Source organism: Cornus florida, unplaced genomic scaffold (assembly GCF_030987335.1).
Source record: "Cornus florida cultivar Cherokee Brave unplaced genomic scaffold, ASM3098733v1 CherokeeBrave_3.0.0_Hap2_Chr03, whole genome shotgun sequence".
Classification (NCBI taxonomy): Eukaryota; Viridiplantae; Streptophyta; class Magnoliopsida; order Cornales; family Cornaceae; genus Cornus; species Cornus florida.
The window spans coordinates 67,409,389-67,481,477 of NW_026775573.1; the positions used below are offsets into that span (position 1 = coordinate 67,409,389).

The 72,089-nt window shown below is 36.9% G+C and overlaps 1 pseudogene; it reads right to left on the reverse strand.

The window, feature by feature from the left end:
- Positions 1 to 29,427: 29,427 nt before the first annotated feature.
- On the reverse strand, positions 29,428 to 29,526 carry LOC132301920 (small nucleolar RNA R71; annotated as a pseudogene).
- Between the last annotated feature and the right edge of the window lie 42,563 nt (positions 29,527 to 72,089).

Below are 72,089 nucleotides of genomic sequence, written 5' to 3' on the forward strand. Positions count from 1 at the left end.
TATCTTTTGAAGATATTTTATTTCAGGGGTATCTAAGAAAATATCTTTTGGAAGATATTTTCATTCTGGGGCAGTTTTGCAATTTTCACTTTTTGGAGGGGTCATTGTGTAATTAATGAAAGTTATTGCTTAATGCCTTGTTTTGAGCCTGGATCCTCGTATAGGACTCATTTTCACATTTCGTCGAGTTGTGGGCTCTTAGAATTTCCTCCTGGACGATGTTTTCCAGTTTCAGGGTTTTTGGCCCCGGTTTGTGCCAAACTTGTTTTGGGCATAACTCTCTATTCGGGACTCAGTTTTTGACGCCGCTTCTTCCGTTGTTCATATTATCGTATTTTAAATCTGTTTTGTTCACAAAGTTTCGCCAATTGAGTGCGTCTGCACGATTTTCACTTTTCCGGACTTGGCGGGGCCCGTTCTAAGGCACTTTTTGAGTTTTTCTATAAATAGGAGGTCTTAGAAAGAAAAATAAGATTTTTCTCTCTTTCTCCTCTCTCATGGCCGGTCCAAACTCCATCCATGGCTGTCATCTTCTCTCTCCTCTTTTGGACTTCTTCCCTTCATTAAAAAGTGTCGATGCCTTTGTGTTTATTGTTCCCCTCGGCGAGGCCTTCGATTCTAACCAATTGGAATTTCATTTTGGCTAATTCTTGAGTTCAGGTTTGAAGTCAAGTTCTATTTTTGATGGGGCTTCCTTGGGATTCATGTTCGTGGTGTTGTCCCCGACAAAACCTAGGAGTTTCGACGGATTCAGAGCCAATTTATTTTGGTAGGGATTTGAGATTTCATCTCAAATGGGGGTACGGAATGTTTTAGGATTTTATATATGTTGTATTGTGTGTTTTCGATGTTTATACAACCTATATGCATGCCTTGTATCAAATCTAGGAAATTTGAAATATATAATTCTTTGTATAAGATTTAATTTTCATGATGATGAGAAACTTGGTTTTGAATTGTGGCAAGGTAGAAACTCTTGTTTTAATATGTTGGTTAACATATATTAATTTGGGATTATTTAAATAAGAATTGCTCTTTTTAATTAATATTTATCTTTTGTGAAAGATTTAAGTTCATGGCTATACCTTGCATCGAATTGAGTTGTGTTATGCTTTTAAATTAAGTTTTGGCATGTTTGTTAACATACTTTAATTTGAGAGCATTTGGTTGAGTTTGGAAATCTAGAGACTTTAATTAAGGGAATTAATAAAATCTATTTTGGTGGTTTCATGGGCCTAATTAAGCTTGTGTGTGAATATATGTAATGACCATGATATATCTATTAACATATATTAAATTGGGGCCAATTGGAAATGATTTGAAATCTAGAGAGTTTAATTATTTTGATGTAATTAAATTCTATCTTGTTTATCCATGGACCTAATCATGTTTTAGAAGTTGTTTCTATTTTAAGAGCATGGATTTAGACTTGTGATGTATTCACTAGATTGTGTTATATGCATTGAAGAGCATTGTTATTAAGTTTTTATTCATGAGAGTATGTTTCTAATATTAATATACTATTGGCTTGTGATTTCGTAGCATTATGGATATGAAATGCTTATTATGCACAATTGAGAGTTATATTGCTAACTTATTCCTATGTAGTAGCAATATATATAAGTTATGAACTTATTTGGCTTATTTTGGAATCTTAGAACATTGTTGAGTTGAGATGGCTAAGGTTTGGCTGTAGTACGGGGACGTGAGTCCTCTAAGTCATTGAGATAGTGTGCACTTAGGGTGGTCTTCCCTGCGAGTTAGCGCCCGGTATAACCATTGAGGTCTTGGCAGAATTTCGAGCGTGATGTCCAAGTATTCCACTGTTTGTTTTCGTATTCAATTCCAAATTGACAATCAGGTTTACCTTGTTAACTTGTGCTTTTAGCCATTGGCAATTTTGATGTTGTTAAGTACATCCATTCTAAATTGATATATTTAGTTGATTTCACACTTTTAGATTTTTTAGTTGATAAGCTAGAGAATCTATGTCTTGATATGTGGTATTATATATTCTAATTATGCTAAATTGTTATATTTAATTGATGTTGCATTTTAGACTTCAAGTTGATAACCTTGAGAATCTATATGTTGTGGTTTTGTGTAAGCGTGCTCCTATGTTGTTGCTTTGTGTAAGCATGCTCTTATGTTGTTGCTTTGTGTAAGCATGCTCCTATGTTGTTGCTTTGTGTAATCATGAACCTATGTTGCTAAAATTGCATGAATGAGGTGATTGATGCTAGAAATGATCTTAGGTAGCTAGGATGCTCCTTGAGTCTCACCTTTGACATAGACGTTAGGTGGAATGAACCACAATGATTAAATCATGCAACTTGTAAAATGTAGGTCGATGCATGCTCATTTCCTACGAATAGCTTTATGTTACTCACCCCTACGATACTGGGGCATATTTCAGGTGCAAGAATCAAAGTTGAGGTCTTTATTATGCTTGGAAGGTTTGTGGACTTGGAGACTTCCACTTTTGTGAAGGTTGGCTTGGAATGCCAATTGTAGTCTTATATGTCAACATGTGTACATTTGATTCCTTATATGTAATGTGTACATGAGTACAATCTTTACGATGTATTTGACATATATGAGATGAGGTCGGAGGCCAATGACATGTAAATTGTATCCTATGTAAATTTTGACTTCATGGAATATTATGAAAGTATTGTAAAATATTGAGTTTTTGATTCACCATGTTTGCATTGGGTGTGGGAATTCCATATTGATTCCTCCATTAGTATTCATTAATCATGTATGAAGTATGGCCAAGGGCCAAACGGCATTTTGAAACCATCTCATGATTTTAAATTCCAAGTTTTCGTTTCAAACTTCATTTTTGGCATTTTGGCCGTTGGGGGGTCATATTTTGCATCGGCCATATTTTTGGGCCATGGACCATTGTAGCACATCTTACTAGGTAAGTTACATTTGCGTGCATGGTCGTTTTTGGGCAAAACTTCTTCTTTGGTGAAATGAGCCTCCTACGGACTCATTTAACACTTTTGTTACATTTTCTGACCGAAGGGTATTTTAGGAATTTTCTTTGGGAACTAAATTCTGGTCTTCACATAGTTGATTAGAAAATATGATTTTAGGAGGGGTTTCTTTTTTGTGTTTTTCCAGAAAATGCCATCTTGGCATCGGAAATCGCATCCGAAGTTCAGCTCTCAGTTTTTAAATTTAGCAGCTTTTTGAACCCTCTGGACCAGTTTTCTTGGGAGGGCATTTGGGCATTTCACATTGCGTATTTTTCATTTTTCCTTATAGATTTTGTAGAAAACTTGATTTTGAGGGGGGTTTCTTCTTTGTGTTTTTCCAGAAAATGTCGTCTAGGCCCTCAAATTTCCATTTTTTCCGGAAAAAACCCTACTGCCAGGTTTTTGGGTCGCACCCTCACTGCCCCTTCACATCTAAATGGTTATGAGGGGTTTAGTAACCGGTTAGATGAGTGTGGGCAGCGTTTTTGTCACTATTTTTGGCTTCCTAACCGGTTAAATGTTCTTGGTTGCCCTCTTTTTGACCGTTTTGCCCCTTCTTCTTCCGTTAGCCATATCTTCTTTATCCGGACTCCGAATCAAGTGATTTTTGAGTCTAAGTTCATTAATTTTTCGTTGTCTTTCCAATGGTGTGCTCGGTGTCACCCACTTTTAAGCTGGAAATGATGATTTTACCCTGAGGTTCATTCTTGTTCGTTTTTGAAACGTTACTTCCCCATTTGATTCCTTTGGGTTCCGTGGCCTCGTTGAGGGTCATAATGGTGTCTTAGAGCTATGTTGTATCTCTAGAGACCATTGTTTTATCTTTTGCTTCTGCATTTCGGATCCGTTATCGGGTCATCTTTCGGTTCATCACTGATGCAACGGGTTGAAAAACTTGGGCCGTCACAAGTGGTATCAGAGCTCCTTGGTTTGAAAACCTTAGGACGACGGGTTTTGGGTGCATATAATGCTGTTGTTGCCATGCTCTATGTGTCTATATGCTTTATGATAACATGTTTATGGGCTTACGTGCTACATGTTGTATGCCATTTATTTAGCATTGTTTTATTCTAATGTAAAGAGCATAACATGTGACATATGGTAGATTAGAATTGTATATGCATAATTGTGTTGCATATTTGGCATGACACATGATTGGTTATTGAGGCATGAGTTGAGGTTGATGGTGATTGTAGTCACAGTTTCGCAGTAGTATAGGTTGTTGTCGACCTAGTATTGGTTTTGAGGTAGGTGGATGGTCACCTTTTGTTTAGGCTCTTGTGAGATGAGTCATTTGGCGTTACCGTAGTGGTGGATTTGTTGGTTTTTGGGCCATTATGGGGTTATGGACCTCTTAGGATCCTTGGTTGATTAGGATGATTCCTCTGGGATTGCAATTTTCATGGGCGGGTACGTTTGTGGGCGGGTGCATGGCACTGTCATGCTACCGTACTGGCTAGCTACAAGTGCAGTTCGGGTGGAATCAATGTTGGTTTTGTTTTGATAGGCGTTGTCCTTTGATCGGTGATGATGATGGTTGTTTTGGCGATCAGGCGTGGTGATTGATTTAGTTGTTATTGGTATGGCTATAGTTGCCATTTTCCTTAAGGAGTTCTTGCGTGATGACGCTTTTGGGATCAAGTCGATTGATTGATGTTACGGGTAGTGAGAGCACTGCACTGTTAGTATCACTTATAGTGTCACCTCTAGATTCTGAGATGGATTGTTAAAGTCTTACCGTTGTGGTAAGGGCTCACGTTTGCTTTGAGACGGGTTGTTGTCGCATTGGTTTTGGAGACAGTTTATGACTAGGAATTGTCCTTTCCTTTCTTAGGCACTCTAGGACACGATGTCCATAGGGTTCATTGTTGCATCATGTTGTCTTATGCAGTTTCGTTTACTACCATGTTAGTAGTATGATTTATGATATTGTGATGCATGAGTAGGTGGAGGTGTATCCACATTTGCCTTCTTGTTGTGTGGCATTAGCATGCTTTCTTTATATGCTTAGAGATGACATGTTGTTATTGCACTTTAGTGACATGCTTTTGTGCTTACGTGGAGACGTGTTACATGTACCTTTGATTTTTATCTATGTGAGTAGATTTTCTTTCTGGTAGTTGCATTCCTTGTCATATGCATGACTTCCAGGTTTGGTTTTCCCATTCGTTTCCCTCGTTCGCATGTAGTGTGTATGCGGGTTTCCACAAGGGTTGTGTGTTGGTTCGTGTTAGGGACTTCACAAGGAGTGAGTCTCTTCTTTCCGTTGTGTTGTGCACTGTTTTGGGGTTGGTTAGTCTATGAGAATCATTGTTGTTGTCTTGAGTCCTCGGTGAGGATTTGATGTATTTTGGTTGGCTTACTTCCGTGTAGGGGGTGAAGTCTTTGACCTTGTTGTCTTTCGTTTCAGAGATAGAGTCGAGGTGTTGTCCTTTTTTAGGACTGGTGGTTCCCTTTCTTTCGTGTCTTCCCTTAGGAGTTTTTACAGTGGTTGTTGACAGCTGTGGTGCTCAAAGTGAGTTGATTGGTGTGAGATCATTTTATGAGGACTTGTGTCCATATCATTGAGGATTTGTTTGATTGTGAGGTGAGCTCGATGCTCTTTTGAGAATGTCTTTTGGAGACTTGTTTCCGTTTTGGAGACCTGGATGTGGTTAACCTTTAGGAAAAGTTTTGGAGGATTGCTGTTGGATATGGCTTGTTGTGGAGTTTCTCGTCCTAGTCATGACTAGGCATAGTTTTGAGGAATCGTAGTTCTGATGATTGGTTGTGGATTAAAGATTGAGGAATTTTGATTTAACTTGGTGTTTCTAAGTACGGTTTTAAGAGACTCATTTGTGACCTTGGTTGTTGGCATTTTGATGTGTGTGCCACTTGGTGGATTTGTATTTTGAGGATTTAGTTATTCGTGATAGGAATGTGGAACTGATGTTTGATTATGGTGATTGGTCTTGTAATTGATCAGTTTCAGGGAGAAATCTAGACTTTTCTATGAAATGCCTTATGGTGAGGTTCGTTTTGATCTCTAGAAGTTTTGATTTGCTTCTCAGGCTCTGGATTCTCGATTGATGTTATTGGTAGTAGCATTTTGAGACATTAGAGTTGTTGGTTTTGTTGTGTTGAGGATTTTGGGCCTTAAGCATAATGATGCATATGACATTGTTGTTAGAGTTTGGGATTGGCTGAGATGGTCCGGAATGTCTTTGGATTATATTCTAACTCTCATAGATGCCTGGTTCCCATATTGCTTTTGACCGTGATCATTTTTGACATTGATGTCATTTGTATCGAGAGGTTTCTTGGGTAGACCTAGTGGGGGGCAGGTTATGAATTAGTGCCTTATACTGTCATGCTACTGTACAAGTTGTGTGTTGTGGGTGAGTACTAGTTGCCGTCGATGCTACCTTACTGACGAGTAAGTATGGGTGGGCACTAGATACTGTCATTGCTACCACACATTCGAGTACGTCATGGGTGAGTTCTTGTCGCTATTCGTACTGCCATGTTGTGTTCGTTCTGTACCCTGATTTGATATGTGGTTATCTTGGAGTTCTTTTGGTGGTTGTTTTTGGTTCCTTATGATGGTTTGTCAGGAGGGACACTTACAGTTGTAGGTTTTCGTTCTTTTGTTTGACCTTGGGTTCTCTGTGTGAGTTCAGACTTATCGTGTGGCCATGTGGTCACTTTTCCTTTGAGAGGTTGTCTTGTCATAAGCACGCGGGTGCAATTGACAGTGGTTTGTGCGTTCCTTTCAACTTTGAGGTCGCTGGTGTAGCGCATTGTGAGGGATACTCGGAGATGTACTCTGTAGTTATCTTGGTTTTGCCTTTTTGTTTTGTTAGGGCTGGATTTCGGGGACGAAATCCCTTTAAGGTGGGAAGGTTGTAATGACCCGGATTTTTCGGATAATTTTTTTTTCCGTTGTCTTTTCCCTTCTGAGTTTGGTTTCTTGTCGATTAATGTCGTCTCGAGTGCTCTAGAGTGATTTCCGAGACTCTTTTTTATGGATTGACAACTTCCTTTGAGGAGCGACTCAGTTCCGCACTTTTCGTTTTTTGACACTATTCACTTTTTGTCTTTCTCCCTATTTCGTCTTTTCCTCGTTTGTCATTCTGTTTGCATAACCACACTTCTTGTGTTCGGAGTTGGTTTCTGATTTCGCGTATCTTCATTCTCAATGATTTCTATGAGATACGTATCTTTACTTTCGTGAGAAAGTACTCTAGTTGTTCATGGTGCCCGTAGGGGCATAAATGCAAAGTTCTTTGGAAACTTTTTCTCTTCTTAGGGTGTTTTTCATAAATATCTTTTGAAGATATTTTATTTTAGGGGTATCTAAGAAAATATCTTTTGGAAGATATTTTCATTCTGGGGCAGTTTTACAGTTTTCACTTTTTGGAGGGGTCATTGTGTAATTAATGAAAGTTATTGCTCAATGCCTTGTTTTGAGCCTGGATCCTCGTACGGGACTCATTTTCACATTTCGTCAAGTCATGGACTCTTAGAATTTCCTCTTGGACGATGTTTTCCAGTTTCAGGGTTTCTGGCCCTAGTTTGCGCCAAACTTGTTTTGGGCATAACTCTCTGCTCGGGACTCAGTTTTTGACGCCGTTTCTTCCATTGTTCATATTATCTCATTTTTAATCTTTTTTGTTCACGGAGTTTTGCCATTTGAGCGCGTCTGCACGATTTCCACTTTTCCAGACCCGGCGAGGCCCGTTCGGGGCACTTTTTGAGTTTTTCTATAAATAGGAGGTCATAGAAAGAAAAATCAGATTTTTCTCTCTCTCTCCTCTCTTATGGCCAGTCCAAGCTCCATCCATGACTGTCATCTTCTCTCGCCTCTTTTGGACTTCTTCCCTTCATTAAAAAGTGGTAATGCCTTTGTGTTTATTGTTCCCCTCGGCGAGGCCTTCGATTCCAACCGATTGGAATCTTGTTTTGGTTAATTCTTGAGTTCGGGTTTGAAGTCAAGCTGTGTTTTTGATGGCGTGTCCTTGGGATTCATGTTCGTGGTGTTGTCCCCGACAAAACCTAGGAGTTTCGTCGGATTTGGAGCCGATTTATTTTGGTGGGGATTTGAGATTTCATCTCAAATGGGGGTAGGGAATGTTTTAGGATTTTATATGTGTTGTATTGTGTGTTTTCCATGTTTATACAACCTATAAACATGCCTTGTAGCAAGGTCTATTTAATTCTTTGTATAAGATTTAAATATACCTTAATTTGGAATATTTAAAACCTATTTCAAATCTAGGAAATTTGAAATATTTAATTCTTTGTATAAGATACTATTTTCATAATGATGAGAAACTTGGTTTTGAATTGTGGCAAGGTAGAAACTCTTGTTCTAATATGTTGATTAACATATATTAATTTGGAATTAATTAAATAAGAATTGCTCTTTTTAATTAATATTTATCTTTTGTGAATGATTTAAATTCATGGCCATACCTTGCATGGAATTGAGTTCTGTTATGCTTCTAAATTAAGTTCTGACATGTTTGTTAACATACTTTAATTTGAGAGCATTTGGTTGAGTTTGGAAATCTAGAGCTTTAATTAAGGGAATTAATTAAAATCTATTTTGGTGGTTTCATGGGCCTAATTAAGCTTGTGTGTGAATATATGTAATGACCATGATACGTCTATTAACATATATTAAATTGGGGCCAATTGGAAATGATTTGAAATCTAGAGAGTTTAATTATTTTGATGTAATTAAATTCTATCTTGTTTATCCATGGATCTAATCATATTTTAGAAGTTGTTTCTATTTTAAGAGCATGGATTTAGACTTATGATGTATTCACTAGATATATGCATTGAAGAGCATTGTTATTAAGTTTATATTCATGAGAGTATGTTTCTAATATTAATATATTATTGGCTTGTGATTTCGAGCATTATGGATATGAAGTGCTTATTATGCACAATTGAGAGTTATATTGCTAACTTGTTACTATGTAGTAGCAATATATATAAGTTATGAACTTATTTGGCTTATTTTGGAATCTTGGAACATTGTTGAGTTAAGATGGCTAGGGTTTGGCTCTAGTACAGGAATGTGAGTCCTCTAAGTCATTGAGATAGTGCGCACTTAAGGTGGTCTTCCCTGCGGGTTAGTGCCCAGAATAACCATTGAGGTCCCGACAGAATTCCAAGCGTGATGTCTAAGTATTCCACTGTTTATTTTCGCATTCAATTCCAAGTTGAGAATCATGTTTACCTTGTTAACTTGTGGTTTTGGCTATTAGCGATTTTGATGTTGTTAAGTACATCCATACTAAATTGATATATTTAGTTGATTTCACACTTTTAGATTTCTAGTTGATAACCTAGAGAATCTATGTCTTGATGTGGGGTATTAGATATTCTAATTATGCTAAATTGTTATATTTAGTTGATGTTGCATTTTAGACTTCAAGTTGATAACCTTGAGAATCTATATGTTGTTGCTTTGTGTAAGCATGCTCCTATATTGTTGCTTTGTGTAAGCATGCTTCTATGTTGTTGCTTTATGTAAGCATGCTCCTATGTTGTTGCTTCGTGTAAGCATGAACCTACGTTGCTAAAATTGCATGAATGAGGTGACTCATGCTAAAAATGATCTTAGGTAGCTAGGATGCTCCTTGAGTCTCACCTTTGACATAGACGTTAGGTGGAATGAACCACAATGATTAAATCATGCAACTTGTAAAACGTAGGTCGATGCATGCTCATTTCCTATGAGTAGCTTTATGTTACTCACCCCTACGATATTGGGGCATATTTCAGGTGCAAAAATCAAAGTTGAGGTCTTCATTATGCTTGGATGGTTTGTGGACTTGGAGATTTCCACTTTTGTGAAGGTTGGCTTGGAATGCCAATTGTAGTCTTATATGTCAACATGTGTACATTTGATTCCTTATATGTAATGTGTACATGAGTACACTCTTTATGATGTAATTGACATGTATGAGATGAGGCCGGAGGCCAATGACATGTAAATTGTATCCTATGTAAATTTTGACTTCATGGAATATTATGAAAGTATTGTAAATTATTGAGTTTTTGATTCACCGTGTTTGCATTGGGTGTGGGAATTCCACTTTGATTCCTCCATTAGTATTCATTAATCATGTATGAAGTATGGCCAAGGGCCAAATGGCATTTTGAAATCATCTCATGATTTTAAATTTCAAGTTTTCGTTTCAAACTTCATTTTTGGCATTTTGGCCGTTGGGGGGTCATATTTTGCATCGGCCATATTTTTGGGCCATGGACCATTGTAGCACATCTTACTAGTTAAGTTACATTTGCTGCATGGTTGTTTCCGGGCAAAGCTTTTTCTTTGGTGAAATGAGCCTCCTACGGACTCATTTTACACTTTTGTTACATTTTCTGACCTAAGGGTATTTTGGGAATTTCCTTTTGGAAATAAATTCCATTCTTTGCATGGTTGATTAGAAAATATGATTTTAGGAGGGGTTTCTTTTTTGTGTTTTTCCAGAAATGCCAACTTGGCATCGGAAATCGCATCCGAAGTTCAGCTCTCAGTTTTTAAATTTAGCAGCTTTCGTAACCCTCTGGACCAGTTTTCTTAGGAGGGCATTTTGGGCATTTCACATTACATCTTTTTCAATTTTCCTCTTTAGTCACATAGAAAACTCGATTTTGAGGGGGGTTTCTTCTTTGTGTTTTTCCAGAAAATGTCATCTAGGCCCTCAAATTTCCATTTTTTTCCAGAAAAACCCCTGCTGCTAGGTTTTTGGGTCGCACCCTTATTGCCCTTTCACATCTAAACAGTTACGAGGGGTTTCGTAACCGGTTAGATGAGTATGGGCAGCATTTTTGTCACTATTTTTGGCTTCCTAACTGGTTAGGAAGGTCTCCTAACCGGTTAGATGTTCTTGGTTGCCCTCTTTTTGACCGTTTTGCCCCTTCTTCTTCCGTTAGCCATATCTTTTTCATCCGGACTCCGAATCAAGCGATTTTTGAGTCTAAGTTCATTTATTTTTCATTGTCTTTCCAATGGTGTACTCGATGGCACTCACTTTTAAGCTAGAAATGACAATTTTGCCCCTAGGTTCATTCTTGTTCGTTTTTGAAACGTTGCTTCCCCATTTGATTCGTTTGGGTTCCGTGACCTCGTTGAGGGTCATAATGGTGTCTTAGAGCTATGTTGTATCTCTAGAGACCATTGTTTTGTCTTTTGCTTCCACATTTCGGATCCATTATCGGGTCATCTTTCGGTTCATCACTGATGCACCGGGTTGAAAAACTTGAGCCGTCACAATACCCTAGCTTAGGTGCTAAAATGCGTCGCATTTGAGCACTTATCAGGGGCAAATGGCTAATTCTCTGAATCAACTTCATCAAAGGGATTTAGGTAAGTTTCTGGCTCAAATAGTGGTAAATTCAAAAGGAAAATTTTTGATTGATGAACAACTCCCTCCTCTGAGTGGAGTAAACCATGAACAAGTTAATGCAATCACCACATTTCAGAATGGAAGAGTTGTAGATAACAAGGTTGGGGAAGAAACTGAAATTCTTGCTACCAAGGATTCAAGTTCCTCCAAAAAACCTCAAATTAGTCCAGAAATTCAAAATCAGCCAATTCCAAGTGTTAAGACATCTTATGAACCTAAGGCTCCTTATCCTCAACATCTCAAAGAGTCTACTGACTTTGGAAACAAGGGCGACAAAATTCAGGATATGTTGGAAGTCATTAGGCAAGTAAAGATTAACATTCCTCTTCTTGATGCCATAAAGCAAATTTCACCTTATGTAAAATTTCTGAAGGATTTGTGTAAATAGAAATGCACTTCTAGAAACAACATTCCTAAAAAGGTGAGGTTAACTAAACAAGTGACTGCAATAATTTAGCACACCCGACAATTTCGTGTTTCATTGGAGACAACGAGATTAAAAAGGCCCTTCTTGACTTAGGAGTGAGTGTAAACTTGATTCCTTATTCAGTTTATTTGTAAGTTGGCTTGGGCGAGCTAAAACCCACTTCGGTTATCTTGCAACTTGCGGATAGATCTGTTAAGCAACCACGTGGTATCATTGAAGATGTAATCATCAAAGTGGACAAGTTCTACTTCTTGGTAGATTTCTTGGTTTTAGATACTGAACCAGTTCACAATCCTAAGAGACACATTCCCGTGATCCTTGGTTGACCTTTCTTAGCCACGGCTAATGCGTCAATCAATTGCCGAATTGGGGTGATGGATATCTCTTTTGGGAATATAAAGGTTAAACTTAACATATTTAATACTTCTTGACATCCTCAGGATAAAGATGATTGTTTTTCCTTTGACACATCGGATGAAATGGTCAAAGAATCTCTCCTGCTCATTCCAAGTCAAAATGTCCTTGAAAGTCAGAAAAATCATGACCAATCTGAAGAAGTTATTATCGATGATTTAATTTGGAAGGAAAATTCAGAAATTAAATATAATCCAACTTTTTAGTCGTCTCAATGGGAAGTACCAAGGGAATCCCTCTCTGAAAAAAATGAATCTCCTCTCATTCATCAATTTGAATCTCTGAACCTCAAAGTAGAACCATCGGACATATGTGAACAAGGTCCAAAGCTTTTCATGAAAATTCAAGAGTCGAATTTTGTGGGAACTTCATTAACACCTTAAAAAGAACTAGACATTTTGAAGCTAAAAACAGATAATTTAAGGTTGTGGGATGTGTTTGAATCACTTAGGACCAAACTTGCTTATCTCATCCCTTCACAAGGCATTGATCCAAGTTTGCAAACCCTATGAGGGATGATAAGTGCTCAAATGTGATGCATTTTAGCACCTAAGCTAGGGTATTTTAGCCCAATCATTTATCTTACTTTCATGTTTTAGTACTTATTTGTGTTTTTGTCGATTTTAGGTCAATAAGGTTCAAAGAGGCTAAAAAGAGCCTTTTAGCTTAACTTTAGAGCTAAGGAGAAGACCCGGAAGAAGTCAGAAAAATTGTGCTGATGGAATTTTGATCGATCAAAGGAAGTCCCGATCGATCGAAGTGACTGCTAGCAGTGTGCTGCTTAATTCCCTAGCGCGCCCGGACTCTACCATCTTTTGTAGCTACGAGTTTCCTCTAATTAGAAACCTTATTTCTGACTTGTTGCATGCTCAAAGAGGATTGTATTGAAATTAAATGAACCAATTTGTATAGTTCCTCTAGTTAGAGATATTTTTCCAATTATAGAAATAGTTTCTATCTCTTAAACTAGGATTTTGGGAAGAAAGTAAGGAGGAAGAAGATGATGCCAACCTTGAAGTCAACCCTTAAGGGTTCCATGGCCACTGCAATGAGTGGCTAAATCCTTCTCTTGGGGGCTAGAGATAGCCTCTAGGCTTGCTTCCTCAACCTAGTCTTTTGTAGATTTTTGGGGATTTTAGTTGTAATTGATGTTTTGACCATGAATAAATATAGATCTTATGTTTTTACATGATTTGTATGAATTAATGCTTTTAATTGATCATTAAATTCTATCCATATTTCTATGTATGCTAGAATGAATGTTCATGTCCTTTTCTCTAGATTTTATGAGTTTGATCCATGTCTATATGTGTTAAAATTATAAATCTAGTGATGGTCAAGGCATGATGCTTAATTGATTACTCTTGTGGTTTGTTTGATGGATCATGCTTATTTCTTGATGGATTATGCTACCTCCGTAACTTAATTACTTTAGTTTCCATGTCATTAGCATAGTTGTAGTGTAATTGATTTAATTTCCTAGATAGGTGGCGATGAGCGCTGAAAAGTGATAAGCGCTGAATATTGCATATTCAAGCGCCCTTATTTGCATTAGTTAAGTCCATTAGTGGTTTAATTGTATAGATTTTCTCCAAGTTCCATGCTTTTATGTATTTTCAGGTTGTCTTCCAAATTGGAAATAAAATGGAAGTTTTGAAGCTTTTTGTAAAGATCAGATCATTCCAGGCTGTTGCATCCGGAGATTTTCGAGGAAAATTTGCTAAAGGAAGTCTATGAAGCCTTCTACAATGAAAAAGAAAAAGAGAGTAAATGATTCTAAATGGGCCAGTGCTAGTTCCAAGTAGAAGAAGAAGTTCAAAGCAGAAGAATGAAAAGATACAATCTGAAGCATTTATGAGCGCTCGTAGCTCCATTCACGAGCGCTCGTACATCATACATGAGCATCCAAGTGCATTTTAGCATTTCACACGAGCGCTCGTACCACCTACAAGCGCTCCAATTCTAAGCAGAATGGTCCAAGTCATCTTCAAGCACTCTTAAGCCACCTTCGAGCGCTCCACGGCAGTACGAATTACAGCACCTACGAGCGCTCATAGCTCATTCTTCAAGCGCTCATCCATGTTCTCGATCCAAAAAGAATTTGTCTAAGGCAACTACGAGCGCTCGTGCTGTGACCTTCGAGCGCTCGTAGGAACATTGTAGACCCACTTGTGCCTTGAACCTTTCAATTTATGGTTTCCCTCTTTTATGGGTTAGTTGGAAATGTTCTTTTGGGGGATAGGAGCCTCAGTTTTTGGGGGGGTTTTGTAGATATCTTGTCTACAAAAGAAGAGGTGGAGAAAATAAAAGAATGAATTATTTTTTTTTTTTCTTGCAAGATTGGTAGAAAGAGAAATATTGGAGAGGAAAGCTTGTGTGGCCAAGGCTGAGCTCGAAAGTGGAAGGCTTCCTCAAGCTTCTTCCTTCCTCTAGTGCAACCATGGGTAACTAATTCTCCATCTAGGGAGGTGATGAAGCCCTCCCTTGTAAGCATGTTCTAGCTTAGTTTCTATTTTGGGGGATTACAATGTATAATTTTTAGTCTTTTCATGATCTAGAGCATCTTGCTTCTTGTAATGGATCTTAATGTATATAAATGATTTATTTTAATTAATTATCTATTTTAGATAGTTCCTTCTCTTAATCATACTGCTTGCACTCTCATGGTGACAATGGTAGTGAGATCATGGAATGGTTTTATTGGCATAAAGTTATAGAGCCTTGATAGTCCATGGCTTATGTTCTACCTTTGATGGTTTATGCTTGATTTCTAGCTTTATGTGCTTTCATCATTTAATTTAGGGCTTGATAATCCTTGACTTAGTAAGTAGGTTTTAGGCTACACCTTAGTTTAGGTAGTTTGAACATGTGGATTTTTGAGGGTTTATTCTTTCCTTTAAATTTAATGAACCTCTTAAGGATATTATAGCAACCAAGTATTGCTATATATCATGACCAATGTATATGTTGTTTTCCCTGAATTAGTCCTAATCTAGCTTGTGCATAGGGTGGAGGCGGATTTATTTCCCTAGTCCTCTCTACTTGTTTTTCATCTCTTTTATTTCTTGCATGCTTTTGTTTTATGAAATTTAAACTCCTAAGTTTAGTGACAAACCAACAAACCTCTTTATACCCTTTCATCATTCTAGATGTGATTCTAGATACCTTAGTTGCCATAAACTAGTAGTCCTAGTGGTTCAACTTACCTGACCAATTGTCCTATTTTACAATGATTTGTGCTATTGCAAAGGTTGATGTATAATTGGCAACCGATCAATTTTTGGCGCCATTGCCGGGGACTACAAATGGTTTTGCAACCGAGGTTCTAAGATTAACATTGGTTTGATTGTTAATATTGTGAGATTGTGAATATTTTTTTGTCAGTTTCGATTACCTTTGTGTCTAGTGTTTCTGTGAGATTCTAGGGATTGAAGGCTTATTAAGGGAATGCTAGCAAATTTGTAAGTCTAGATGACTTCAGGTAAGTTTTCGAAGCTCTAGTTTCGAATTTGTTAATATCGTGCATGTGTTAAATTTAGCAATAGTTAAGTTTTTAAGCCCTTGTCGAGGCTATTTTCTTATTTATTATCAATTGCAAGCATCGGTCCTTGTCGTGGCCATTTACATTTCTATCTTGATAATTGAGGAGAAAGGGAACATCATATGTAGAGTTGATGGTGATGAATTGTTGTCTTGATTGTGCTATGTGTTGTTAATGTTTGGCTGTAGGTCACTTTCCTTACCAACTCTTGACTCGCCAATTGACATAAATTCACTTGAAAGAACTCTTAGAAGAAACCTTAGGGAATCTACTAGCATAAGAGAACTTGAAACTGAATTTAATACAATGGCTGAAAATGTTGGAGATGTGAGGAACCAACCAAACTTTCAACTACAATAGATGGCACCATGCTTACATTTACATTGGATGATTTTGCAATTACGTGTGGCTATCCTATCAACTCTCCAGTTGATGTGAACTGTCAACCTCTCTATGGTCCACTCCCGGACATACTTGAATTATAGGATGGCATAGAGGATATTTTAAAAGAAATAGCACATAGTAATCTCACAAACATAGAGAGCACCTCGACTAAAAAGTCCTTTGTGCCACCCCGAATTTGGTTCATCGAGGTTGTACTGGCTAAGAATGTTCTTCCAATTGGCAAAACTACGGAACATAACAGTGTACTCCTAGATTCTCTCTATTCAGCAGAAAATGACTTTTGGTTTTTGGTTCCTAGTTTAATGATGAATCAAATCTTGAAGGTCTATCATAAATTGATTGTCCGACAAACCAAAAGATCATTGAGTTGGTCCTTCCCATTCCCCTATCAAATCTCAAAGATAATTAAGGACTAAGGGTTTGTTATTCCATGCAATGAACAGCGGGCAACCTCAACGATGGTCTACAATCTCAAAAAGTGGAAGGAGTCACTTATTGACCGTGGTGGTGCAAGTCTGGGTCCATCTTCATCCACTTTGATAGAGGATTGAGCATCTTGTTGCTCTTTTGGCTTTTTATTTCATGCTATTTGTTTTTGTTTTGTGTCTTTTGAATATTTCTATGTTTTGGGCCATGTTTGGCATGACAATTGTTGGCGCACTTTTTATGTGCATAGATTTTGATTTCTTTCCCGGTTTTAATAAACCATGACATTTTATTTCCGATTTATATCCTTATCTATGTCTACGCTTTTATGCTTGGTACCTAGTTTATGTGAACAGATTATTAGGTACATGTTTGGGGGAAGAAGTTTGGCATTTTCAATGCAATTGGAAGTAATGAAGTCACTATTTCACACTCGGTAGTTTCTCTCTTTTTACACTTCTATGCATGTTTCATTTCTATACTTATTTCATTAAATTAAGGACAATGTATCATTTAAGTTTAGGGGTATTGAGAGTTAACTATTCATATGCATATTGTTATTATGAAATGTGGTTCTTTGATATATATATAAAAAGAAAAAAAATTATGTTTAGACAAATAATTTTTGGTATTGTTGGAACTAAGTTTTTTTTTTTTGGGAGGGGGGGGGGGGGGGGGAGGGGTCTATGTGATTAATAGCATTTGTATGCTTATATATGATATCAAGGAATAATTAAAAATTGCTAACATGCTTGGTCAAATAAAAAAAGGTCCATTGCATGATTTACATGTTTTATTTTGGAGTCTTTCATCTCTTAGAAACTTCACAATACACATTGAGCATACCAAAAATTACATTCCCTTCCTTGTGATTTTAGTTAATTGGCTCCCTGAATTAGTAAGTTGGATGAATGAAATAATCCTTGGCCTTGAAAAAAAAAATTAAAAAAAAATAATAATAAAAAATAAAACTGCATTCTTTCAACATGTCAACTGATTAAAAAGGAAGACAATGAAAGAATGTAAGATGTATGATTAATTTGAATTTGTAGCCAAACCATTCTGAGTCATTACGCCCTTAGGAGTGTCTTTATACTTAACTCCCTAAAACCATCTGGTTTTGGAGTCGTTGGCTCAACGCTTGTTACATGGGGTGATTAGAGAGCTTAAGGAACTTAGACATTGCACATGGTCACGTATAATTAAAAAAAAAGAATGTGTTCAAATAAATTCATGCCTTGGATTATGATTTCAATGATAAATTAAGGATGTGAAAGACATTGTATGAGCCATAAAAGGGTTAAAAGTGCATTTTAAAAGAAAATAAAATTTCGGTTCACTTCTAAGGAACTTGAGATGAAATTCTATTATAAATGAGATGTTGAGAATCATATATGTGGACTAGTTTGTTGATGCATGAATGCTGGGAATTGAATATTGTTTTGAGATGTCATTGTATGCATACTTGTTGTAAACTTCATGATGGAGTTTTTCCCCCAAAGTCATATGTTTCAATTTATACTAGAATGAACCTTGTTGCTGAATGTTAATGGGTATCATTTCTGGTAAACCCTCACGAGACTTCACTCATCCTCTAGGGATACCTAGGGGTTTAAAAGGCTTTTTGCATATGCTAAATACAATCGTCACTTCCACGAAAGAGGAGAAATGTGGATAGTTTATGGTGTGTTTCATTTTTGTTTTGCTAAGGGACTAACAAAATGTAAGTTTGGGGGTGTGATAAGCGCCAAATATTGTATATTCAAGCGCCCTTAATTGCACTAGTTAAGTTCATTATTATCTTCATTTTTGTTCTTGTCTATCTTCAGGTGTACTCTCCAAAAAGAAATAAAAAGAAGAATTTAAGAGTTTTTGAAGATCAAATGCATTCTGGGTTTCAACATCTAGGGCTAGTCAAGAAAAGAGATTCCAATGTACCTATGGAAACTCTCAGCAATGCATTTGAATAAAGAATGACTCAATGGTCCAAAGCTGAAGAAATGTAAAACAGTTGCATTTGGGCGAAGGCATGCATTTTGGTACCTCATGTCTGGACGCCGTGCATTGTACTTGCGTCCGGACGCAAAACCTTGCGTTCGGACGCCAACTTACGGGTCCCCACTTTTATTTGGTTAAAGTTTGTTCCCTTTTACTAGGGAATTTGAATTTCAACAGACTGGGTTGTTTGGCAACCCATTTTGGGATTAAGAGGGGGCAAAAGGCTTGTATTATTCATCATTAATTTTATTTAGAAAGATATTGTAGAGAGGGGATTTTCTTAGGGTTCATGTGTTATACTACATTCATGGGGCTGGAATGGAATTCATCTTCTACTCATTCAATCATTGAAGTTGCTGCCATGTCCATGAGGAACTAACTTCCTTCCTAGGGGGTTGATGAAGCCCTTCCAAGTAAATATGCTTTGATTGTATATTAATTTGGGGAATAATGTATGTATATGACAGATTTCATAGTCTAGAGATTTATACATTTTGTAAATTAGATTTCATTCAAATAAATAAATATATGGAATTATTTATCTTGTCTTAGATTTCAGTTGTGCATATTTATATTCCTTGCATCTTTATAGTGAGAATAAAGATGAAACTATGAAATGGTTTTTAATGACATGTTGTGTGAAGAATTTGATAGTCCATAGCTTAGGGACGCCTTTGATGGATTTTGGCTTAGTTTTTGCCTTCATGTGCATATACCATATATGTTGAGAAATTTGATAATCCATAGCTTAGGAAACATGTTTTAATTTACACAATAGTTTAGGTAGAGGAAGCATGCCAACCTTTGATAGGTTATACTTAATGCCTAATTATATGAAAATCTTGAAGAGAATGTGGTAATCACTCATTGCTACATATCATGGTTGTATACATAGCTAGTTCCCCAAGTATATTGTAATTAAACATGTTTATGAGGTTTGTGGTGGATTCAAGTCCCTAGCTTTCTCTTTCTAAGTTTAATTCCATTTAAATTCATTTATTTTCTATTTATGTTAAATTTCATTTCATAGTTTAAAGTGACAACTCAATCAAATTATCATCTCTTTTATACCTAACTAAAAGTAATTTAACAATTTTGGTTGCCATAAACTAGCAATCCTTGTGATTCGACAAACCCTTATAATAGCCCTATTCTACATTGATATATGTGCTATTGCAAATGGTAATTTTAAGTGGTAACAAATTATTGCCATCAAAGTCTCTAGAATTAAATATAGTAGTAAATGAAACAAGTTACTTACACATGAAATACATACTATACATGCTTTAAATCATTAAGCTCTAAATTAAATATATAGAATCTACATCTAAATGTAATCCTACACATGATACATAAGCTCTACATGCTTTAAATCATTAAGCTCTAAATTAAATACATATAATCTACATCTAAATGTAATCCTACACATGATACATAAGCTACACATGCTTTAAATCATTAAACCCTAAAGTAAACATATAAGATTTCCTTCTATCAACTAAATCAAATTACAATAGCATCTTAAATGCTAAATTAACAACAATATAATAATAATAAGCTTGTAAAGTAATCATTAGTAATATACCACAAGGATTTCATAATACAACAAGCATGAAATCCTAGAATTTAGTAATCTACTAATTGAAACAACTTCTTTACAACTAGGATAACACTACACATGCTTTAAATCAAATAAATCCTAAGTCAAATACATAAGAACTACATCTATATGCAAGACTACAACTCACCAAGCATGTATACAATATATATTAGGCTACAAAAATAATTAAAACCCTTAGAATATAAATATACAACAACCCCTACATCAATAGAGAATTGAATCTCTAGAATCCAAGGTAAACAAACTCAAAATGAAAAACTGAGAAATTGACTTCTAGATCAAGAAGAAAGGAAGCTATGATCTTTAATGTTGGACACAAAATTCCTCAAGCAAAAGGGTCGAATTTCAGAAATGGCAAAACAGGTTCCAGAATTCCCCAAACTGCCTGCTTGAGATTAACCTCTCTAGAATCCCATAAAAACAAGGTCAAAATGAAAAATTGGAAAAAAGTGTTCAAGAAGAGAGGAAGATATGATCTTCAAGGTGGTTGATCAAATTCCTAGCGCAAAGGTTCAAATTTCAGAAATGGAAAACAGTGTTTCTAGTTTTCACAAACTACTTCATCCAAGATTTGCCTCTCAAGAACCCAAAACAAATGACATCAAATGGAGAAATTGAGAAAAAGGTGTTTATATCAAAAAGAGAGGAAGTTATGATCTTCAAGGCCCAAGATCAAACTCCCAAGGCAAGGGGTTCAAAAACATAAAATGACAAATTAGGTTTTGTTTGGCTACAAGGTGGAAGTTTAGAGAAATATGAAAATTTCTCTAATTCCTCTACTAACTCAAACCCTAAGTTGGCCCAACACATACACACTAAAACTACCTCTCTCACACACATATACAAGACCAAATCTAGGCCCTCCACTTGTCACCAAGCTAGGCTCCCTCACAAGATTAAATCAAAAGCCTACACTTGTCACCATCTAAAGCCTCCTCTTAAGGCTTAATCCAAGCCCTACACTTGCCGTCATCCAAGGCCGGCAAGTGGACGAATCCTAGGCCACCAAGTGGGTGAATCCTCACCCTCTACATGTCATTATTCAAGGCTTCCAAGTCACCAATGAAATGATAACAAGTGGACCAATGGAAGTGTGACAACACTTTCTGGAAATTACAAAAAGGTCCTTCCCCAAAATATCTTCAAAATAAAATTACAAATAGTTCCCTAAGATAAATATCTAAAGAAAATTTAATTATGAAAAACACCACGTAAAACAAAAATGTTTCCAAAGAAATTATGCATCCACGCCCTTAAGGGAAAAGTAAACCAATAGCATGCTTTTCTACAAAAGTAAAACTACGAATTTCATAGAAATAAAATAATGAAGATGCATATGAAGTTGGAAATAAAATCCGAACTCTAAACCGAACTCAAAACTCTAAGGTCACAAGAAAAGAATAAGTCAAATAATTAATTAATAATAATAAAAATTAATGACTGAAACTCGAAAAAGGAAGAAAGGACAGGGTCATTACAATATATATATATATATATATATATATATATGTATAAAGATCAAATAAATTTATGCCTTGGATTATTATTTCAAAAGATAAGTTAAGGATGTGGAAGACTTTGTTTGAGCTATAAAAAGGTTAAAAATGCATTATAAAAGAAAAATAAAAGTTCCAGTTCACTTCTAAGGAACTTAAGATGAAATTCTATTATAAATGTGATGTTATGATTGTGTATGGGGACTACTTCTTTGATGCATGAATGATGAGAATTAAGTATTATTTTGAGATATCATTGCATGCATACTTGTTGTAGTCTTCATAATTGAATCTTTCCCCAAGGTCATACGTTTTAACTTAGCAAAAAGGAGCCTCGTTGCTTAAATGTTTGTAGGTATCATTTCTGGTAAACCCTCACGAGACTTCACTCGTCCTCTAGGGATACCTAGGGGTTTAAAAGGCTTGTTGCATATGCTAAATGCAATCATCACTCCCACGAAAGAAGAGATGTCTTGTAGTGTATTTGCTAAGAAAATTATAAGTTTGGGGGTGTGATAAGCACCGAATGTTGCATATTCAAACGCCCTTAATTGCATTGTTCAGTCTATCTAGCGTGTTAATAAATTATGATTATACAGTTTTTCATTTAATTGTCATTTCCGGGGCTTATCTCCTAAATGGTGTAAAAACAAAAAATTAATGGCTTTTTATGGACAAGGAAATTGGCGAGCTACGGAATCCGGCAAATAGACCTAGAGCCTAAACCTGAGAATGAAGTCAGGCCAAGGAAGCTAAGCTAAAGGAAATTTTAACTTCAAAGTATCAAGCCTTGTGTCCGGACGGACTCTCCTAGTGCATTTCTTACGTCCGGATGCCTTTTATAAATCGTGACTGTGACGGCCCAAGTTTTGCAACCCAGTGCGTCAATGATGATCCGAAAGTTGACCCGGTAACGGGTCCAAAATACAGAAGGGAAAAAAGCAAAATGGCCTCTAGAGATGTACGTCATCCCTAAGGCACCAAAATGACTCCCCACGAAGCCATAGAACTCAAATGAGTCAAGTACTGAAATAGGGATTTCAAACCCAATAAGAAATGAACCAAAGGTGAAATGGTCATTTCAAACTAAAATCGGTGCCACTATGTACACCATTGGAAAGACAACGAAAAATGAACAAAGTTTGACTCAAGAATTGCCTAATTTAGAGTTTGGACAGAAAACATATGAAAATAGAACAAAGAGGCATCCTCTGATTAAGAGATACGACGACCTTATCTCACTAAAACTATCATAACTCTCACTATGATTGAAGTTTTGGTGTGTGGTTGCTACCATTGGAAACCTAACTTTAATCTCTTGAAGTTAGACTCAAGAATGACCTGATTTGGATTAGAAATAGAGTTATGGCCCTTTAAAGTTGACGCAACAAAGCTATCTAAGAAAACCTAAAAAGGGAAAGCTCCAGGGAGGATTAGCCAACCGATGGCAAAGACCAGCCAGCCGAAACCCAAACATCAGCCGGCCGAAGCTCAATCATCAGCTGGCCGAAATAACCCTTTTTCATTGGCAAACCTACTGGAATTGGTCTCGAGGGACCATCAGCCGGCTGATGGCTCTTGTCAACCAACCGACGCAACAGATAGTAGAAAAAACTACTACTACAATGCATGGGGAAGGTGCTCAATCCAACGTTGAAGCTATACTGATATCCTATATGTCCTGAAACAAGTTTAGAAACATTCTATGGACTTAAATAAGCATCTATAACATGCTAAAACAAGAGGGAAGCTTGAAACATACTTTAATGCATGAAATTTGCATAAAAACTCACAAATCACCCCCATGAAGGTTCCAAAACTAATTTTTAAGAGTTTTTTGAAATATGGGCATGCACGTAAATGTAAAAAGGCATTTAAGATGCATTCCAATGGCACGTGGCCTCAAAATAACCCCAATGCAAAATATGATCCCTCAAACCTCAATTTTTTTATAAAATTGCCTTAAAATGCAATAAATGAAACCAAAACGCAAAATCTAAAACAAAATGGTGTTTGGCCCTTGGTCACACCTCATTCATGATTAATAAGACCCTATGAAAGAATAAAAATGGAATTCCCACACCCGATACAAACATGGTGAAGCAAAGACTAAACATTTTTTCAATATTTCCATAATAAGCCTTGAAAGTGAACATGCATAGGATACAATTTAGATGTTATTGGCCTATGACCTCATCCCATACATATCAAGTACATTGCAAAGAGTATACTTATGTACACATTATATACTTAGAAATCAAATATACACATTTTGACATATAAGGCTACAAGTGGCATTTCAAGCCAACCTTTACAAAAATTAAAACCTTCAAGCCTACAAATCATCCAAGCATAATGAGAATCTCGAACCTTGATTCCTGTACCTGAAAAATGTCCTTGGTAACTTTAAGGTGAGTAACATAAAGCTACTCGTAGGAGATAAGCATGCAAAGACCTAAAGTTTTACAAGCTTGCATAATTTAATCATTGTGGTTCATTCCACTTAACGTCTATGTCAAAGATGAGACTCAGGGAGCATCCTAAGCTACCTTAGATTATTTCTAGCATAAATCACATCAGTCATGCAATTCAAATAACATAGGAACATGTTATACGAAACAACAAGATATAGATTCTCAAAGCCCTCAACTTAAAATTTAAAACACGAAAACAACTAAAGTGGGCCATGCCACCTAACGTCTATGTTCCAAATGAATCTATAAGATCATTCCTAGCCTATATTGAACAATGATAACATAAATGTACATAACAACATTAAAACTGCGATGATCCATTAAAAATCATAATGCATAAATGTACTTAACAACATTAAAACTGTGATAATCCATTAAAGATCATAATACATAAATGTACTTAACAACATTAAATCCCAATAACCAAAATCACAAGTTACAATTAAACATTAGTTGTCACCTTGAAATTGAATACGAAATCAAATAGTGGAAGGCTTGGACATCAAATATCGGAGTAAAACCAAGACCTAAACGGTTATTCCGGGCACTAACCCGCTGGGAATACCACCCTAGCGCGCACTAAAAATAGGAAGAACTCATACCTCCTGCACTAGAGCCAAACTCTAACCATGTCACAGTAACAATGTCCCAAGTGACTCCAAAATTAATAAATAAGTTTAAAACTTATGCATAATTAAATAATGCACGAAACCACCTTCCATGCACAAGTGGGTTGAAAGCACACAATCCATGTCTTAGGGTTTCAATTCTAAAATGGCATATATAATGTCAAATACGAAGTGTGCGACTCATTACACAAAACAATTATATATTCGACATTGGGAACATGTTCTCATGAATATATATTTAACAACAATGTTATTCAATGCTTAAAACACCACAAAGTGAATACACAACAAGTCTAATTCCATGATTTATACATATAAAAAACTTCTAAAAGATAATTAAATCCATGGAACAATTAGATAGAATTTAATTAAATAAAATTAATTAAATTCTCTAGATTTCAAAATCAATTCCAAATAGCCCCAAATTAATGTATGTTAAAGAGCATAGCATGGTCATCAACAATATCAAGTCAAAATCCGATTAAGTGACTAAACTTAAAATAAAATTAATTAAACTCATTAATTAATTTTCTCTAGATTTCAAAACTATTCCAAATGGCCTCAAATTAACATAGATTAAAGAACATACCATGGCGTATTTTAATATCACATTATAATTTAATTTCATGCTAGTTACAACCATGTGAATTAAATCTTCATACAAGTGAAAGATTAAATAAAACTTTCAATACTTATTCAAATACTTCAAATTTAATATATGTTAATGATCATATCAAAGTTTAATTTAATAGCATGCCACAATTTAATTCTATCACATATATAACCATGTGAATTAAATCATACACAAAGAAATAATTAAATTAAATTCTAGATTATGAACAAAAACATGCATACAAGTTGTGTAAGCATCAATAGCATGCAAGACAAAAAAAATATAAACCTATAACATCCTCTATCTCCATTTGAGATGAAGTCTCAAATCCCCACTGAAATAAAAGTGCTCTAAATCCGACGATACTCTAAGGGTATGTCGGGGACAACAACGTGAACATTAAACACTAAGGAAGTACCACCAAAGAAGAAGGGTGGTAGCCCAAGGCTGCCATTGATGGCCGACCAAGGAGGAGGAAGAAGATGAAAAAGTTAACTTTTCATTTCATAGCCCCCTATTTTTAGAAAAACACTAAAAGTGTCCCGAACGGGTCCCGCCAGGTCCGAAAAAGTGAAATTTGCGCAGACGTGCTCAAACGGCTAAACACCATGAATAAAAAAGAACCAAAATGAGATAAAATGAACAACGGAAGAAACGGCGTAAAAAATCGAGTCCCGCGCAGAAAGATATGCCCCAAACAAGTTCGGCGGCAACTGTGGTCAAAAACCATAAAACTGAAGAAAAACAACTAGAAGGAAATTCTAAGAGTACATGAATCGACAAAAAGTGAAAATGAATTCTAAGAGTACATGAAGTCAAAAACTAACTTTGAACATGAAAGGTGAGGTTATGCCAACAAGGTGATGATAATCACTGAAAAGTGCACATTTAAACCCCTTAAGCTTAGGTATTCTAGAACCTTTATCTATCTTATTTTCCCGCTTTAGATTAACTTTGTATTATTTCCATTTTCAGGTACTTATCCCCAAAATAAGCTAACTTAGCTAAACAAGAACATAATTGAAGCAATCTTGAGATAAATCAAAGAAAGGAGCAAAGTGGGAGCAAAAAGAAGCAAGTGGTGAAAATTCAGCAAGTTTGATCGATCTCAGGAAATATTCAATTGATCGAAAGTTCATTGATCTAGACATTTCAAGATGGATCCAAGCTATTTTGTCCTTATCCAAAGATCCCACAAAGTTCGATCAATCCAACAATTCTTTCGATCGATCGAAAAGATTCCATCTTATCCAGTTGTACTACCACACCTACCACTTTTGTCTCTTTCCCAAAAATACCAAAATATGTCAAATTTGTCTTTATAGGCACCGCCATAGAGGATCGATCCAGCTTAAGTTTGATAGATCTCAGCCATATTCGATCGATCTCAGAGAATGTTCGATCAATCGAACTTCCCCAACTGCAAGAAAATTTAATTTCCAGCTCATTAATAGTTGTCTCATATCCAATCATTGGGAAGATTATTGGTGTACGAGCCTCGATCATTGGGGGTGACATTTTAACCTACCTATATAAGGAATATGAGCCTTTTTATACATATAGACATACACTAGAGAGACTTGGGACACATTTTGACATATCATATTCTTAGTGAGGAAGAAAAGAAGAGAGGAGGCTAGAGACACAAGCTTGGAGTTCTTCCATCAACCAAGAAGTGGAGCAATTTCCACTATGGAGTTAGCCCTTGAGGGTTGAAGGACACCATCCATGAGTAACTAGACATCCTCTTGGGGCTAGAGTTAGCCCTCAACATGCTTTCTACATCTTGATTTATGTATTTTTGAGGGGATTTGTGTTGTAATACATGTTTTGACACTTTTATATACATAGATCTTGTTTATTCAATGATTTGTGTGGTTTAATGCTTCCAATTGATCATTTCATTCTATCCATATGTCTATGTATGCTAGAATAGATGTTCATATGTTTGTCTCTAGATTTGTGTTATTGATGCATGTCTATGTGTATTGAGGCTATAGATCTAGAGATTGTCAAGACATAGTGCTTAATAAAATGCTCTTGTGGTTTATTTGATGGCTCAGACTCATTTCTTGATGGATTGTGCCTCTCCCTTAGTTTAATTAGTTTAATTTCATGTCATTAGCTTAATTGTAGTGTAGTTGTAGTTTAGATGTTAAATAGGAGGACAATCCATGCTTGTTGTTTGATGTTCCATACTTATGAAAATAAGTAGCATATGTCTCTAACCTTGTGATGTGTTTAGATTGTGAGCTTAAAGAAAGGATTAATGGCTTAGTTTGTTATATTGTGCTATCCACTATGTTGCTTAGACAATATATACTTAATTAGTCATCCATGCTTGTTGAAACAACCACACACACACACTATTGTTGCAATACATGTTTTGCCCCTCCTTAGTCATGCATTAAGGGTGTAGAAAAGCTATGCTTGGTGGTGATCTCTAAACCCCAAGATCGCTCTCTCTCTTATTTTTTCTCTATTGCATTTAATTGTTTACTTTAGCTTAAATTGCATTTTAGTATAATTCAATCACCAACCAATCTTTTGATCAGTCGACCTACTAACCCTAATCTCGATTCCACAACCTAATATGACCCCACCAATCCCTTGGGATGATCCTTACTCGCCCTAACTATATTTTTAGTGAAAGGTAGTAGTGGCAAATTATAAATGTAAAACTTGGCCACACTCATCTTGGTCCAACATCTCTTTTACACAAATTTGGGTGCATACGTGACGGTTACCACCATATTTTTGGTGCCGTTGCCGGGGATTGATTGAAGGCAACGTTATATTTGTGGAATCAATTAGGAATTAGTACTCTTTTGATCGTGTCTTTACTTTATTTTCATTTTCATTTTGGTTACTTATTGTGTTGGTTCTTGTTTCACTAGGTGTATTGAGCTAAAAGGTGAGCAAAGGAGCATTTTAAGTAAGGAGCTAAGCAAAAGCAAGGAAAATGCTAAAATCTAAAAATTTGCAAGCCTAAAATTGAAAAGTGAATTGAAGTGCTAAGGGACCCTTTGTGAGCTCTTTCTTAACTCAATCTCTAGTTAAATTGTCAGCATGCGTGGAGGTTTGTATTTCAATTCTTAGATAAATCGTGAGCTCACGTGGAGGCAATTTTATTATTCTTTGCATATTGTTGATAGCATGGGAGTATGGAATTATTGTATCTGGAGGAAGTTTGTTGTTAATTGATTTGTTACGAAGGTGAAGTGATTGTTCATTGTTTGTTGCTTGTTTATGTCTTGTTGTCCATGCATGGTCATAGATCATTGAAACCTACTCTTGTCCCTCTTGATTTTCATCTTGAATCAGTTGTTTGAAATCCTAGGGGAAGAGGAACTTCTAATCAATCCATTCTATCAATGGAAGGACATAATGAGGACCATGTGGAGGACCTTGGTCACATAGACCAACAAGGTATCCTCCACCCCAATGTGCCTCATGATAACATGCAAGTACCATTAGGCATGCCGAGGCCATTCATTCACCCACCACAACAACAAGGCCAAGTTCCACTGGGAATGCCTAGGCCAATGTTTGCTCCACAACCTCCTATAGTTCAAGGCAATTAAGGTGCCCATGTTGCACCTCTAATTGTTAACCCTCCCCTTGCTTTAAGAGATCACTATGTACCTAATGAATATAATGCACCCACATCCATTCAATTGCCACCATTTAGAGCACACCATTATGAGATCAAACCACAAACCATTCAAATGCTTCCTAACTATCATGGACTTCCAAGTGAAGAACCTTACAAGCATTTAGATGAGTTTCTTGAAGTATGCTCCACCGTGAGATACACGGACATGCCGGGAGAGGTATTAAGGCTTAAAATTTTCCCATTTACCCTTAAAAACAAGGAAAAATGCTGGTTTAACAATCTTAGATCTTTTTTAATAACTTCTTGGGTAGAAATGTAACAAGAGTTCTTGAAGAAGTACTATCCGGTTTCTAAAACCAATGCCATGAGAACCTCAATTTGAGAGTTTTCACACGGGGATGGGGAAACGTTCCGTGAGGCATGGGAAAGATTCAATGAATTGCTTAGGAAGTGTCCACCTCATGACATGCCCAAATGGCAATTAGTTCAATATTTCTTTGAGAGTTTATCCGATAATGACAAAGGCATGGTTGATGCTTCCATGGGTGGCTCTTACATTGATAGGCATAAGGATGACATATGGCATCTTTATGAGAGCATGAGTGAAAATTCTTTGCATCGAACTTTATCTTCTAAGAATGGTAGGAATTCAAGTGGAAGGAAGAGTGTTAGCTTACATCAAGTTGACCATTCCAATGAAATAGCCGCCGAGATGAAATCCTTATCTCAAAGGTCTGATCAATTCTTGATCAACCAAAACTCGGCAAATCAAGTATCTTCTGTTCCTAACCATTCCCATCATGCATCCAATGAATCATGTATGACTTGTTCAAGTGTTTTACATTCTACTTCTAATTATCCCCATGGACATGTGCAAAGTGAGCATCATGAACAAGTCAATGCACCTTTTGTTAATCAAGGGAACAATCCTTATGGCAATCACTATAATTCTAGTTGGAGGAATCACCTGAATTTCTCTTGGAGAAACCAAGGGGAAGGCTCAAACCCTTCCCAAGGTAGTTTTCAAGGAAAGTATATTCCACCTCCAATGCAAGGCCAAAGATCACAAGGATATAGACTATATCAATCATAAGGAAATCAATTTTTTAATTCTCATTTTCCTAATCAACCATCATATTCTTAAGGAAATTCTAAGAGTCCCGCTTTTGAAGAGAAAGTTTTGACCGCTCTACACACTCTAGAGGCTAACACTCAATTGCTTCATACTCATTCTCAATCCATTACTAAGATAGAAACCCAAGTAGGGCAAATAGCTAGTACTTTAAATGCCCTACCAAAGCAACAATGTGTTGTGGAGACTCATTCTTCATTGGAAGGTCACACAATTGAGCATGTTAATGCGGTGACTACCTTGAGAAGTGGGAAGATTGTGGACAACCAAGTGGGCATGTCCAATGAAGAGAGTGAACCGGTGCAACCCAAAGTTGACACCTGTCCCGTTTCTTATCATATTCCTCCTTCATTGCATATGTATGATCATTCATATGAGAAAGTGTTGAAAAGCGATTTGAAAACTGATTTGATGAAAAGTAATTTGCAAAATGATTTCAAAACTTCTTATGTTGAAGAGACTTCAAAGAAAATTTCTGAAAAGGTTTTTGAACCAAAAGCTCTATTTCCAGATGTCTTGAAAGGATCCATTTCAATTAACAAGCAAAAAGCCAAAACAGATGAAATTATGGATGTGTTTAGGCAAGTGAAGGTTAACCTTCTGCTTTTGGATGTAATCAAGCAAATTCTGACTTATACCAAGTTTTTAAAGACTTATGCACCCAAAAGAGGAAGAACAAACCTAGGAAAATGGTCTTGACCGAGCAAGTACGCTCAATTTTGCAGTATAACACTCTTCCAAAGTTCAAAGACCCCGATTCACCTACCACTTCATGTATCATTGGTGATTATATCATTATTCAGGCTCTTTTAGACTTAGGAGCAAGTGCTAATCTTCTTCCATACTCGGTATATGTCAAATTAGGCTTAGGAGACTTGAAAGTGACTTCGGTGGTTTTGCAACTTACCGACCGATCTATCAAAAAGCCTAGGGGTATCATTGAGGACGTATTGATTAAGATTGATAAATTCTTCTTCCCCGCTGATTTCATTGTCATTGATATGGAACCGATCCCGAATCCTAAGAGCCAAATTCCCGTTATCCTTGGCCATCCTTTCTTGGCAACCGCGAATGCCAACATTAATTACAGGACGGGGATAATAAAGATCTCATTTGGCCACATGAAGATGAAGTTGAATATCTTCAATCCGACCCCCAATTCATTTGACAAGCATGAAGAAGTGAATGTTATAGAGAAATATCATGACCATGAATGTGAAGGAATAGAGTCTTTGCTTGAAACCAAAATTTCAAAAAGTTTATCTTCAACCCTGAATTCCAAGAAAGTAGTTTCAAAATCTTGTTTTGAGAGGGCATGGAAGCCCAAAGATCACATTGAAAAAGGACCAACAAGTTCCTTTGAACCTAATCCAACAAGTTTTTTAGGGAACCATTTGTTGGGTGGAGTTCAAAGTACTTATCACCCCATTAAGGAGGGGATGCACTACAAGATATTTAATCTGGGCTAAAAGAGCCTAACGTCTTACTAGAGACGTTAAAGACTAGTACATTTTGTAGAGTGTCACAACCCTATTCCTACCTCATTTCTATCTTAAATTTCATTTCTTGCGAAGTCTAGATATTTGTTTTAGGTTCATATGCATTGCTAGGAACTGTGATTAGGATTACATGCACTTTCATGTTGAAAATGGACATTTTGCATCAGTTCGATCGATCTCCTAGGAGGTTCGATCGATCGAACTCCATACCTGCATCCAATCACCTCTCTGTCCAATCGTTCGAAGAAAACCTGCATATTTCAGCTCTCTGTCCCATCGTTCGAACTTGTTCCTAGATCGATCTTTAATTTTTCGATCGATCCAACTTCATGTTGGATCGATCTGCAGTCTCAACACTTAGAAAAATTTTGAACCTGCATTCACCTCTGCAAAAGGCCTCTCTATCCCATCAATCGAACATGTCTGCAGGTTTTTGCATGTTCGATAGATCGAAGTTCTTTTGAGATCGATCTTAGAGAGATCGATCTCTGTTTTTTGATTTACTGTTTTGACTTTAAGTTTGACTTTTTTTTGATTTTTTTTTTTTTAATAAAAATAAATATATTTTTCATTTTTAATTTTTGATTTTTAATTTTAAAAAATTCAAAAGCTTCAAAAACAATTTTGTCTTTTAATAAGGAGAGATCAATACTAGTTCAATCGATCTAAGGATTCAGTTCGATCGATCGAGCTGGAAAGGGAAATGTATTTAAAAATTGAACCTAGGGTCATTCGATCGATTTCAAAGAGATCAATCTAAGACCCATCCTTTCTCCTCATTGCTGCAACCTTCCCCTCCATCTCCGATAAGTGCTTTGGCTACTCCATCGTGCCCGAATCTCTATCCCTCATCTCAGATCTCAGATTCCATCTCCCTCTCATCTCATTTCTCGGTTTAGGTAAGATTTGAACTCCATCTTTTGATTCAAGCTTTATCTTCATGAATCCATACTTTCTATGTTAGATCTAAGATGTTATGATGATGTTCTTGCCATTTTTGAAGCTTTGAAGCTATGTATATATGTGTATATATATGTATATATATAGGTCTTGTAGTTTTTTATTTTAATTTTGATTTTGGGGGTCACGGGCCAAGGAAAGTGACCAAGATTGTTGATTTGTTGTGTAGAGGAGCCCACAAGCTTGTTTGTGAGGCCCACCGTGCCATCCATGTCACAGATCTGTGACTTTTTGAATTTCACCTCATAGTTCGATCGATCGAACTTTTTCTCAGATCGATCTGTAATAGATGGATCTCACTTATTTAAGATTGATCGAACTTGCATCGATCTCACATTTTTGAGATGGATCGAACTTCACAGAATTGCATCACACACTTCACACAACATCTCTTATGTTTCATGCTATCTCATACATGCCCAATGCCTATGTTTTCCACATTGGATACATTCCATACTTATACTGTCTAGCATGCTTCACATCATGTCACTTATTCCTTGTCACTTGCATAGATTTATGTTCCTTATCTATTTTGTCTATCTTATTTGACATACATGATTCTATAAACTATGCTTTAATTTTTCATACCAGCACTGACTTCCTTTTATTTTGTAGGCCATTGCTAGGGTCAAGACTATTGCCCGTGGACATTATTATTGCAGAGTTAGGTGAAGATTAGATGACCAGGCAGGTCCATCTCACGTCGAGGACCCCATTCCTGAGCCTGAGCCAGAGCCAAAGCCAGAGCCCTCTCATATTCAGGAGGAGCCAGTAGAGCCTACTCCACCTCAGTCTCCATCCGCTGACAGTAGACTACAGTCTTCGGCTGAGGCATCTTCTTCACAGGCTGATGCTGAGGCTGAGCACATACCATCTTCATCACCACCACCAGCTCAGCTAGCCCAGGACTTAGACCAGCCATTGCCAAGATACTCACGCCTTCAGGTGGCGCATAAGTCGGTCTTCGATATATACTTTTTCTCCCAATTTGTTCTTACCAAAGCAGCATATGACGACATAGACCGGAGGGGCATTTCAGCCATATTAGCCCCTGTTACTTACCCAGTGTACCCGAGGTTGGTCCGAATGTTCTTCCAGAACCTCTGACCTGCCTCGAGTAACCTGGCGGAGCTGTAGACTACCATTGACGGCTACCCCATCAGTATTACTATGGACACTCTATCCAGATCACGCCGATGTCCACATATCTGCCCTCCCGATCTCCAGACTACATATCCTACTTTGTGGAGGCCTTCTTATGCAGACATGGCAATGGAACTCAAAGGTCACTATGCAGGTGGTGAGACTTTCGCCACTCGGACTTATCTGCCAGACGACCTGTGGTTCTTCGATTCAGTTTTATTCCGAAATGTATTCATGGCCGGCCACAGAGGCACGGCGACTATCTGACAGCTCTGTACGCCTTCTATACAGGGCATTGGCTATCCATTCTTATGCTTATCTGGAGCATTATGATGAAGTTATATGTTGATCACATCAGTAAGGCAAAGGCCAAACGGGCTAAGTATCTCCCATTTGGCCATCTTATTACACAGATATTGCGGGACCAGCGCTATCCCTTCCAGCTACAGGAGCGTACTAAGTCTGGGCCTGCTCGTTCCAGAAGAAGGACTACGATAAGAGCTACAAGACTCTTATCAAGAGTCTACAGGAGGATGCTACAGAGGCAGCTGAGTTGCTTGAGAGAGAGGAGATGGAGAAACAGGCAGCAGCTGCAGCAGCAGCAGAGCAGGCGACGGACGATGTATTAGTCGATCCGGTTGCCATGTATATGGACATTGATTTAAAGCAGCCCGCAGAGGACCCAAAGCATCACTCTTTGGTTGGGTCACCCGTTCATGATGAGGAGTAGGCTTAGGATCATCATTCTCCTGATCCAGCAGCACCAGAGGCTCCAGTTTAGATACCCAGCTTCGGAGAGCGTCTTCAGACTCTGGAGGATGGCATGGTTTCCATCCGGGCTGATACTGCTTCACTCCGTACGTATGTCATAGCCGCATTGCTAGATCTATCCAGAGACATCCGTAGAGCACGCCCTGTTTTTGCTACTGTTATATTTTTTAGGCCAGTCTGTTGGCCTAGACACTGGATGTACTGTACTATACTTTATTTCTCTTTTATGTATACTTTATTTTTGGATGTCATATATGCGTATTGATATATTTGTCGGTGATTGACTCCATTAGGTGCATCCAAGTGACTTCAGTGAGAGAGTGCTACCCGAATTTTTCAAGACCACCCTTTTCCCTCTCTCATTACTTTATTTGACTATCCCATTTACATTTACATGTCCACTGTACACTGTTATTATCCCCTTTGTTGTCTAATGAACTTTTATCCTAGTGCCATCTTTTCAGGACCACAGTTAATCCCAAGTTTGGGGGGGCTATGCCACCTACTTTGGATACTTGTGTCCCGGCTATTCTTTGCTTAGCTGAACTGGTATACTCTTTCCTTTGTTCTCTTTACATATTAAGAACACTGAGCTATTTAAGTTTGGGGGTTAATGGTGTTAATTGCAGTATTTGCTTTAACTTCAACATTTTGAGCATGACTCGTGCATTTGAGGGATTGTTTATGATTGGTCCATAACTAGTTATGATTTTGATCTTTTGAGGACTATATTGTTTAAAATTTAAAAATTGCTTAACTTAAGAGTCCAATACTCCTTGTATGCCTTGTGGATGCCATTTAGGAGTAAATTTTTTGAAAGATTGATATCTTGCTTGCACTTGTGGTCCACATCATTCTAGTTTAGTGATTATTTTGAGATTTACTCTAAGATTCTACACTAGCATAGGTGCACACTAGCATTCATTTGTAAGGTACATGCTTTGTTAATTATTGAATTGGTTATAACCCAATTGGGCTAGTAGTGCATTGAAAGTTTTCATTCTTGATAAAGGTGGACAACAACCCCTTTTCACTAAGTAGCCAGGATTCTAGCCTCATCAACCACTGAATTTCTCGCGCCAAAAGTTAGAGGGCCCAAACTCTAGGTTAATAATTCAAAAAACAAAAATTAAAAAAAAAAAAAAAAAAAACAAAAAAGAAAAGAAAAAGTTGCAAAAGCAATAAAAAAAAAGTGAGGACTTCTCCCAAAAGGTGAGATGTGGGAAATGATTAGATGGAGGTTGTCCTGATTTGTAGCCTAGTTTATTTGAGCTTGTAATTCCTTAGGGGTGTTTGAACACCTAGTTTGGGAGTCATTGTGACGACCCAAGTTTTTCAACCCGGTGCGTCAGTGATGAACCGAAAGATGACCAGATAACGGATCCGGAATGTGGAAGCAATTGATTAAAAAAATGGTCTCTAAAGATATAACATGACTCTAAGACACCAATGTGACACTCAATGAGGTCACGAAACCCAAAGGAAACAAATGCGGAAACAACGTTTAAAAAACAGACAAGAATGAACCTAGGGGCAAAAATATCATTTCCAGCTTAAAAGTAGGTGCTACCGAGCACACCATTGGAAAAACAACAAAAAATTAATAAACCTAGACTCAAAAATCACTTGATTCGGAGTCCAGAAGAAGAAGATATGGCTAACGGAAGAAACAGGGGCAAAACGGTCAAAAAGTACCAACCTAAGAACATCTAACCGGTTAGATGACCTATCTAACCGGTTAGAAGGCCAAAATCAGTGACAAAAACACTACCCACACTCATCTAACCAGTTACGAAACCCTTTCGAACCGTTTAGATGTGAAGGAGGCAGAATGGGCAACAAGAAACCTTAGCAGCAGGGGTTTCCGGAAAAAATGGAAATTTGAGAGTCTAGATGACATTTTATGGAAAAACACAAAGAAGAAACCCCCCTCAAAATCACGTTTTCTACATGACCCATGAGAGAAATTAAAAACTACACATTGTAAAATGTCCAAAATACCCCTCCATGAAATCTGGTCATGAAGGTCCAAAAAGCTACTAAATTCAAAAACAGAAGCTGAACTTTACGATCGATTTGATACCAAGATGGCATTTTCAGGAAAAACACAAAGAAGAAACCCCTCCTAAAATCACATTTTCTAAGTGATCGTGTGAAGAACGGAATTTATTTCCCAAAGGAAATTCCCAAAATACACTTAGGTCAGAATATGCAATAAAAGTGTAAAATGAGTCCGTTGGAGGCTCATTTCACCAAAGAAAAAGCTTTGCCCGAAAACGACCATGCACGCAAACGTAACTTACCTAATAAAATGTGCTACAATGGTCCACGGCTCAAAAATATGGCCGATACAAAATCCAACCCCCCTACGGCCAAAAAGGCAAAAATGGACTTGGAATGGAAAACATGGAATCCAAAAATATAAAATGGAATCAAATGACCATTTGGCCCTTGGCCACACTTCAAACATGATTTATAAGACCCTATGAAAGAATAAAAATGGAATTCCCACACCCGATGCAACTATGGTGAAACAATAACTCAACATTTTTCAATATTTTCATAATATTTCATGAAGTTGAAAGTTACATAGAATACAAAATAATGGTCATTGGCCTCCGGCCTCATCTCATACATATCAAATACATTGTAAAAGGTGTACTCATATACACATTACATATATGGAATCAAATATACACATTTTGACATATAAGCTACAAGTGGCATTTCAAGCCAACATTTTCATGAAATAGATACTTCAAGTCAATGAAACTTCCATGGCATAGTGTGCTTCCCAATTCAAGGTCCTTGTACCTGAAAAATGTCCCCACTACATGGGTGAGTAACATAAAGCTACTCGTAGGAGATGAGCATGAATTGACCTAGCATTTTACAAAATTATCACCTTATGGTGAAACATGTTAAACGGGCTCATGCCACCTAACGTCTATGTCAAGTGAGACTCAGGAAGCATCCTAAGCTCTCATGCAATTTAAAGTGAATAACGGCATACAAGTACACATGCTCAAGTATACTAAGCAATGTTGAAACATGTTATACAACATACAAGCATACATTTCCAAGTATACTAAACCATGTTAAGACAAGTCACACAATGTCTAAGCATATTACCCAATTATACATTTTATATGGAAATGTCATAAATCAAGTATATGAACATAAGTATATTAAGCTTAACAAAATGCACATAAGACAAGTATACATGGCACAAGTATACTAAATGAAAGTCAAACTCACGGAGCAAGTATACAAGTTCAAGTATACTAAATAGTATTCAATTATCCCAAACAAGCATCAATTCTCAAGCTACAAGTAATCTATGATTAACAACTTGAAATTAAATGCAAAAACAACAAATAGTGGAAGACTAGGACATGCGGTCGCTAGACCAAGCAAGTATTTTTAGGTAATTACGACCTAATGCGCACTTATGACTTAGAAGACTCTTGTCTCCATACTAGAGCCAAACCCTAGCCATCACATAATTTATGTCCTCACAAGCTTTCCAAAACCAATAAGTTTAAAACTTATACAAAATCAAATGTAAGTTACCACATTCCATGCACAAGTAAGGTTGATTCCACACAAACTATGTCCTAGAATTCAAGTCTAAATTGCATATGACATGTCAAGTCTCCAATATGCAATTTATGCACAAAGCAAGAATATTTAATAACAATTGAGCCACATTACCATTCTAAGCCACAAGTACTAAATAAGCTTCAATTTAGTAACTAGTTTCCAAGGTAAACAATTGTAATATTCTAGATAAGGTATGTACCTACACAAGATATATTTAAACAAGCTTTACTAATCAATGATATTCTATATCATGTTAAGTCTAAATACCATTTTAAGAGGCCACAAGTACTAAGTATACATCAAATTAGTAGCATGCTCACAAGGTAATTAGAATACTACATTTTAAGAGATTTTCAACCTAATCATGGAAAGTCTCTAGATTTCAAATCTATCCCAAACAACCTCAAATTAATCTATGTTAAACAACATAGCATGCTCATTACATATATCAAATCAAAAGAGCAAAACAAGCAAGACATCATCATGTAGATTTTAATTAATTTAAATTAATTAAATCTCTAATTTTTTAAAAGTTGTTCAAATGATCCTAAATAAATATATAACAAAGACTAAGTCATGGCCATGCCATATATCAAGTCAAAAAAAGGAAATAAGCATTGTACAATCAAATAGAATTTAAATCAAATTAAATTCATTTAAATCTCTAGATTTGAAAACTCATTCAAATGGCTCCAATTTATTATATAACAAAGATCAAGTTAAGGCCATGTCACATACCAAGTCAAAAGTGAATTATATGCAAGTTACTACACACATTAATTTCTCAAATTAACATTAAAACATGCATATCACTTGTATTCCATTACAAAAGCAATTAAAACCACATATAAAATAACCTATAACACCCCCTACCTCACAAGAGGATTGTTCCTTTTGAATCCAAGGCAAATCAACAAAATGGCAAACCCTTCAAGGGTTATGAAGAGGAAGGTGAGAGGATACTTTTGTCTCCCAATGTTAATGGTCTAAGGTGAGTGGAAGACCCTCAAAAATTAAGGCCAAGGCTTAAGGCTTCAAGCTCCATCCATGGAGGCTAGGGTTTTTGGTGAGGAAGGAAATGAAAAAATGAAATGAAATGTGAGTGGAGAAGTTAGAAATCCTCCACTCACTATGTGATCTTACACCATGGTCAACACATACAAGTCTTGGTCAATTGCACAAAAACCCTTCTTTAAAACCATAACCCCAAAGTGGCCTAAAAATAATTGCAAGACTAAATGTGAGACCTACACTTGTCATCATCCTAAGGTTCCCTTCTAGGTTTAATCCTAGGCCTACACTTGTCAACCATCCAAGCCAACAAGTGATCCAATCCTAGGCCAACAAGTGAAAGTACCTCCACCCTCCATGTGTCAAGAAGTCATGGTGCCAAGTCTCTCCACCCCAATGCCAACAAGTGGCTCCATGAGAATGTGACACTTGTCACATTTTCCAAAAATTACAAAATGGTCCTTTTTCAAAATATCTTCTAAAATAAATTGCAAAAAGGTCCCTAAAATGAAAAATAATTATTTTACATAATTACACTAAAGTATGCATTACTGCCCCTTTTATGAAAGAAGTAAGCAATTAACATGCTTTTCTAGAAAAGTAAAAATACCACTATCATGAAAATCAAATATCATGAATGTATGCAAAACCAGAATCAAATCCGAACACAAAAAGAGAAGTTATGCCAACAAAGTGACAAACGGGAAAAAGACAAAGAATGAATAGTGTCGAAAAACGAAAAATGTGGAAATGACTCGATCTTTAAAGGAAGTTGTCAATCCACATGAAAGAGTCTCAGAAACTATTTCTGAGCACTCCAGATGACACTAAACGATGACGAACTGAACTCAGATAAGAAATTTCAACGAAAAAAATTCATCCATGAAATTCTGAGGAAAAAAAGAAAAGGAAGGAAATGACCGGGTCATTACAGTCATTGACCTAACGCTCGGCCTCATGGATTGCTAGAAAGCTTAATAGATCAACACATTGCACTATGCTTCCATCTTTAACCCTTAGGGATAGAAAAAAATAAATAAATAAAATCGAGTGAAAAGAATAAGCGCACCTAGATCAATAAAGCTTTAATAAAAGGTCCACTTTTTGTCTGGATGATTAGTATTAGATTTGTGTGCTAGTTTGAGGGTAAGAATGTGATCATTTCTTTAGTTGGCTAAGATAGTGTGACGGCCCTAGTTTTTCAAGCTAGTGCGTCCTGTGATGAACCGAAGATTGACCCGATAACGGATCCGAATGTGGAAGCAAAAATAGAAAACAAGACTCTAAGAAGTCAAAGTGACCTTCCATGAGGTCGTGGAACTTAATGAGAATTGATGCGAAAACGAATGATCAAAACAAAGACCAAACAGACCCCCAAGGGCAAAATGGTTATTTCTGAAAATATAAAATCGGGTGCTACCGAGCACACCACTAGAAAGACAGCAAAAATTTAATCAAAATAGACCCAAGAATCACTTGATTCGGTGTCTGGATAAAGAAGATATGAAACTCCAAAGTTTCATAAAAATCACATTTTTTGGGTTCGAAATCAATGCAGCAAGGGTACTTCGCAAGGGGTAAAATGGTCTTTTCAGACATAAATAGATGCAACTAAGCATACCATTAGATATACCAGGAAAAATTAATGAATCTAGACTCAAGAATCACTTGATTCGGAGTCCGGACGAGGAAGATATGAAACGTCAAAGTTTCATAAAAACCAACTTTTGGGTTTAAAATTAGTGTGGCAAGGGTACTTTACAAGGGGTAAAATGGTCTTTTAAGATATAATTTGATGTAACCGTGCATACCTCTATATAGACCAGCAAAAACTAATAAACTTAGACTCAAAAATCACTTGATTTAGAGTCCGGATGACAAAGATATGAAGCCTCAAAGTTTCAAAAAAAATATCAACTTTCCGGGTTCAAAAATCAGGGCAAGAATAGTGTTTTGACAGCAAGCACCATTTGAATTTTTTTCTCGGAACTGAGGCTAAAAACGGATCCCTAAACGAGTTTTTCTGGAAAAACACGAAGAAAAAACCCTCCTTAAAATCACGTTTTCTACCCAGCTATGTGGAAGGAAACCAAAAAAAAATGTTGTAAAGTCCCTAAAATGCCCCTTGAACAGCGTAGGTCAAGGGGTCCAAAAAAGCTGCTGAAGCTAAAAGGAAGTTCTGCTGTCCAGAATTGAGAGCAGAAACGGGTATGAAGATGACATTTTCTAGACAAACACAAAAAAAGAAACCCCTCCCGAAATCAAATTTTCTATGTGAATCGCGGAGAATTAAAAAAAAAAACTCAATGTAAAATGCCCAAAATGCCCCTAGTTTAGTAAAGGGTCAAAAACTCAAAAAATGTAACTTTGCACCAAGTATGCATTTGGCCCTAAATGCATTTCTATGTTGAAACGAATGTGCACGAAAGTGTAATAAATGATTCTAAGTGCGCAGGAATGGTCCACGGCTCCCGAGAAGCCCCAATTCAAAATCTGACCCCCGACGGCCAAAAATGAGAAAAATGGACTTGAAATGGGAAATTTGAAATCCAAAAATATAAAATGGAGTCAAATTACCATTTGGCCCTTGGCCACACTTCAAACATGATTAATAAGACCCTATGGAAGAATAAAAATGGAATTCCCACACCCGATGCAAAAGTTATGACACAATGTCTAAGCATTTTTCAACATTTTCATATTAAGCCTTGAAAACGAAAGTGCATAGAAAGCAAGATACATGTCATTGGCTTCCGGCCTCATCTTATACATGTTAAACACATTGAAAAGAGTGCACTTATGTACACTTTACAATAATGGATTCAAAGAATACAAATTTAGACAAATTATGCTAACACTTTCATAAAATGGAAACTTAGAAACTATAAGCCACCCAAGGAGCATTGAGCACCACGAACCAAGTCTTCATACCTGAAAAATGTCCCCACTACGTGGGTGAGTAACATAAAGCTACTCGTAGGAAGTGAGCATGCATCGACCTAGCATTTTACAAATTATCACCTTATGGTGAAACATGTTAAAGGGGCTCATGCCACCTAGCGTCTATGTCAAGTAAGACTCAGGGATTATCCTAAGCTACTCATGCAACTGAAATGAACAATGACATACAAGTATACATGCTCAAGTACACTAATCATGTTAGATAAGAAGAGCAATATCCAACATACCTACACAAGTATTCGATATGCTAATAGAGTACTCATAAATCAAGTGTACAAGCACAAGTATACTAAGTAAAGCAAAATACGTATAAGATAAGTATACATGGCACAAGTATACAAAAATGAAATCCGCACACACAAGACAAGCATACTAAGCATAAATACACTAGATAAAGTTTAGATACAACGACAAGGATACAAGTTCAAGTATATAGTTTCAAGTATACTAAATGAGATCAAAATACATAGGCAAGCACTAATTCTCAAGTTACAAGTAATCCATGATAAACAACTTGAAATTGAATGCGAAATCAAAGTAGAAAGACTAGGACATGTGGTCACTAGACCAAGCAAGTGTTTTCGGGTAATTACGACCCACAAGGCACTACCTAGTGCGCACATGCATAAGTAATTCTGGGCAATTACGACCTACAAGGTACTACCTAGTGCGCACTTATGACTTAGAAGACTCTTGTCTCCGTACTAGAGCCAAACCCTAGCCATCACATGAAATATGTCCTTACAAGCTTTCCAAAATCAATAAGTCCAAAACTTATTCAAAAATCAATAAGTTAGACCAAACTTATACCAAATCCACTAATGCATAAAACCATCTTCCATGCACAAATAAGGTTGAATCCACACAAACCATGTCCTATAATTCAAGTCTAGATAGTATATGACATGTCAAGCCTCCAATATGCAATTTATACACCAAAACAAGAATATTTTACAACAATTGAACCACATTACCACACTAAGCCACAAGTACTAAATAAGTCCTAATTTAGTAACTAGCTTCCAAGGTAAACAATTGTAATATTTTAACAAGCTATACACCTACACAAGATATATCTAAACAAGCTATGCAAGTCAATGATATTCTATATCATGCTAAGTCCAATTATCATTTCAAGATGTCTCAAGTACTAATTCTACATCAAATTAGTAACATGCTCATAAGGTGATTAAATGGACTACATTTCATGGGATTATCAACCTATTACATCCAACAACAATTTAAGTGGCCAATACACTTAAAATAAAATTAATTAAGCTCATTCATTAATTTTTCTCTAGATTTTCAATCAATTCCAAATGTTCCCAATTTAATATATGTTAGAGAGCATGCCAAGACATATCCAAATATCACATCATAACTTGATTTCATGCTTGCTAAGACTATGTGAATTAAACTTTCACCAAAGATAAATATTAAATAAGTTTTGCAATTGTTAATCAAATGCTCCAAATTTAATATATGTTATTCAACATACCAAGGCCTAATTTACTAGTAAGCCATAATTTAATTCCAAGTTATATACACTAACATATGAATTAAATCTCAAATATAGAAATTAATTAAATTAAATTCTCAATCTTAAACAAAGGCATGCTCACAAGTTGTATATGCTTATATATCAATCAATACAATATAAATATAATCCTAAGACACCCCTTACCTCAATTTGGGATGAAAATCTCAAAAGCCATCAAAATGAAACGGCTCTGAATCCGACGATACTTCGGGGTTTTGTCGGGGACAACGCTGTGCACGATAAACTCCAAAGAGGACCCATGAAAAACACAACTTGACCTTAAACCCAAACCCCAAAATTTGGCCAAAAATGGGTTCTAATAAGGGTGAAAGAAATGCGTAGTCAACACGAACACAAAACGTAAAGGCACTTCAACTTTTTAACAAAGAAATGAAGTTCAAAAGAGGAGAGAGGAGATGGAAGCCTCCCTTGGGCTACCATGGGAGTTCTGGTTGTGCAAGATAAGTGGGAAAGATGAAAATCAAAATATCTCATCCCCCTTTTATAAGAAAATCCAAAAAAATGCCCCAACGGACCCCGCCGGGTCTAAAAAAGTGAAATTCGAGAAGACGCGCGTAAATGGCAAAACTCTGTGAACAAAAAAGATTCAAAATGAGAAAATAAGAATAACCAAAGAAACGGTATCAAAAAACAAGTCCCGAGCAAAAAGTTATGCCCCAAACAAGTTTGGCGCAAACTGAGGCCAAAAACCCTGAAACTGGAAAACATTGACCAAAAGGGACTTCTAAGAGTTTACGACTCAACGAAAAGTGAAAATGAATCCCGTACGAGAATCCAGGCTCAAAACAAGATAATTTGCAATAACTTTCATTAATTGCACAATGGCCCCCACAAGAAGGGTTAACTGCAAAACTGCCCCAGAATGAAAATATCTTCCAAAAGATATTTTCTTAGATAACCCTGAAATAAAATATCTTCAAAAGATATTTATGAAAAATACCCCAAGAAAAGAAATTAATTTCAAAGAATTATGCATCCATGCCCCTATGGACACCGGGAGCAACCAGAGTGCTTTCCTGCAAAAGTAAAGATACGTATTTTGTGGAAACCACTCACGATAAAGATACGTGAAGTCAAAAACTAACTCCGAGCACAAGAAGTGAGGTTTTTCCAACAAAGTGACAAACGGGGAAAAAACGAAATAGGGAAAAGGACGAAACAGGAATAAGGACAAAAAAGTAAATAGTGTCGAAAAATGAAAATTGTGGAAATGACTCGGTCCTCAAAGGAAGTTGTCAATCCAAAGGAAAGAGTCTCAGAAACCATTTTCGAGCACTCGAGATAACACTAAGCGATGAGAAATTGAACTCAGAAAAGAAATTTCAACGAAAAAAAAACTTCATCCGTAAAATTCTGAGGAAAAAGGAAAGGAAGGAAATGACCGGGTCATTACAGATAGCAACATATTTGATGCCAGTCCACTCAAAAAGGATTTTAGAGTTGTTTTGATTTGCATGATCATTTTCTTGATGTGTGGAGGACCATACTTACTTGCTTGATGTTGAAATTTTGGGAAATTGCTTGGAAAGGGTTGAAAAATTGCATATTTGAGGTAGTTTTCTCCCAATACTTGTTTGTAATATTGGCATCTCTTTTGTGAGAATGAGCTTAATGTTTGTGGGTTTCATTTCTAGAAACCCTTACGAGACTTCACTCGTCCACTAGTGGTAACCTAGGGGTTTAAAAGGCTTGTTGCATATGCTAAATGTAATCGTGTTCCCTATGAAAGTAGCGTCATCCATTTATTGCTTTCTATTTCATACTTGTATAGTTGTTCATTTCATTCCTTTACTTTGTAGTTCATTTCATTCCTTTACTTAGTAGTTCATTGCTAGGGACTAGCAATATTTAAGTTTGGGGGTGTGATGAGCGCTGAAAAGTGCGCATTTAAACCCCTTAAGCTTAGGTGTTACGCAAGAATTGACTCTAGAGGGGGGATGAATAGAGTCAATGGCCAATTTTCACAAATTATAGAAATACAATTTCTAATCAACAGTATAACCAATTACACAATAAACAAGATATGAAAGTAATCAATTTAGCACAACTGTAAAAGAGATAAGGGAAGAGAAATTGTAAACAATAACACAGCGATTTTTGCAAGGTTCGGAAACTCCTACTCCTCGGCTCAAGTTCCCTCTTGAGACTTCCCAAATTCCTTAGAGCTTCTCCTTAATGGTGGAGAGCAAACCTTTAATTGAAGCAAGACCTTGCTTTTCTTTCTTGCTAGGAGAACACCCTTCTCCTAGGCTTCCTTTTGGGTCACACCAACCTTTTACAGTATCCTTGCTAAGAGACCACCTCTTTTAGTTTTACATAAGCCACACCAGCCCTTAAAATTTCTTTGCTAAGAGAAACTCTTCCTCCTAGGCATATAGCAGATTTGTAGATAGAATTTGAAGTACAAGAAATCCTCTCAAGAACTGATATAAATCAAACCTCACAATAGAGTATATAGGAAATCAAGTGAAGCTCAAACTCTAAGTATGAAATGTATGAGAGATAATGAGGAAAATGCAGAACAAAAGCTCTGATGAAATACTAGAACAAAAGTTCAGCAAAGGCTCACTAAATGCTCTCTGAAGGTCACTCTGGTTTAGCTATGGAAGCTTGTATATGAGATGAAGATTGATGTCTGACAGAGGCTCTATGAGTGAGTAAAACCAGAACAAAAGCTCTGTATAGAGGTAGAGCCAAAAGCTCTCTTTGATGCACTTGAATGAATGTTCTTGAATGCTCTCTCAAGTAATATAATATAGAAAAAACTCTATGAAGATTAAAACAAGAGCAAACGCCCTTTTAATCTTTACTGAAATCTCTCAAGATAGAATAAGAGTGAAATGAGAGAGATGAAGAGAAGATGAGAACAAAAGCTCTCTTTGCAATGTAATATAATGTCTCTCAAAATCATGTGTTTTCTTTGCAGACAAGCCCTCTATATATATAAAGAAATTCATAGCTCAATATAGCTGTTAGAAGTGGTTAGAGGAAATAAATGCAGAAAAATTGCCGTTGTAATTCAAAACCCTCAAAGGAGCTGGCTCTTTGCAAAAGTGGAGGCGGCTCAATTTCAAATGGAGGCGGCTCCATTAAAAAAGTGGAGCAGGCTCTTTTTCTAAAATGGAGGCGGCTCAATAAAAAAAAGTGGAGCCTTCTCTAGTTTTGTAGAGCCTTCTCTACTTTCCTAAGCCTTCTCTAGTTTTTCATTGAGCCTTCTCTATTCTTTGAGCCTTCTCTAATTTTTCATTGAGCCTTCTCTATTCTTTGAGCCTTCTCTAATTTTTCATTGAGCTTGCTCTATTACCCTTGAGAGAGATGGCTCTATTTCTTATAGAGGTTGCTCTTGCTTCATGAAGGCTGCTGCTAAATTGGATTGGACAGAAAAAAGTGCATGACTTCAAATGGACATAACTCAATCCATGAAACTCCAAATGAGGTGAAATTTTAGTCTAAATTTATTACCTTGAAGTCAGCTATCTAAAGCCACCAGCCTTGCTCAAAAATTCCAACCATAGAAAAAGTTATGGCTCTTTAAGTGCAACCTGGTCAGAATTTTCGCAGAGCAGAATCAGGTATTTTGTGAAGCTCATATCTTAGTCATTTTAAATCCAATTTAGGTGAAATATGAGTCTAAACTCAAGGGCTCGAAGTTAGATTTCCAATACCACTACCCTTGTGTAAAAATTCCAACTACACAAATAGTTATAGAAGTTTTAGTGCAAGCTGGTCTAAAATTTTTCTGGGCTGAAAATTACTTCTTTTGAGATATCCATCTTTCTAGCACCTAAGACTTTAATGAATGATTCAATTTTGTTCAAGGCCTGTGTCTAAGAGTCTATGGACATATGAAGATGATAAATTTCAAGTGCATTATGTCCTAGAGTCATTTACCAAATTTTGGCAACAAAGGCTTTAAAGATGAAAAATTAATTCAATGCCTTTTCCTTTTCTTTTTAGAGACCAAAATAAATGTTATGATTAATGTGCATGGTCTTAGCATTTCTAGCTTAAGTTGTGAGTTCTTTCAAAGCTTATGCAAGCTTGAACCAACTCATTCTTAGCAAAGACTTCATATGTTAAATATATATGTATTGAAGTTCATAGTCTAATGCTAATGATGTAGGAGCATATAAATGATGTATGATATGCATGATCCTATAGAGAGGAGCTTCAAATGGATTCACAAATACTTTGACATTGAATCCTAAACACTCACCATCCTATCTACCCCTTTTCTTCATTCTTTAACCATAATAGTTTAAGCTTGATGAAGACTTATTTTCTTTCTTTGAAATGATTTGTGTGATCTTTGAAGTCCGAATTTTTCTTTGATTTCTTTCAACTTTGAGGCTTCCTTGAATCCATTGCTTGAATGTTTAGAATGTTTTGGAATACTTGGAATGGATCTTCTAGCTCATCATTGAGGATTGAATGTTGATCAACTATATATCACACAATGAAAACATTAGTACTTAAACATCATTAATGGTTTGTAATCATCAAAACATAAGATTGACCTTTAGATAAAATCCTTAGGCCAACATTAGGTATTCTAGAACCTTTATCTATCTTATTTTTCTGCTTTAGATTGATTTTGTATTATTTCCATTTTCAGGTACTTATCCCCAAAATAAGTTAACTCAGCTAAATAAGAGCATAATTGAAGCAATCTTGAGATGAATCAAAGAAATGAGCAAAGTAGGAGCAAAAGGAAGCAAGTGGTGGAAATTCAACAAGCTCGATCGATCTCAGGAAATATTCAATCGATAGAAAGTTCATCGATCTAGACATTTCAAGATAGATCCAAGCTATTTTGTCCTTATCCAAAGATCCCACAAAGTTCGATCGATCCAACAATTCTTCCAATTGATTGAAAAGATTCCCTCTTATCCAGTTGTACTACCACACCTACCACTTTTGTCTCTTTCCCAAAAATACCAAAACATCTCAGATTTGTCTTTATAGGCGCCACCATAGAGGATCGATCCAGCTTAAGTTTGATAGATCTCAGCCATGTTCGATCGATCTCAGAGAATGTTTGATCGATCGAACTTCCGCAAGTGTGAGAAAATTCAATTTTCAGCATATTAAAAGTTGTCTCATATCCAATTATTAAGAAGAATATTGGTGTACGAGCCCAGGTCATTGGGGGTTACATTTTAACCTACCTATATAAGGAATATGAGCCTTTTTATACATATAGACATACACTAGAGAGACTTAGGACACATTTTGACATATCATATTCTTAATGAGGAAGAAAAGAAGAGAGGAGGCTAGAGACAAAAGCTTGGAGTTCTTCCATCAACCAAGAAGATGAGCGATTTCCACCATGGAATTAGCCCTTGAGGGTTGGAGGACACCATCCATGAGTGGCTGGACATCCTTTTGGGGCTAGAGTTAGCCCTAAGCATGGTTTTTACATCTTGATTTATGTATTTTTTAGGGAATTTGTGTTGTAATATATGTTTTGACTCTTTTATATACATAGATCTTGTTTATTCAATGATTTGTGTGGTTTAATGCTTCCAATTGACCATTTCATTCTATCCATATGTCTATGTATGCTAGAATAGATGTTCATGTGTTTGTCTCTAGATTTTGTGTTATTGATGCATGTCTATGTGTATTGATGCTATAGATCTAGAGATTATCAAGACATAGTGCTTAATAGAATGCTCTTGTGATTTATTTGATGGTTCATACTCATTTCTTGATGGATTGTGCCTCTCCCTTAGTTTAATTAGTTTAATTTCATGTCATTAGCTTAATTGTAGTTTAGTTGTAGTTTAGATATTAAATGGGAGGACAATCCATGCTTGTTGTTTGATATTCCATACTTATGAAAACAAGTAGCATATATCTCTAACCTTGTAATGTGTTTGGATTGTGAGCTTCAAGAGAGGATTAATGGCTTAGTTTGATATATTGTGCTATCCACTATGTTGCTTAGACAATATATACTTAATTAGTCATCCATGCTTGTTGAAACAACCACACACACACACTATTGTTGCAATACATGTTTTCCCCCTCGTTAATCATGCATTAAAGGTGTAGAAAAGCTATGCTTAGTGGTGAACTCTAAACCCCAAGATCTCTCTCTCTTTTATCTTCTCTCTAGTGCATTAAAGGTGTAGAAAAGCTATGTTTAGTGGTGATCTCTAAACCCCAAGATCTCTCTCTCTTTTATTTTCTCTCTAGTGCATTTAATTGTTTACTTTAGTTTAAATTACATCTTAGTATAATTCAATCACCAACCAATCTTTTGATCACTCGACCTACTAACCCTAATCTCGATTCCACAACCTAATACGACCCACCAATCCCTTGGGACGATCCCTACTTGCCCTAACTATATTTTTAGTGAAAGGTATTAGTGGCAAATTATAAATGTAAAACTTGGCCACAATTATCTTAGTCCAACATCTCTTTTGCACAAATTTGGGTGCTTGACGACATGCGCACCACGTGACAAACGGGAAAAAAGACGAAAAGTGAATAGTATCCAAAAAGTAAAAATATGAACATGACTCGATCCTTAAAGGAAGTTGTCAATTGAAAGAAAAGAGTCACGGAAACCATTCTTGTGCGCTCAAGATGACAATAGGTGATAAGAAACTAAACTCAGAAAGCAAAAGTTAACAGAAAAAAAATATATATCCATAAAAATCTGAGAAAAAAGGAAAGGAAGGAAAATGACCGAGTCATTACAGTGGCCATCAATTTCTAAACATTGAAAAGTGAAATTCCAGTAGCCTCGCAAATTCGCATCCAGACGCACAGCCATGCGTTTGGACGCCCAATGCCACAAGCCTACGAAGCCAACGCCCTGTGCGTGCCATAGAAGCCTCAAACACTCTATGTCTAGACGCACTTCCAGGTGTCCAGACACAAATCCCCTGATTCAAATTTCAAAAGACATTTTAGTTACTTTTCTCTCTCATCCTCACTTGAATGCACGAGTTTAATGGGGTTTTGAACTGAATTCTGGTAGAATGGGGTTATATACCTATCCTTACATTGCATCAAAGATTGTAGAATATCATATATCATTTTTAGAGAGAGAATTTAAGTTTCTAGAGAAAGAAAGAAAGAAATAGCTGGGATTCTTGAGTGTTCTTGGTATTGGGCTGCCATAGAGTCGAAGGTGGAGTTTTCCTCTTCAACCATCGGAGTCCCTACCACCACCAGAATGAGCTAAATCCCCTTCTAGGGGATTGAGGTAGCCTTGATTAAGTAATTATATAGTTTTTGTATTTTAATTTGGGGAAAAACTATTGTATGTGATGAATTTCATGAATAAAGATGTTGATGTATTGTTCAATTGATGTTTTTACATTGAATTGATTTACAATCTGGGCAGAACATTTATATATAAGTATATATATTATGTAACTCTTGTCTTAGAAGTATGATTATATATAGATTATGCCAAGGGAAGACGGACCTTACTACAACCTTAGAGTAATGTAGTTAGGTAGACAGTCCATGCCAACCAAAGATAGTCTATGACATATGATTTACTTCATTTGCTAAAACTTGTAATGTCAAAGAACTTGGTAGGCCATGCCTAGGGAAGATGGCTCATACCACACCTTAGTTTAGGTAGATGAGCCATGCCAACCGCAGATGGGTTATGCTTAGTCTTGACTTACATGATTTTCTGGAAAAGTTTTGTAGTTATTTGATATTTCTACACCTTGCACATCACACATAATTGTATCCCCAAATTACTTACAAGTATGCATGATTACGAGATCTTGGTGAACCCAATTCCCTAGCCTCCTTTTTATCATTCATCAAATTCAATTTTAGTTTATTTTAATATTTTTGCAAACGAAAATCAAATAAAACAACCATATTTTGTGACATTAAGAAACATGAAAGTAATCTTTGAAATTTGATTGCCATAAGTTCAGCAATCTCTGTGGATCGATCCCCCTACTCAGCCGTTTTCTTATGAATTCGTGCTAGTCTACGATTTTATTATTGAAGCACCCTTAGTGGATGCTACAAGTACTACAGTTGGGAACTGGTTGAAGAAGCTGAGATTCGAAAATTCAATACTGTCCTTTGGGAACCGGTTCAACATGGTGCTACCGGTACCACTGTTGTTTCAGTTTTAGGAAACTTTGTCCTAATAAGTTTTGAACTTCCTATTTGGTTTAAAATGTTACCAAAAGTCCTATGCATGAAATTTCCTTTATTTTCAGAAGGATTAGGTCTTTGCAAATTCTATATAAACGCTGATACACATCTAGGTTTATTCATAGCTCTTGCACATTCAATTCATTATTCATAAAAGCCTTAGGAGGATTATTTTTGCAAAAAATCCAAGAGATTTCTCTCTCATCTTTCTAGAACACACACATAAACACATAGTGAGTTTAAGAGTGTTGTTTAAAATCCTGATCATGATTATATAGTTGCATTTACAATGATTAGAGAAAAGTAGATCTACTTCTACATCGAATTCAGATATTGAAGAACAGAAGTAATAGCGATCGCACTTTGAAAGGGTCAAAGCATTCGAGGAGTGTTGTTTAATCTACCTAGTACTCTTCTATAAAGATCAAGCATAAGCCTGAGGTTAAGTTGCTGTTGTACTAGACGTCACAAAGCCAGAGGATTGTCAGCTATTGGTATTTGGTAGAACAATAAGATGTGAGCCAGAGTCAAAGTTCAGTGTACTTTGTTTCAAACATAGTGGATCGGCTTACTTTGGATTGCATAGTCCACGAGATTTTCCTGCAACCAGTGACGTATTTTATCAACTGGGGTTTCCTCGCTAAAAATCCTGGTGTCATCTCTAACTCTTTACTTTGCTTTATTTTATCATGAATAATATTAATTTATTAATTGCTAAAATAAGGAAAGTTAGAAAGACACATATCTGTTTTTAAAAATACAAAACTTTCTAAATATTCCGCTGTAAACAACTCACACTATCACTACCAGGCATAAACAACTATACATCCCCTTAACCACATTCACATATAGAAGTTCATCACAATTTCCATCAACACAATTAATGTTCATACTCATGTTTATGCTTGCTACCACGAAATGCATTCCCATCCCATTTTCAGTCTTAAACCGACACAACTCACACTGAAAACCGCTAATTGACTTTATTGATGCAAGATTGCTTAACTATCCCTGGTTTCAAATTCGATAATCATTTGGGGCCTAATTAATGCAACACTACACGTCTAAATCTGGCACGCACTCCCTCTAGGTCAAATTAGCACCGGATTTGCGATATTCGGTTTCTTTCTAAAACCTTTTCATAAACTTCTTAAAGGCACAATCTACTTAACAAATCGTCCTGATTTTCATCGCCATGCCCATGACATAAATGCATTATTCATCAATATAATGCCAATTTGCATACTACAACAATCCCTTTTCATTTTGACAATTTATCATACATCAAGCATTTTTATAGTCAGTAGACATTAATTTAAATCTCACAACATATACGCTTAATCAATTATATCATTTTCTCACAAATTATCATTAAACACACATTTTAATACAACTTCCACAATTAAAACATAATTATAACCATCCATGTTAACACCTTAGCATACCATTACCACATCCATATCACACAAAACATGCTTATCATATTTCAACATAGATGGCATGTAATTTTTTCACAATTAAACTCCACATAGGCATATTAGTGACTTGAACTTTCATAAACTCAATCAATTTTCTATAACAATACATCTATAGCATGCTATATTAATTTATTAATATATAGGGACTCACATACAACCAAGGACTCCATAAATTAGACACCCCTACCTCAAATTAGAATGAAAATCTCAATTATACTGAAACTAAAATGCTCCCATTGCAAAACCAGCTCCATGGGATGAAAGAATATGTGAAAGAGAGTAAATAATCTTTCTACGATGCCTCCAAAATCTGAATTTTACTTTCACCCAAAATTTTCAAAATGCTCCAATTAGAAATCCGAAACCATAGGCTTGAAGCTCTCGTCACACTCGTCAAATTTTCCTTCTACGGCGGTGTCAAAATCTAAGTTGAGCTATATCAAATCTTTGCCCGAAGCATGTAACATGAATAGTAATATAAAAGAAAAACAAAAGGGAGAGATAAAGAGAACCCAGGTTGGAAAAGAGAAGGAATGAAATGAAAATGTGGCAAAAAATAAACTAAGTCACCCTTTTATACTAAAGTCAAATATGTGGGTCTCGCTTCCCACTTAAACATTTAAAACAGCCCGTTTGAGCCCTGAACACTCAGAAATGACATAAAACAATGCAAATTAAATACTCCTAGCGTAAACGAAAAAGATAGAAGTGTCGAGAAATTTCCCAAACACGAAATCCGTCGCAAGGCCCACCTCCTGGGCACGAAAATCGAAAATAACCAAAATAAACCCAAATGAGTTTCTGAGGGTTATAAACTTGGAGAAACGTCCCAAACAACTCACGAAACGTTGTTGTATGCATCCCCATGCACCAATAAAATAAAAATATCCGAAAACAAATACTAAAAAAATCTAAGATGTCACAGATACCTTCTCTATATTAACAAGGTCGATTCATCATATGCATAACACATAAAATCCTTCTTGGTGTATGTGTGTGTGTTTATATATAGTTATAAAGTTGAGAATTTAAAATATTTCCCTTATGGTCCTTTTGGTTAGATGGAAATTAATACTGAAAATTGAAACTGAAAATAAATGAAGTGAAAGAAAAGAAAATAAATTTTCTATAATTCATTTAGTTAGAATGAAATTTTTTTAAGAAAATTGTAGAAATATAATGACCTAGTCATTTTCCTTCCCTTCTTTTTTCTCAGATTTTCATGGATATTTTTGTTTTCCTACTGATCTTTTCTTTATTGAGTTCAGTTTCTCGTCACTTAGTGTCGTCTTGAGTGCTCGGAGATGATTCTCGAGACTCTTTTCTTTGGATTGACAACTTCTTTTGAGGACCGAGTCATTTCCATATTTTCACTTTTTAGACACTATTCACTTTTCGTCCTTTTCACTATTTTGTCTTTTCCCCATTTGTCACTTTGCTGGCATGGCCTCACTTTTTGTGCTCGGAGTTCATTTCTGACTTCATGTATCTTCATTCTAAGTGGTTTCTATGAAATATGTATCTTTATTTTTGCAGAAAAGTACTTTGGTTGCTCCGGTATCTATAGGGGCATGGATGCACAATTCTTCAGAAACATTTTCTTTTCTTGGGGTGTTTTTCGTAAATATCTTTTGAAGATATTTTATTTCAGGGGTTTTTAAGAAAATATTTATGGAAGATATTTTCATTTTGGGTCATTAGTGCAGTTATCACTTTCTGGAGGGAACATTGAACAATTAATGAAAGTTATTGCAAAAATGCCTTGTTTTGAGCTTGGATCCTTATACGGGGTTCATTTGCACTTTTTTTCGAGACATGTACTCTTAGAATTTTCTTCTGGTCATTTTCCCCCAATTTTAGGGTTTCTGGCCCAAGTTGCCATCGAACTTGTTCGGGGTATATCTTTCTGCTCGGGACTCAGTTTTTGACAATGTTTCTTTCGTTGCTCATCTTTTCTTATTTCAGTTCTTTTTCATTCATGGAGTTTTGCTATTTGAGCGCGTTTGCTCAAATTCCACTTTTCCAGACCCGGCGGGGCCCTTTTGGGACACTTTTAGGGTTTTGCTATAAATAGAATGCCTTAAAGCAAAAAATCACTTTTTCCATCTTCTTTTTCCCTCTTGGCCGGCATCCATGGAAGCCCATGGGGCTGCCACTTTCTCTCTCTTCTTTTGGACTTCCTTCCCTTGTTAAAAAGTCGTAGTGCCTTTGTGTTTTATGTTTGTCTTGACTACGCGCATCTTTCCCCTTATTAGAATTCATTTTTGGCCATTTTTTGAGTTCGGGCTTAAGGCCAAGTTAGAATTTTGGTAAGTCCTCTTTGGAGTTATATGTTCACCATTTTGTCCCCGACAAAACCCCGAAGTTTCGTCAGATTCAGAGCACTTTTCTTTCGGTGGGGATTTGAGATTTCATCTCAAATGGAGGTAGGGGATGTTATAGTTTATATTTTTTGTTGTCTCGCATGCTATTGATGCTTATACAACTTGTATGCATGCTTTTGTTCATAATCCAGAATTTAATTTAATTATTTTCTTTATGTATGATTTAATTCACATGGTTATATATGTGATAGAATTATATTGTGGCATGCTAGTAAATTAGGCCTTGATATGTTTGTTAACATATATTAAATTTGGATTATTTGAAAAGGAATTGCAACTTTTATTTAATAATTTTCTTTTGTGAAAGTTTAATTCTCATAGTTGTACCTTGCATGGAATTAACTTGTGATATACTATTAAATTAAGTCTTGGCATGTTCTTTAACATACTTTAATTTGAGAGCATTTTGATGAGTTTGAAAATCTAGATATTTTAATTAAAAGAATTAATTAAAATCTATTTAGAGGTTCCATTGGTTTAATTAAATTTTTAACTTGACATTTGTAATGACTAGGATTTGTTTACTAGCATATGTTAATTTGAGACCATTTGAAGCTGCTTCAGAAGTTAGAGATTTAATTACCATGATTTAATTAAATTCCACCCTGTTGTTCCATTGGCCTAATTAAGATTTTGAATAAATATATGTAATAATCATGCTATGTTGTTTAACATATATTAATTGGGAATCATTTAATTGAGATTTGAAACCTAGTGAAATTAATTAGTTTATTTAATTAATTTACGCTTCTATTGTGTTAATGATTTGACCTGTGTTTGACATTGGTTATGTGTTTAAATCATGATTTTAGACTCGTATTAGATTCTTCAGTTTATGTTTTCAATATTGAATGGTATTGTTATAGCGTGTAACGAGTCGCACACTGAATGGTGTCTTCCCGAGCATGTGCACAAAACAATGCATAAAACTTTGAGTTTGGAAATTAGTGTCAAGTGAGCATCATAATTTAAATTTATAAACTGCTTAACACCTATACTATGTAGTATGAGTAAGAAAGGATCGTCCCAAGGGATTGAGTTATCGTACTAGCTTGAGGAATCAAAATTAGGGTTAGTAGGTCGAGTGATCAAAATAGTGGTTGGTTGGTTGAATTAAACTAGATGTAAATTAAACTAAAGTAAGCAATAATGCACTGGAGAAAATAAAAGATAGAGAGAGATCTTGGGGTTTAGAGATCACCACTAAGCATAGCTTTTCTACACCTTTAATGAATGATTAATGAGGGGAAGAACATGTATTGCAATGTAGTGTGTGTGTGTGGTTGTTTCAACAAGTATGGATGACAAATTAAGCATATATTGTCTAAACAACATGGTGGATAGCATAACATATCAAATTAAACCATTAATCCTTTCTTTAAGCTCACAATCCAAACACATCACAAGGTTAGAGATACATGTTACTTGCTTTTCATAAGTATGAACATCAATAACAAGTATGGATTGTCCTCCCATTTAACAACTACACTACAACTGAGCTAATGACATGAAATTAAACTAATTAAACTAAAGGAGAGGCACAATCCATCAAGAAATGAGTATGAACCATGAAATAAACCACAAGAACATGACATTAAGCACTATGCCTTGACAATCTCTAGATCTATAGCATCAACACACATAGACATGCATCAATAACACAAGAAATAGACACAAATACATGAACATCTATTCTAGCATACATAGACATATAGATAGAATGAAATAATCAATTGGAAGCATTAAACCATATAAATCATTAAAGAAACAAGATCTATATATATATAAGTGTCAAGACATGAATCACAATACAAATCCCCTCAAAAATACATAAATCAAGAAATAGAAAACATGCTTAGGACTAACTCTAGCCCCAAGAGGATGTCTAGCCACTTCTCTAATGGTGTCTTTAGCCTCCTCCTCTTCTTTGCTTATTCCCTAAGAGTTCTCTAAGGTATGATATGATATGAGATAATACAATATGATCCTCTATGTTTTATGTTAAAAAAAGTAATCCTTATCCTTATATAGGTAGGTCAAATGACACCCAAAATGAGCTGGGGTCGTATAGCAAATATTCCCCAACGATTGGATAAAGGACAACTTTTGTGAGCTGGAAATTAAACTTTTTCGCGCTGGAGGAAGTTCAATCGATCGAACCTTAAACTTGGATCGATCGAACTTGACTGAGATCTATCAAAATGAAGTTGGATCGATCCTCAATGGCGGCGCCTTTTTAGATAAAAACAAATCTAAGATATTTTTGGGAAAAAGACAAAAGTGGTTGGTAGGGTGGTACAACTGGATAAGATCAATCATTTGGATAAGGATAAGAATGTTGGATCGATCGAATAAGGAAGTTGGATCGATCAAACTTTTGAGATCTTTGAATAGGGACAAACATGGCTCAGATCTATCTTGAAGTGCTGAGATTGATGAAAGTTGGATCGATCGAACTTTTCTTGAGATCGATCGAAGTTGCTGAAATTCCACCATTTGCTTCCTTTTGCTCTACTTTACTCATTTCTTTTATTAATCCCAGAATTGCTTCAGTTATGTTCTTATTTGGCTGAGTTAGCTTATTTTGGGGATAAGTACCTGAAAATGGAAATAACACGAAATTAATACAAAACGGAAAAATAAAGTAGATAAAGGTTCTAGAATACCAAAGCTTAAAAGGTTTAAATATGCACTTTTCAGCATTCATCACACCCCCAAACTTAAATATTGCTAGTCCCTAGCAATGAACTAGAAAGTAAAGGAATGAAATGAACAACTATACAACTATGAACTAGAAAGCAATAAATGGATAACGCCACTTTCGTAGGGAACACGATTACACTTAGCATATGCAACAAGCCTTTTAAACCCCTAGGTTACCCCTAATGGACGAGTGAAGTCTCGTGAGGGTCTCCAGAAATGATACCCATAAATATTAAGCTCACTTTTTCTAAAAAGGCACCAATATTACAAACAAGCATTGGGAGAAAACTACCTCAAGTATGCAATTTTTCAAACATTTCTAAGGAATCTCCCAAAATTTCAATATCAAGCAAGCAAATATGGTCTTCCACACATCAAGAAAATAATCATGCAAATCAAAACAACTCTAGAATCCTTTTTAAGTGGACTGGAATCAAATGTGTTGCTATCAAAGCCAACTGAAGAATTAATCACATCCTTACCCTCAAACTAGCACACAAATCTAGTACCGATTATCAAGACAAAAATTGGACCCTTTATTAAAGCTTTATTGTTCCAGGTGCGCTTATTCTTTTCACTCATTTTTTTTATATAAATAGGATCAAAGATGGAAGTATGGTGCAATGTGTTGATCTATTAAGCTTTCTAGCGATTCATGAGGTCTAGCGTTAGGTCAATGACTCCCAAACCAGACGGCTTTAGGGCATTAGGCGTTCAAACACCCCTACGGACTTACAAGCTCAAACCAACTAGGCTACAAATCAAAACAACCTCCATCTAATCATTTTCCACTTCTCACCTTTTGGGAGAAGTCCTCACTTTTTTATTGCTTTTGCAACTTTTTATTTTTTTTTCAATTATTAACCTAGAGTTTGGGCCCTCCACCTTTCGGCGCGAGAAGTTCAGTGCTTGATGAGGCTAGAATCCTGGCTACTCAATGAAAAGGGTTTTTTATCTACCTTTATCAAGAATGAAAGCTTTCAATGCACTACTAGCCCAATTGGGATATAACCAATTCAATAATCAACAAAGCATGTACCCCACAAATGAATGCTAGTATGTGCCTGTGCTAGTGTAGAATTCTAGAGTGAATCTCAAAACAATCACAAAATCAGGATGATATGGACCACAAGTGCAAGCAAGATATCAATCCTTCAAAAATTTTACTCATAAATGGCATCCACAAGGCATACAAGGAGTATTGGACTCTCAAGTCAAGCAATCTTAAATTCTAAGCAATATAGTCCTCAAAAGATCTAAATCATAGCTAAATATGGACCAATCATGGAAAATCCCTCAAATACACAAGTCATGCTCAAAATTTTGAATTTAAAAGCAAACACTGTAACATACACCATTACACCCAAACTTAAACGGCACAATGTCCTCAATGTGCAAAGCGAACAAAGGGAAAGAGCATACTAGTGTAAATAGCAAGAATGATCAGGACAGAAGTATTCAAAGTGGGTGGTATGGCTGATAAGCGCCGAATATTGTATATTCAAGCGCCCTAAATTACATTAACAAAGTCCAGTTATTAATTATTTTATGTAGATTAACTCCATTTGCATGTTCTTATGCATTTTCAGGTTGAAGTGCAAAAAGGAAGCAAAAATGAGGCCTTGTGGAATTTTGAACAAAAAGGACGCCATTTTTGAATTTCTGGCAGCAGTGATCCTGACTTTTGTCGCCATTTTCGACCTTGCAAACTCAAGAACTAGACTTCCATCATAACATGAAAGATTTAGATCTCTGAATCAGCTTCCAAATCTTCAAGTGGTTCATCATTCGGAGTTCGGAGCAGAGAGTTATGATCTTCATAACAGAGGTGCGCAGAACTGCCTGGCAGCACTGATATACTGCCTTTCTCCCCATTTTCGACCAACCAGACTTGAGAATTGGGTCTTCATCAAAACATCAAGTTTTTAAAGCACTGAATCAGCTCTCCAAATATTCAAACAGATCATCATTCGGAGTTCAGGGCACAAAGTTATAGCAGTTTTCCCAAAATAGGTCAGCGTTGAGCAAGAGGAGCATATTGCACATTGCACTAAGTTAGAGTGCTCGAGATCACCAAGCGTGTGCTCGAAAATCAGGCAGAATGCCCTTCGGAAATGGCTCATTTCAGCCCACTTGCACATTGGTTTCCTCAATGCCATCTTCCTTCTTTATGAAGTGGTTGGAGGTGTTCCTTGGAGGAGAGAGGGTGTTGTTGGAGCATAAAAAGCTACCCAAGGGCCACACATTAGGAATCTTTGATCTTTAGCAAGATAGAGGAGATGGAAGAGAGCAAGGAGGAAGGTGTTCTTGAGTGCTACAGTAGGAGCTCGAAAATGGAGATGGAGTCTTCTTCTTCCTCTTCCATTTTTGTATCCATGGATAACTAAACCTCCATCTAGGGAGGTGATGAAACTCCTCCTTGTAAGCATGTCTAGTTTTTGATTTATTTTGGGGAATGAAATGTGTATTTGACTAGTTCCATAATCTAGAGCATGTTACATAATGTAATGGATGTTTTAATGTTCTAAAGATCATGTTGCATTAAATACTCTTGTCTTAGATGATTTAATCTCATGGTTGTATGGCTTGTAGTTTCATAATGACAATAGAGCTACGACTATGGAATGGTTTTAATGGCATGATTTTGAGTAGCTTGTTAATTCATTGCTTAAGAATTTCTTTTGATGAATTAACCTTGTGACTTGTTATCATGTGCTCTCATCAATTGGTTACTTGTTTGACAATCTCTAGCTTAGTAAGCATGTTGAGGATTGCACCATAGTTTAGGTAATTTAAGCATGTAGAGCTTTGATAGGTTGTTCTTACATTTTAATTAATTGAATTTCTTGAAGATGATATAGTAGTCATGAATTGCTATTCATCAAGGTCATTTCTACATTAATTCCCCAAATCAATCATATAATTAGCTTGTGTAGAGGTTTGGAGTGGATTCACTTCCCTAGACTTCCTTCTCTAAATCTTCTCTTTTAATCTCCTTCAATTTACTGTTGTATGCATTCTGAATTTGTAGTTAAGTGACAACAAACACAACCTCTATGAACACCCCTTCATCATCCTAAGAATGACTCTAAACACTTAGGTTGCCTTAGACTAGCGCAGTCCCAGTGGTTCGACTTACCCGACCAATAGCCCTATTTTACAATGATTCGTGCTATTGCGAAGGTTGATGTATGATTGACCAACTGATCAATTTTTGGCGCCGTTGCCAGGGACTTGCATACAGTTTAGCGACCAAGGTTCTAGGGTTAATTTTAGTTTGATTGTTAATATTGTGTCTTGTGAATATTCCTTGTGTGTTTTGATCATCTTCGTGTTGTAAGATTCTAGGGACTCGAAGCTCGCCGTGGGATTGCTAGCAAATTGTAAGTCTAGAGGACCCCAGGTAAGTCTCGTGACTTCTAGTTTCAAATTGTGGATATTGTGCATGTGTTAAGCTTAGAAGTAGTTAAATTGCAAGCCCTTGTCGAGGCTATTTCAATTGTTTTAAATTTCGTGTTCAAGCATCGGTCCTTGTCGTGGCCAATTTAATTTTTGTCTTGATAATTGAGGAGAAAGGGAATATCATATGTGGAGGTTATGGTGATGAAGTGTTGTATTGATTGCTTTGTGTGTTGTTGAATTACTCCTAGATGGAGGATAATTATCTCCCAACTCAATTCTACACACCACATGCGTTTTGTGCTTTTTGCTCTAGTAATTCACATCATACAAGAGATTGTCTTCCAACGAGACAATTCTCGGATTTTTATCTAGAGCAACCAAATGAAAATTTCTTTGAACCGGGTAGTAATCCATACTTCAACGGTTACAACTCGGGTTGGGGAGACCAACAAAACTTCTTGTGGCATGACATAGGAAATTCAACCCCACAATCTCATATGCAACCTTTTCAACCCAATGATCATTCTTTCCCGCCCTCTTCTCCTTTTCCACCGTCTCCATTGGATGAGCTAATTGTTGCTAACAAACAAATGATGGAGTCTATGCACACGCAAATGATGGACTCCAACAATCAACTATTGGCTTCCCTTGCTAGCATGCAATCCACAGTAGAGTCTATCAATCAAGTGGTACCATATCACCAGTCCCAAGTTAGTGCAATGATAGATGACCAAATATCTCGAATTCAACAAAGGATTAATGCTAAAAATCATGAAGAGGAGGAAATATTTTCATTTGAATTTATGGCCAATCCAAAAGAAAATTCTATGAATGATGAGATTACTCCTAGTAACTTTCATCATGAGAATGATCAAGTGGTTATTACATGTGAAAATGATGAAATGGTGGTGGAAGATCAAATTGTTGCCCCATATCAAAATGAAGCAATTGTGGCTCAAAATGGGAAAAATAATGATGTAGAGATTGTCTACCCTACTCCAAAATAGCCCCTACATAATCCTTTGCTTGATACACCTCCTTCAATGGAGGATCCTCTAAAAGCTTGTTTGGCTCATTTCAATTGTGAGGATTTTAATGTTGACAATTCCATTTCGGAGGTGAATTCTTTGCTTAATATTCATCCACCTATTCATTCTCTTCCTTGGTCAACATCAAATGTATCTCTTTCTTGGGAGCTTGCATCTCATCCCATTCCCTCACTTGAGTTGTCTCAAGTTGTTGAGCCCGAACCGCCGGATAAGTGTGAGGAGGATGTTGAAATTTTGAAGGATAAGTTGTCGAGCATTCCCGTGCTTAATATGACCCTTCAAAAGCCTTTGCTAGGTGCACCTTCACCTACTCCATCTTCCTATAATCCAAATAAGCCCCATAATCCAAAGTTCTTCATTGAGGATGAAGAGTGGGTTGAGGTCTTTCCGTTACCTCTTTTCCACTTTTGTCTTCAAAGTCTTCCTCCGCTTTTAAAAGAATTATCCTATCTGGGGAAATATGACTCTCTAGAGAGACATGGTATAGGGTAAGGAGGACCAACTTGATCTCGGTGCGTCTAGCTATCGACGTTAAATTTAGCAACTCAAGGGAAGCAATTCTTTCAATTTCCAAGCTTCCTTCTCTTTGAAATTGCTCGTGCCTTGCAAATTTTCTGGGAAACGGTTTAGAAAAGCCAAAAGTTTAATTTTTCTGGCAAGCTCTTTAATTGTGTTCCACAATTTTAGCATGGCTCTTAGACCTTCTCAGCTCTAATTTTCATTCCCGGAAATTTCCATCGCTTTCGAGCAAGTTCATAGGATCTTTGGCATGCAACTCATGTGCACAACCTCTCATTTTCAACGCATTGTTGGATCATGGTTCCCCAAAATTTTCCATGCATTGGAGATGAAATGCAAAGTTTGACAATTTTTCATCTAGGCATTAGAAATGTTGAGCAATTTGACAATTTTTCCAAAAATTTTCCATCCATGCATTGGATTGGAATTATCTTGCAAAGCTTCAAAAATTTTCCCTACATTATAATTGGAATGATGTTGCGATGCAAAAGTTCAAAAATTTCTTCTATGCATGGGAATGCCATGCAAAGCTTCACAATTTTTCTATGCATAGCTTGAATTTAGGTTGCCGCGTGCAAAGTTTAAAACTTTCTCGATGCATTACATGGAATGACATGCAAAAATTTTCAAAATTTTTTCCATGCATGGGAAGGTTGCATTCATGGAAAAATGTTGCCACATTTTCAAAATGCATACCTTAATGGGAATGAAGTTGCCACTTTCTAATGCCATGCGAGGTTTACAATTTCCATCTCAATGTTGCAGTCCAGTTTAATGATTCCATAGCATGCATTCATGCAATGCATAAGAATACTGCTAGCACACCATGCATGAAAATGCATCCAATGCATGCAATAGTGCCCATTGTCAACCCACAATGAAGATGTCCAGTTGAGTGCTCGAAACCAAATATCCTGAGACTACTGCTATGATTTCGAGCAATCTACCTTCCCTGTCGAGTGCTCGCTGATGCCCTCCAATTTCAGCCCTTCATTTGCAGCCACTGCCTCATTTTCGAGCCCTCTCAAGTTCCTCTGGAGTGCTCGCAGCCACATCCCAGCAAACCCGAACTCTCTGGCTTCATTTCGAGCAATCTAAACTCCAATTTGGAGTGCTCGACCTTGCTTGAATTTTAAACCCCAAAGCTGCTGAGGCTACTGGTCCTATTTCGAGCACTCTACTTCCATGCTTAGAGTGCTCGACCACTTCTCTCAACCAAGAAACCCAACTCCAACAACCAACATCCCAGCAATCACCTTCTCTCACCTCATGCATCACTCTATCTCGGCTCCAACCAAACAACCCACTCCATGCATCCCTCTCACTCCCTATGCCTAACACCCTTCACCCTCTCGGCACTCCTCCATCCACAACCTTCAACCTCCACATGCATAACCAACCTTCCCACCCTAACCCACATCATCTCCTCTCTGCACCACCCTCCACTCTCATCCTTCCACAAACCCTCTTCCTCACACCACTCAGCCAACCATGCATCACAGCAAACAAACCACCATCCCCACAATCACCTTCCTGCATGCATCAACCTCAACTCACCCTCAACCCCATCAACCATGCGTGCATGCATGCCAGCCACCGACAAACCAACTAACCAACCTCCCAACCTCACCCCACCATGCAACCTCACCTCTCAGCCACCATGGCGATGCATGCATGCATGCAAGCCCCATGCATGCATCCACCACCTTTCTTCCTCCCGCAACCAACCTCCTCTCAACCAAAACCTACACCAACCCACACCCAACCCTCTCTGCCAAATTTTCGAGCACTCGAACCCAAGCTTCGAGTGCTCGCAGCTGATTGAGTCCTCTCAACCCTCGGCTCCCAACTCTCTGCCCCATTATAGAGCACTCGAAGTCCAACTTCGAGTGCTCGAACCAAGCCCCCCTCTTTTAAACACCACCAACTTCTCTTCCTCCCTCACCCGAGCCCTCATCTCTCACAACTCACCTCACCAAACCATCACCCTTACCACCTCTCGGCATCAACCATCTTCCCCATCTCCCTCACCTGCAAACCACCAACTCAACCTCAACCCCACACACAACCTATCTTTCCCTCTCTGCAACTCAACCACTCCATCCCTCCATAACCAAACCACCACACAAGGAAATGCATTCATGCATGCACCACCACTTCCACCCCACATTTCCCACCATGCATGCATGCATGCACCTCTACATACATGCTTATCCATTTCCTTCCCCTCCCTATGCATGCTTACCCACCCATCCATCAATCTCTCATCCACATCTTCCATTAACCACAAATAATGGGCCTTATGTTCTCCATTGTTGGGTAAGTGTCTAACCCTCTTTTTCTTTCAATTTTTGATCAATGGAGGATGGGATTGCTTGTGTGAAGGATTTGTGATTGTTTGGGAGTTGTGTATTGCATTTGCAGGGCCAAATTTTTGGATTTTCTCATCTCTAATCAACCTTTGGCCCTCTTCCTTTTTGTCTTGCACACCACGTGTTTGACGAATTGCCTAAGCCAACTTCATCTCTCTAAATGCACGGCTTTTGGCACTTTTTTGTTCTCCATTTTAAACTTATGACTCATGTGTGCCAATTTGTTTTTTGTATGGATTTTTACCTTGCAATCACATTCAGGTTAGTATTTTTCTTTCTGTTTTGATTTTTCTTAAGAGACCTATGCTTTCACCTGTGTACATTAGTTCTGTTTTGATAGGTCTTCATGTCCAAGTTTGGGGGACGCCGTTGCGCCCTCACATGGCTGAACATTTACGTCGTCGTCACTCCACTTGGTATTATTGTTCTTTTACCCTCTTTGCGTTTTTTTTTTTTTGATTTACTTGTCTTCTCACATTGAGGACAATGTGGCATTCAAGTTTGGGGGTGCATTTATGCATTTTTGGTTTTGCATTTTTACTAAACAATGATAGTATAACTTGACACTAGTTGGAGATGAAGCATATGTTTAATACCTTGTGTATAGAAGCAATTGACATTTTTGAAAATAAAGAAAAATTTGAGTTGAAATGATCATGTGGATTCAAATTAGTCTGTATAAATGTCTCAATTAGATTCTTGCTGGATTTGACACTCTTTTAAGCTTCACAATGTACATATGCACATTAGAAACTAAACTGTGAGGCATGCAACTTGATCGACCTTGACCTTGGCCTAGTTAATCTGATTTGATGGACCTGATAGATGAATATCTTTGGCATGAATTAAGTCAAAAAAAAAAAAAAAAAAATGAAAAATGACCAGTTGACGTTCGTAGCCTTTCCAACTCGAGCTATTAAGCCCTTGGAGTGTCTCTACACTTAACACCCTAAAGCCGTCTGGTTTGGGAGTTGTTGGCCTAACGCTTGCTACAAGGGTTGGTTAGAAAGCTTAAAGGACTTAAACATTGCATGGTCATTCAAAAAAAATTGTAATAAACATGGTTCGCTAGATTTCGTAGCCTTTCCAACTTGAGCTATTAAGCCCTTTGGAGTGTCTCTACACTTAACACCCTAAAGCCATCTGGTTTGGGAGTTGTTGGCCTAACGCTTGCTACATAGGTTGGTTAGAAAGCTTAAGGGACTTTAGCATTGCACAACCATTCTATGTTTCGCTTATGTGTTGAAATAAATTGTTAACAAGCAACAAAAGTTGTCTTGAAAATAAAATCATGCCTTAAGGACTTCATGTAAAAGGGAATTCAATGATTTGAAAACTTGTGCTTTGGAATTGGAAAAGAAAGTAAAAGCCGCATGTTGAGAATCCAATTCACTTTCACTGAAGCTAGAGTTGATTTCCATTCAAGAGATGATAATTGAGTTATTTATATAGACTTTGATGTTGATGCATGTATGTGGAAATGTATTTAGCCAATTTTTGTATCAATGCTTCATATATGCAAGGTAGTTTTCCCAATGACCCCATCTCCAGTTTTTGTCTGTTTCAAGTTGTGTTTGAGCTATGTATCTATCTCATTTTACCATGGATGATATTTTTGTAGTAGCATGCCCATGGTTGTCTTTTCATTGAAGTATTCATTGTAGTTTTGCTAAGGGACTAGCAAAATGTAAGTTTGGGGGTGTGATAAGCGCCGAATATTGTATATTCAAGCGCCCTAAATTACATTAACAAAGTCCAGTTATTAATTATTTTATGTAGATTAACTCCATTTGCATGTTCTTATGCATTTTCAGGTTGAAGTGCAAAAAGGAAGCAAAAATGAGGCCTTGTGGAATTTTGAACAAAAAGGATGCCACTTCTGAATTTCTGGCAGCAGTGATCCTGACTTTTGTCGCCATTTTCGACCTTGCAAACTCAAGAACTAGACTTCCATCATAACATGAAAGATTTAGATCTCTGAATCAGCTTTCCAAATCTTCAAGTGGTTCATCATTCGGAGTTCGGAGCAGAGAGTTATGATCTTCATAACAGAGGTGCGCAGAACTGCCTGGCAGCACTGATGTACTGCCTTTCTCCCCATTTTCGACCAACCAGACTTGAGAATTGGGTCTTCATCAAAACATGAAGTTTTTAAAGCACTCAATCAGCTCTCCAAATCTTCAAACAGATCATCATTCGGAGTTCAGGGCACAAAGTTATAGGAGTTTTCCCAAAATAGGTCAGCGCTGAGCAAGAGGAGCACGTTGCACATTGCACTAAGTTAGAGTGCTCGAGATCACCAAGCGTGTGCTCGAAAATCAGGCAGAATGCCCTTCGGAAATGGCTCATTTCAGCCCACTTGCACATTGGTTTCCTCAATGCCATCTTCCTTCTTTATGAAGTGGTTGGAGGTATTCCTTGGAGGAGAGAGGGTGTTGTTGGAGCATAAAAAGCTACCCAAGGGCCACACATTAGGAATCTTTGATCTTTAGCAAGATAGAGGAGAGGGAAGAGAGCAAGGAGGAAGGTGTTCTTGAGTGCTATAGTAGGAGCTCGAAAATGGAGATGGAGTCTTCTTCTTCCTCTTCCATTTTTGTATCCATGGATAACTAAACCTCCATCTAGGGAGGTGATGAAACTCCTCCTTGTAAGCATGTCTAGTTTTTGATTTATTTTGGGGAATGAAATGTGTATTTGACTAGTTCCATAATCTAGAGCATGTTACATAATGTAATGGATGTTTTAATGTTCTAAAGATCATGTTGCATTAAATACTCTTGTCTTAGATGATTTAATCTCATGGTTGTATGGCTTGTAGTTTCATAGTGACAATGGAGCTAAGACTATGGAATGGTTTTAATGGCATGATTTTGAGTAGCTTGTTAATTCATTGCTTAAGAATTTCTTTTGATGAATTAACCTTGTGACTTGTTATCATGTGCTCTCATCAATTGGTTACTTGTTTGACAATCTCTAGCTTAGTGAGCATGTTGAGGATTGCACCATAGTTTAGGTAATTTAAGCATGTGGAGCTTTGATAGGTTGTTCTTACATTTTAATTAATTGAATTTCTTGAAGATGATATAGTAGTCATGAATTGCTATTCATCAAGGTCATTTCTACATTAATTCCCCAAATCAATCATATAATTAGCTTGTGTAGAGGTTTGGAGTGGATTCACTTCCCTAGACTTCCTTCTCTAAATCTTCTCTTTTAATCTCCTTTAATTTACTGTTGTATGCATTCTGAATTTGTAGTTAAGTGACAACAAACACAACCTCTATGAACACCCCTTCATCATCCTAAGAATGACTCTAAACACTTAGGTTGCCTTAGACTAGCGCAGTCCCAGTGGTTCGACTTACCCGACCAATAGCCCTATTTTACAATGATTCGTGCTATTGCGAAGGTTGATGTATGATTGACCAACCGATCAATGGCCCCCCCAAACTTAGGATGAACTGTGGTCCTGAAAAGATGGCATTTGAATAAACTCATTAGATAACAAAAGGGATAATCAGTGCATAGTGGACATGCAAGTGTAAATAGGATAATCAAATAAAGTAGTGAGAGAGGTATAAGGGTGGTCCTGAAGTCACTGTGATGCACCTAATGGAGTCAAATAGACAGATTTGAGAATATAAAAAAAATGGCATCCATAAAGAAAACATATATAAAGAAAATAGAGTACAGGGACATAAAAATGTCAAAGCCGACAGACCGAGCTGTAAAAATAATATACTGTGACAAAAATGAAGTATGAATAACAGAGATGTAGTAGAAAAGATAGAAGAAACTGGGAATCTCAGGTGGACGAGGCAGGACGGGCAGGGAGTGCTCCGCGGACATCCCTAGATAAATCTGAGAACATAGTCGTGATATCCGTGCCTAGTACAGCAAAATCAGCTATGGGCAACAGTATCAGCTCTGAGGGCCGTAATATCAGCTCGCATAGCAACCACTGCATCCTCAAGAGCCTGAAGGCGCTCTCCAAAGTCAGGGGTCTGACTAGGAGCCTCAGGTACATAAGAATCTAAAGAATGAGAATCCTGAGTCTACTCATCCTCGTGTACTGGCGACCCAGCTGGAGAGTGCTACTCTACGTCATCTGTAGGTCACTCTAAATCAATGTCCATGCGCTCGGCAACCGGATCAACTGGTGCGTCATCCGTTGTCGGGTCTACTACTTCTGCTGCTTAGGCCTCGGCCTCTAAATCCTCTGCCACCTGTGCGGCGTCCTCCTATAATCGGGCAATAATAGCATTATAGCTCTTGTCCCAATCCTTCTTCTGGAAGTTATAGGTACCTTTCTCTGGGCGCTCCCGTGGTTGGAAATAATATCCCTGATCAAGTAGGATCTGGGTGATGAGGTGGCCAAATGGTAGGAACTTGGCCCTTTTGGGCCGCTCCTTGCTAATATATGTATCATAGAGCTGCCTCACCATGCTCCAGATGAGCGTGGGGATAGACACCCAGTGCCCTGTATAGAATATGTATAGTGCTGTCAGATAATCTCCTCGTCTCTGAATCTTGTGCCTGGCCATGTATATGTTGCGGAACAAGACAGAGTCAATGAACCACAGGTCATCTGGAAGATATGTGCGGGTGGCAAATGTCTCACCAGCGGCATAGTGACCTGTCAAAGCAACTGCCATGTTGACATAAGAAGGCCTGTATAGCCTCAGATATATCTCTTGAAGCTCCGGAGGGCATTAATGTGGGCAGTGGCAAGATGTGGATAATATGTCCACTGTGATAGAGATCTGGTGGCCATCAATGGTGGTAGTCATCTCTGCCGTGGTACGCGGGATGGCCGGAGGTTCTAGAAGAACACCCGTACGAGCCTCGGATACACAGGGCTAGTAACTAGCGCAAAAATAACTACAAGGCCCCTTCGGATAATGTCATCATAAGCGGATCGGGTCAGCACCGATCTGGAGAAATAATGTATGTCAAAAACTGACTCATGGGCCACTGACATCTGTGTATATCTGGATGCGGGCCTGTCAAGCTCCTGGGCTGGCTAAGCTGGTAAAGGAGATGGAGATGGTGTAAACTCAGCCTGAGCCTGAGAAAGAGATGGAGAATGTTCAGCCTCAGCCGCATGAGAAGGTGACTGAGGTGGAGTAGGCTCTAATGGCTCCTCCTGTATAGGGTCCTGGGCATGAGAAGGACTGGCCTCATCATCTAAGATCGGCCTGCCTCAGTGGTGATAGTGTCTGCAGGCTACAGTCTTGCGCTTAGCCATGGCCTGAAAATAATTGAAAACTTGCAAGGGAAGTCAATGCCAGAATAAAGAATTGAAAGCATAAAATAGAATCATGTATGTCAAGTAAGATAGACAAAATAGATAAATGACATGAATCTATGAAAGTGATAGGATGTGAACATACTAAGCAGTATACATGTAAAATGCATCCAATGTGGAAAATCACAGGCATTGGGCATGAATGAGATAGCATGGATACAAGATAAGATGCATGGAATGTGTGTATGAAATCTGTGAAGTTTGACCGATCACAAAAATTGTGAGATCGATCTCACTCGATCAATCTGAGAAATTAAGAAATTAAGTTCGATCGATCTTACTAGATCGATCTAAGAAATATGTTTGATCACTCGAACTCTGCGAAAAACGTGGACAGTCACAGATCTGTGACGTAGATGACACGGGGCCTTCACGAACTCGGTTGTTGGCCCATCAACACAATATAGCATCAATCTATTCACCTAATGAAGCCTATACTCCCAAAATCAAATAAAAAATCAACCATATATGCAATCATATATACACGTATACACATATATATACAAAAAGCTTCAAGCCTCATCAATGGAGGTTTTCAACATTAAAAGAGCATGGATCTCACATTTAAAGCAAGTATAAATCAAATCGAAGCTTGAATCAAAAGGATGGATTCGGATCTCACCTAGAAATCAAGAGAGAGGAGTGGAAACTCGAAGGGGTGAGATGCGAAATCCAAGAGGAGAGAGAGAGAGATCCGGGATGAGATGAAGCTCGCTGGAGATGTTCGCTGGAGATGGGGAAGATAGGTGCAACGGGGACAAGGGATAGAGTTTGGAAGAGGGTTAAATCGATCTTTGAAATCGATCTTGAAACTCTCAGTTTCATTATTAAAAACTTTCTCGAACCAGTTCGATCGATCGAACTGAAAATATATATATATATTTTTTTTAAAATTAAATTAAAAACTGAAAATTAAAAATGAAAATAAAAGTTTTTTGGATTTTTAAAATAAAATAAAATCTTTTTGGGATTTTTGGAAAATAAAATAAAGTAAAATAAAATAAAAATATTTTTGGATTTTTTA